The 70,673-nt window shown below is 56.2% G+C and overlaps 1 long non-coding RNA gene and 1 pseudogene across 1 annotated transcript; one reads left to right on the top strand and one right to left on the bottom strand.

Moving 5' to 3' along the window:
• Positions 1–24,478: 24,478 nt before the first annotated feature.
• On the bottom strand, positions 24,479–43,792 carry LOC111177075 (uncharacterized). Its single transcript, XR_016393678.1, has 2 exons — positions 36,806–43,792; positions 24,479–34,990 (listed from the first exon to the last, which is right to left on the bottom strand). It is a non-coding gene; the product is annotated as an uncharacterized LOC111177075 (long non-coding RNA).
• An 11,855-nt stretch (positions 43,793–55,647) lies between these two features.
• LOC149749067 (uncharacterized) lies at positions 55,648–57,751 on the top strand (annotated as a pseudogene).
• Positions 57,752–70,673: the final 12,922 nt, after the last annotated feature.

Genomic DNA, 70,673 nt, shown 5'->3' on the forward strand with positions numbered 1-70,673 from the left:
GATTTTCCCCATCAGTGAAGTGGAGACAATGCCTGTATGATGGGGTTGTAGTGAGGGTGAAAGACGGCAACATACACGCGTGCAATACACAGACCCAGGCACGCATGCTGCCTAGCCGGGAAGCGCAGCTGTGGGCGCTCCAGCTCTGTGCCGGAAAGTGTTTAACAACCAGCTCAAGGGGTTGGGGGGAGGACAGCCCCACTTTGAACCACTTGCCGATTTCCGTGGCGTGAATATTCCCACCTTGTCGGATTCCGAGCTCCCATCGTGATGTCTCTGACGCGGAGCTGGGGGAGACGCACACCATCAGCTCTGGCGGGCCAGCCTGCCCCGGCTCGGGCATTCCACGTCCCAGGAGCTGTGGCCTGACGGAGCCACGGACAGGCCTTTGAAGACGCAGCTGAGGGGTCAGCTTGGAGACAACACCCTGTGAACGTGAGGACGGGGCCCCCTCCTGCACATGGCATCCCCCCTAAATCAATGACCTGTTGCCAAGAGGGTCAACACACAGAGGGATCTAAGAGTCAAGGGGAGGGAAGACGGGATGGTCCCTCCCACCAGCACTCCCAGCGATTAAGTAGGGGGAGCTTGTCCTTCTATCCACACAACTCCGGGTTCCAGAGAGAATCACTTTCACCAGACACAGTAAGAGCTCCCCCAGCTGTCCCCCACCGCCACCCCCTAGTAACGCCAGCCTCCTCGTGCCAGAAGACCAGCAGCTTGAGAGGGAAGTAACTCCACCAACAGGGTGACTGGCCGTCCTTTTCCCCTTTGAGACCAGCGGCAATGGGGCAAGGGGGGAGGCATGCTGTGTTTGCCCCCAGCCTGTTCTGTTAAGTGTCCCCGGGAAAAGGGCTCAACCAGAGCCCAGGAGGAGCTGTTTTCCCAGGTGGAGTGTGTACCCCTGGGGTGACTGGAGTGGCCACTGGACCAGGGCTTGTGCGGCAGGAGCCTGGTGCTCACGGCCCACGCTGCAGCTGCGTCTCTCTGGCAACTGCTCTGGACTAGAGGAGCCCGCTGTGCAAGCTCATCCCTCCCTGGGCCACCCACATCCAGTGACTTGTCAGGCAGGATACAGAGTCTCTGCCCCTTCCCTGGAGGCCGCCACCCGCTCCAGCATTCCCCGTGGGGTGCGCTGCGGCCCTGGTGCCTCTGCTCCACAGCCCATCTCTCCCTCTGCCCAGGCCCGTGCTCCTCACTCTTTTAGGCCTTGGTCCCCAAAACCATCTGCGCATAATTCCGTATTTCCAAGGCTTCCACAGAATCCATCTTCCAGTCGGAAGTCCAGACCCCGGCCCCAGAGTTGCCACGACCAGGTGTAGAAGAAGGGGTCCCGAAGCTGCACCCTGCATGGGTTGGGGGTGAGGCACGGGCACTTGATAGGCAGCTGTCCCTGACGGTCCCCCAGACCTCCCTCCAGCAAACAGGGGCAGGACAGCACCAGGAGCCTTGTCCCGCGGCGAGTGTGCTTTTAATTAGCTGTACAAGAAAGTCATAGGGATTGACTGTCCACTGACTGCGTTTCAAGGGGGTGTTGGAAGAACTTGCTGCACGTAAACTAGCTGTGGAGAAAAGCGCCGCCGCTCCGTGTGCACGTGGAACTCTTGACTGGGATTTGCAACATGGGCGGGAGCCAGGCTTAGATTCCTCTAGGAAAACATCTGAGATTCTACTGAAAACCAGTGAGAAAAGAATTCCATGTACACAGCAGGCAGCCTCATGCTAGAAAGAACTCAGGCCTGCCTGGATCTATACAGACTGGAGATGAACTTTCTACGGTGTGGCATTTAGGGGGTGAGAAACAGATCCTCTGGGCAGACGCTGAAGAGTCTGGTCGTTTTCAAACAGTGTTTTCTGGAGCCCCAAGGGGTCCACTGGGCCTCAGAGGCTGCCCGCGGGGTTGGGGGTACTGCTCCCCCAGACGATGCCGAGAGCATCCCACCTCAGTCCATTTCACCTCCTGGACTTCCACAGGGACTTCCTGTGACAGACGCCAGGGAGACTTAAAAACATGCTGGCACGTAATGACAGCCCCGCTCTCACAAGGTCCTGTCGGAAACGGAGAAGCAAGACGGCGGTGCCTCTGCAGCCACATGCCAGTTGAGTACTGAACTGCCCAGTTCCACGTAGGCAGCAGCTGGGACCACGTGGTGGGGGAAGGGTAACCATGGCAACCTCCCCCCAGTCATCGCTAAGTAATCCCTCCACAATGTACAATTGCTCTGTTTATAGGAAGAATGCTGACCATATATTCTGGTTTTCCATGCACAATACTTCACTAGGAAAGAATGCAGAACCCACCAGAAGGAGCTCACGTTGCACTTTTCCCAGTCAACCAAACCTCTTCCTGGTCCTTGGGGAATATGATGGATGGGGTTCCATCGCTCTCCCTGCAACCCGAGAAGATGTAGACTGCCCGGCCTCAGATTCACTGGCCAGAGGAGGGTCCCCATGTGTCAGACCATGGATGCCTCCCACCTGAAAACCTCCTGAAGACATAAGGGGCAGTGGACCGTACCAGCCGTGGGTCTGGAGTCTGTAATCGGGCCAAACCACCACGGCACTGGTTGGTCAGAATGAAAATTCAGCCCGTTGAAGCACAAGGGAGTTTGGCTTCTCGCTGGCTGAGGCCACAAACGCTGCTCTGTAACTTCAGCTGAGCCTCCGTTCTCTGGGGAAGAGGCACACACTCTCGCTTCCTTGCGACATGAAGCTCAAACTTAGGAGGGAAAGATGAGTTTCAGGTGCTAAAAATAATCTATGGGTTCTTTTCGAGGAGGGCAATCCGCCCTGCTGCTGGGCCCGCCTTGGGAGAAATGTTTTCACTCCCCATCCCGCCTTTGATGGATGTGGCGGCCGTGTCGTTGGTATTCCAAACAAGGCCTATAATTTCCTGCGACCTGGAAATCCAGATGTTCCCCGGTTTAGACTTTACCGCTCAGAGCAATGAATTTTACTAAAAGGCACCCTGGAACTTTTTTGAAACTATTTTTTTCATGGGATGCGCGTGACAGGAAAGTGCAGAAATCAACAAAGTGTGGCTCAATGAACGATCACGGAGTATGCGCCCAGGTGTCGACAGCCAGGTGGTGGCCGCTGTGGATCCCACCTTCTCCCTGAGAGCCCATGAGCCCCTCCCACCTCTGTCCCTTCACCTGCGCCCAGAGTGGCCCCCACTGCCTCGAATGACGCCTTAAGTGAGATTCATCTGTGTCGCCAGGTACGCTCTTTTTTCCCATTGTTGTGTAACCACATCGAGGCCTTTCTTAAAAAGAAAAGAAAATTAGTTTGTTATTTGAAGGGGAAACCTACCCCGGCGGGAGCTCTGGGTGGGAGGAACTTTGGCTCTCCCGGGCCACCGTCCATCAACGGCACCCATGTGTGACTCACCGCTGGTGTCTTCAGGCTGCCTCTAGTGAGCTGGCGAAGGAATCTCAGTTATTAAAGGCTGTGCTAATTACAAGCGCCTCCCGCAGATGGTCCAGTGCTGGGTAATCCTTTCCTTTCCCTGTCCCCAGTTTCTACATTTTTTAATGAGAGGAGGCAGAGAGCTGGTCTAGGATGCAAAAGATAGGCTGTTCTTCCAACTTCAAACACCCTCCCTGCATCTGGAGCCTAGACGCCCCGCACAAGCCCCGTCCTCTGCAGAGACAGCACCCAAGAGACACACGGGCTTGGCATCCACCCTGCCCAGGGCCTGGTCACAAAATCAGTGGACAATATCGACCGCTTTCCTACAAAGAAACAAAGCCAGCAAGAACACGTAAAGGAAGAACAGAACCTATTGACAAAACACTAAAACATTCCAAAATGACTAAGCCTATTTGACAAAGATGCACAGGATCTATGAGAGGAAAGCATTGGACCTAAGTTCTAGAAATCAGACAAAAATGGAAGAGGAAACTCTTCGTGGATAGGAGCCATATTAAATATAAGACTGTCATTTCTTCCTAAAATTGTCTATTCGTGGAACTGAATCCTCAGTAAAATACCAGTAGTGTTCTCCACGGTGGTGTTGCAGGGAATTTAAGAGATAATTTTTCAGTTCAAATAAAATAATGAACTCATGAGGACAGACTGGAAATTTCTGCTTCATTACTCGAAGTCACCAAAGCAGCCCTCTCCGACATTAAAGCCACCACATTTAAAACAGCTTGGTACTGGAGATGTCAGTCCATCGGTGGAACTGAGCAAATCCAGAAATAACCCCAGAAAGGCATGTGGGCTCTTAGAAGATGATAAATTGGAGGGAGAAGATGGAATGTCCTGTAAATTACGGTCCCGCAAATGACTAGTCATTTGGAGGAAAAAAGCTTAAGGAAGAACTGAAGTCCTACTCTCTCCTTGCACCAAAACAAATTCCAGAAGGATGGAGTTTTAAACATGAAAAATAAGACCATAAAAAGTAGGGGCAAAATCACACATGGATTTATAATACAGTCTTGGAGTGGGAAAAAACATTCTAGCCGGTACCCAAAAGAAGTCATATCAGAGAATATTGACTGACTTGAATACGTAAAATTTGAAGGTTCTGCAAAGCATACACATGTACACATATGTGTGCATACGTATGTCCTTATAACATACAGATGCTATTACATATGCCTGTGTATATCACACATACACATATATATGTAAGTATCTCACATACATATCCAAATTCAAAGATAATCTAGCCAAAAAACAAAAACCTGCTACAGGATAGACCGAGGCTCCATTCCTTAATAAACTAAGAGCTTATACAAATCAAAAAGCCTCCAATTAGATGAAAAGATGTGAAACCCAACTCAAGTTATTTCTGAGCTATTATATTGGCAGAAATGTGAAAGTTTTCAATACCCGGTATCGGCGAGGGTTCGGCAGAAGAGGCAGGCCCGAGGCCACGGTGCAAGGCCAGTTCGTGTTCTTGTTGGCAGGACACTCTGCTCACCCCAGTCGACACTTAACACGCACCTTCAGCCTCTCAGTTAGGAATTCCGCTGCACGACTTTACTTACTTTTAAGGAAGTACGCCAAGATACACACAAGAGAGCGTTTACAGCCCCGTTGCTTGTAAAGGCAAGAACACTGCAAACAACGGAGGTGTTGCCCCAGCACTGAGGCACTAGCCGCGGGAGCTGCTCTAGACGCTTCCCTGTGACGTAGACACCCTCATCATCCTCGTGATGCAGACAAGGAAACAGAGGCACAGAGAGGTTGGGTCCCTGCCCAAGGTCACACAGCAGGTGAGGCCTGGCACGGAACCTGGCACGTGGCGGAAGCCACTCCCCAGCAGCCAGTGCTATTCTTATCATGGTGGGCATGAGGGGCTCTGGCAAATGGTTTATTTCTTGAAGTGGTTTGTATCATCCTTGCAAAACGTGTGAGGCTAATTCTCTTCACCTAAGCACTCTAACAGCTAATTGTAGGGTGGACCTGACTGGGTGAGCAGTCCTGGAAAACAGGAAGATTTGGTGACTCCGCTGTGTCCTGAGCAGACCATCACCATCCTGGAGGCCACAGGAAGGTGCCAGGGTCCTGGAAAGGAGTCCAGAGCACCCGCGGGCTCCACAGATGCTGGACGAGGGCTTTCCCCTCCCAAGCGAAGCTGCAGCCCCTCCTGCCTGCTGGAGCCCAACCAGGCTGGCCAGGCAGTGCTTCTCCCCTGCACGGAACATTGCTCCCTGACGAGGCCCCGGGGCTGCGAGCCACACTCGGCCACTTCCAGGAAGTCATCTGAAGCCAGTCGTAAAGGCTGGGAGGATCCCCCTCCTCTGGGTTCCGGCTCTGGAGCTGCTCCAGACGCGCTCCCCACACCCTTGGCAGAGGTTCAGGGGGATTCTTCCCTCTAGTTGAACCAGAGAATCTACAGGGGGGGCTTGTCCTGCAGATGAAGCGTGGCTCCCTGGGGCACTGCAGGCCAGTGTGGAGGTCACTCTGAGGGCAGGGCCTGGGGATGGGGGGGGCTCAGTCCCCGGGGAACTAAGAATAAGGTATTAACAAATGTCTCCCATGGCACATTCTTTTGTCCTTCCACCACCCCCAGACCATCCCAGGGTCCTCACCAGCTGTAAGGGGAGGCCCCTAGGGGCTGCTTTAGGGGCCCTAGAGAGTGTGGCCTGGCCCAATAGCGGGGAGCACAGGGCTTGTTCTCCAGACACGTGGTCACCCTTCGCACCACGCATGACTCGCCCGTCCCGGGAGAGGGGCCAGCGGGGAAGGGGGACTGGACTGCCCAGCTGGGAATGACGAGCAGTGGAATCTCCACTCCGTTGATAAGGAAATAATTCTCCATCATTGTCTCCAGTTCAGCCGCGATCACCTTGTGCGTTACAACTGACGTTCCTTCAGGAAAACCACAGTCAAGGACAGTGAGAGCTGGAGGGGCCTGGACGTAGCCATTCAGTCCAGGAGCCATCTGGGCAAGCTCTCTTCCCGCTCGGCCCTCAGTTTCCCGGAATGAGGGGTGGCCTGGATGAGAGCTCCCAGAGATCCTTTCACCTGGAACTTCTGGGTCCCCAGGGCCTCTCTGGACATCTCCATGGGGTGGCGGGGTCTGCGGGGGAGAGAGCATGGCTGGTCACGGTGAGGCCATGGGGGTGGGGACAGAGAGGAGGCAGGTTAAAGGGGAGCAGATGGGCAGGGGTGGGGGAGGAAACACCGTGGCAGGCTTGGGCAGCATCTGAAGACAGAGCGTCAGCAGGTCCAAGGCTCGCGGCGCTGGGGAGGGGGCCTGGGCCTGGGCAGCAGGCAGACGTGCCTCTAGGTGAAGCCCCGGAAAGCCCAATACGGCCGGAGAGGGACAGAGCAGCCCCGGGCCCAGCCTCAAGGCCCAGTCCCTTCTCCCACAGCCACAGCTAGGCAGCAGCTGTCTGTATCTGAGGCCTCCCCCACTGACCCCACCTCCTTCGCTTCTTGCTCCAGTTGCAATTTCATTCCAAATGGTAAATACTTTATTTCCATCTGTGAGGCTCCCATGCAGATGACTTTCATGTGGAAAATACCTTTTGCTACTCAATCCAGCACAGGAGTCTGTAGTCCAGAAGATGAGTTCTTTGTGACGCCAGCAGGCAAGCTTTTAGCAAAACACTCTGCCTTCCTCTGGACCATGATAAACCAAGGGAATTACCCCCCGGGCCCCTCCATCAAGGGCCTGCCTGAGGGCTGGTAGATGACATCTCCAGGGGAAGGAAGCAGGGAGTCCACTTCTGAGTTTTTGTTTCAACCCCGCCTGGCTCAGTGTTGGCACACAGCTCTCCAAGACCCCTCCACTGGGTGGAGCACAGGGGTTCCCACTGTAGACTTGGGGAGCCGCTTTCTAGCTGAGTGACCTGGGGAAAGTTACTTCCCCTCTTTGATCCTTGCGTTCCCCTCTGTAAACTGGAGGCGAGGATGGAACCTTCTTCAGAGTTTGCTGCAAGCGTGGACTCAAGTGATGCTTATAGAGTCCTTAGCCCACTGTTCAAGCTATTGCAATAGAAGTGGCCAGAAATATGGAATCTTAGAAATTTAGTGCACCCCTTCAGCTTACAAAAACATGCTTGGATTGCTAATTAAAGTAACAGCTGCTGGGTATGCCGGGGGCTGCTGGCACATCAGGGATGCGTGCTGAGGCCCAGAGCAAACCCTGTGCTTGTAGCAGCACAGGGTTCAAAGAATGTATTTAAAGAAGATCAACCCGTTGGGTGTCTCTCTCCCCCCTGAGAGCAAATCCAGTCACCTCTTGACTGCGGCTGCCCTGAGTGTGGAGCCTCACAGGTCTGCCCCCAGCACTGCATTCCCAGGGGCCCTTTACAAAAGGAGGATGGACGGGGCCTCTGCAGTTCACCCCTGGACCCACTGGCCTCTCAACAGAGTTCACACCCGAGAACAGCTGCCCGTAAATGCGGTTTTCATTAATTTCCTGGAAGATGGAGTTTTAATTTCCACATGATGGGTCTTGGGAGACCTGGGGAAGGAGGACCCAGTGCAGAGCTGGCCTCCGTGGTCCCTGGCACCCTTGTTTATATTTATTCCCACATTATTTGTTTAATCGTCTCCAGTCCGTGCCCAATGTTCTGGCTCCGAGGGGAAGGGGCCAAAGCCCATGAGAAAGCGCCCCATGTACTTTCCTGGGGGGAGCATCCCCCCAAGAAACTTGAACTTGCAGCAGCTCAAAGGGGGGCGGTGTTGAGACCCCACAAAGGACAGCGAGGCCCCTCCAATGGGTGGACATCACATCACTCCACTAGAATGTTCTTTGAGCAGTCCCAGAACGTCCATTCCAGGGAGGGGACCACTGTGGTCCAGGAAGCCCGGGAAGGAGGACAAAGCTTGCAGCAGAAACGCCGCGTCGGGATGGACACACGGACACACGGGCTGCCCAGTTCCAAGTCTTCAGAGTGTGAGCGGGAGGGGAGAGCGCGGCCGGGCATCGCCCCAGGCAGGGCTGCCGGTCCCTGCGGCCTCCCTGCCGACAGGTTGAGGGCTGCCAGCTCCTTCCTCTGCTTCGAGATGTTGCTTCCATCCAGCCAAAGCACAGGGGGGCCGGGGAAGGCCAAGCAAGGGCCCTGCCTCTCACTCCCAAGCAGTTTAAAGTGTTACAGGAGGACAGCTCCTGCTGCCCTCGCGCGGGGACTCTGCGCCAGGCGCGGCCACCCTGACTGTGTGACGGGGGACACTTCGTGCATCCTGCCCGCCTCAGGTTCCTCGTCTGGAAAGTGAAATTCGTAAGGGCACCCGTCTCACGGGTGCACGACATCCTCAAAGGAGCTAAAATCTGCCGAATGTTTAAAAGCCGTCAGGGCACACGGTGAGTTCTCCAGAAGTGATGGTTAAATTAAGAAGATGCATAAGAAAGGAGGCCAGATACAGGAGGAGGTGGGTGCCCCAGCACAGTGGGAGGCCAAGGGGCCTCATCTCCCAGACAAGGAACCGAGGAATCAGAGAGCCGGGGACCCAGCTGGTGGGCAGGAGCGGCCTTGAACCAGACATTCCAGGAAGCAGCAGTAAGGCGGCCCTGCTCCCCAGCAGCAGTGACCTCCAGGGTGGAGGGTGAGGGCATGGGACCCCTCCCAGCGTGGAAGTGCCCACTCTGCCTGCCCCGGGCAGCCCTGAGGGGGCACATCACTGCACGGACATCTGTGGAGCTTCACCAACAGCCCAGTAAGGTCCTGGCCTGCAGGTCCTGTCTTTGGCCCTCAGATGGGGTCCCTGCTCCAATAATCAGGGTGCTAAAGCAGCGCCTCCAATCCCAGGGCGCCCCATACATGTCCCCAGACCCGCCCAGCTAGCCAGGGGCCCTGTTCCAGGCTGAGAGGCTGAGTCTCAGCTTCCCCGAGGCAGCTCACCCAGGCCAGTGCCACCAGCACCTTCCAGCACCTGCCCCCCTCGGGCCCCAAACTCAGCTTGCTTTTGTTGTTTGTTTGGGGACTTTTGAGGGCATATTTTTAAGTGTCAAAAATGTACACTTTTAAGTGTAAAATATTTCAAACACATCGGAAAGTACATAGCAGCACTGTCCAGTAGTCCTTTCTGTGATGGGGGGGTGTCCTACCTCTGCCCGTGCGATTCAGCAGCCCTGGACGGACACATGGGGCCTGGGGCACTGGAAACGTGACCTGCCTTCCTGGAAACCTTCAGGTGGAATCTGATCCGATCTCAATTCACGGCCGTGACTGGGCTGCCACGCGGGACATCACGGGCTTAGAGGAGATGGCTCAGACACCACGAACGTCAACGTTCATGAAGTTTCTGTGCCATTTTAGTTTGTCCAGAAACAGAGCCAGAGACAGGGATTGGAGGGCAGGTTGTTCATTTGGAGGATGGAGAGAACGCTGGGGTGGGGAATGGGCCACAGGAAAGGGGAGGCACCAGTTAAGAGCATCCCCTCCAGATGGACACATGAGGACTGGCCCGGGCACACAGCGCTGTCACGGCAGCGGTACCGTGCTGGATGGATGAACCACGCATGGGCACCCACACAACGGAGTGTCATTCAGCCGTGCAAAGAGGTGAAGCGCTGGCACAAGCTATACTCGAACCCCGAAGACATGGTGCTGAGGGGAGAAGCCAGACATACAGGGGATGAGGCGGAATGATGGGTACAGGGTGCTATTCGGCTGAGGGAAATGTATTCCAAGCAGATAGAGGTAACTCTCGGACAACATTTGAATGTACCGAAGTCCACTGGACTGCTAACCTCTCCGCAAAAAAACACACAAGAATGTGTGAAGTCAGTCCTCACAGCAGGGCACTGGGGGTGCAGCCCCAGGGGTAGGGAGCTGGGGTATTTATACACCACCACCACCCCCCGCCCATCATGATGGCCAAGCATCCCTGGGCACAGAGGTGCAGCCCTGGGGGCTGAGCTGTCTGGAGGACGCAGAGGGAGAGGGTTGGGGGGACATGGGGGGGGCACAGACGCTGCTTCTCCCGTTCTTTATAATAATAATAATAAAACAGCCCCTCTGTGCACCGCCTGCATCCCATCCCACCCGCCCCCAGAGATCATCTCTCTCTTCTTTTTTTTTTTTTTTGGCCACGCTGCACACCTTGCAGGATCTTAGTTCCTCGACCAGCGACTGAACCCAGGCCCTCGGCAGTGAAAGCACGGAGTCCTAACCACTGGACCTCCAGGGAATCCCTGAGACCACCTTTCTCTTGAATGCCAGGTTGAGCATCCACCCGTGTGACGGGGAGAACGATGCCCCCAAAGATGCTCCAATTCCCCGAACCCGTGACTCGGTTATCAGAGAGGGCTGTATAGATGATTAAGTGGAGGATCTGGAGATGGAGTTTACCTTGCGTGATGCGGCTGGGTCCTGGGGTGTCACGAGGGTCCCTACGGGAGGGAGGCAGGAGGTCAGAGCGGAGAGAAGATGTGAGGACGGAGGCTGAGGTCTAGGAGGGAAGACGCTTCCGGGAGCCCAGGAAGGGCCGAGGAACGCAGGCGCCTCCAGAGCTGGGACAGGCTGGGCGGCCGATGCCCCCCTGGAGCCTCCGGAAGGACCCCGCCCTGCTGACACCCGGAAGGCAGTCCAGCGGGGCGGCTTTTGCACTTCTGACCCCCAAGACTGTAAGATCGTACGTGTGTACTGCGTTAAGCTGCCAAGCCTGTGGTCATCTTACGGCAGCGGCAGGTGTGGCAGTTACGGCACGAGCATCGATTATCGTCTGTCTCCCGCTTGCCTTGCTCCCTCACTTCTGTTCTATATTCATCCCTGCTGATTCATGGAACCGTCACCCATCCTTGTACTGCTCAGTAACATCCTGCCACGCGGATCCACCACAATTCATTCGTCCCGATCCCTGTCTATGGGTTTGGAGCTGTTTCCATGCGTTGGCGTTCTGTTTTGTCTTTTTGTTCTGGTACACGGGCCTCTCACTCTTGTGGCCTCTCCCGTTGCGGAGCACAGGCTCCGGACGCGCAGGCTCAGCGGCCATGGCTCACGGGCCCAGCCGCCCCGCGGCACATGGGATCCTCCCAGACCGGGGCACGAACCCGTGTCCCCTGCATCGGCAGGCGGACTCTCAACCGCTGCGCCAACCAGGGAAGCCCCCTGCGTTGGCATCTTAACGGACGCTTATAAACTTCTTTGCTCTGTTTCCTGTTTTGTAGGGTTTCTCTGGACTCGTATGTCCGGTGTTTATTTATTCAGCAAATGCTTCCCGAGCATCTGTACTCGATGCTACTTACTAAGAACACAGCCGGGCAGGGCTGGGCTCCAAACACAGCTGGTCCACCAGCCACAAGCCACAGAACACAAGTCAGGCTGCAGGGGGCTCCCTGGCGCCCCTTCACCAGGCACCCCGTGAGAAGGAAGTACCCTCATCTCCATCCCCCCCCAGCAACCCCACAACCCCCCAAGAAACCCTTCCTGCCCGCCTCTCTCAGTGGAAGCTAAGCCTCCTTCTGTGTGCCCTGGGGCAGGCAGGGTGAGAAGTGACCGGTGGTTTGGAACCCGCTGGTCTTGGCATCTGTGCCTCTGCCCTGGTTACAAGACATGTGGCGGGCCGTGCTGAGCAGACACGTCAACACCGTCAGACCACGAGCATTTCAGGAGGGGCACTCAGTGCCCTAAGGACATATCATCAGGTGTGAGGTATGATGTCATCACAGAGGCTGCCCCAGGCCTCCCTGTATGCGCCAGGCAAGGCGAGCCCCTCTCTGCAAGCCTTCTCTGCAGAGTCATCACAGTGAGGCTAGCAATTTCCCCATCTCACGGATGAAGACACTGAACTTAGAGAGGATTGGTCCCCCGCCCAGGTAAGCCCAAGGTGGGCAGAACGTCGACTGCAGGGCTTTCGAGGTCTTCTGCCGGAGGAAATTCCACCTCTTCTGGGAATGCCCTGTTTGGTTCGTCCTGTAGATGGGAGGCCCCTAAAGGGAAAGCCAGTCTTTCTGTACTCAGGACCCAGGCCAGGGGCTCTGAGCCTCGGTTGTGCTTAGAATACAGGGACCTGATCTGAATCCTGAAATCATTCCTTTATTTATCAAAAAAAAAAAAAAAATCTACTGAGCTTTGCCGTGTGCTGGGCGCTGGGCTTGGCGTGGGGCTGGATCAGTGGATGAGACAGAGAGGGCCACGCAAATCGGAACCTGCAGAGGGTCTGATTTCCAACTCACCTGAGTCAGGGCTCCAACAGGAGGCAGGTGCTCTCTCAGGTCAAGATCATTCAAGGAGGGTTTATTCCCAAAGGGACGATTGCAGTGGTGCAGGAGAAGGGGTGCCCTAGGGACAGCACGGTGACTGGGGGCTGTCATCCCAGCCCCCAGCGAGGAGGGGAGGTAGTTTCCAGACCCCACGTGGAGAAATCAGCCTGGGAGGAGATGCATGGCCAGCAGAGACGACCTCGGCTGGGGGGGGGGGGAAGTGGCGGGGGTCACACAGCCTGCCTACTCCCCTCCCTCCTTTCTTCCCACCCCCACCCAGTGGTTGAGTCCACCTGGAAGCCAGAGGCGCAAAGTGCCTTTGATATGGTCTACCCAGGACCACCCTCAGGACAGAGAGCAGAGGGGAGAAAGGCGGACCCTGGGTACGGAGGGGCAAGCAAAACACCAGCAAATGTGAAATGGTGCAGCCACCTTGGAAAACACAAAGCTAAACGTGGAGTTTCCAGATGACCCAGTGAGTCCACCCCTGGGTACAGACCCAAAGGAACTGGAAACGGGAACCCAAGTCCAGGTACACATAGGCTCACAGCAGCACTTCCCACAATAGCTAAAGGTGCAGACACGTGCACCCACCAACAGACGAAGGATAAACAATACATGGCCCATCCATACAGTGGAATATTATTTAGCCATAAAAAGGAATGAAGCACTGATTCGTGCTACCACATGGATGAACCTTGAAAACATGATGCTAAGGAAAGAAACCAGGCACAAAAGGACAAATACTGTACATGAAATATTGAGAAGAGGCAAATTCATAGAGACAAAAAGTAGATCGGAGGTTACCAGGGGCTGGGGGAGATGGGAGGTTGTTACTTAGCAGTGACAGAGTTTCTGTTGGGGTGATGAAAGTGTTTTGAAAATAAATAGTGGGGATGGTTGTACAACATTGTCAATGTAATTAATACCACTAAATCGTACATTAAAATGGGTGAACTTTTTGGTATGTGAGTTACATCCCAATAAAGCCGCTTTTTTTAAAAAAAAAACATCAGGGCTTCCCTGGTGGCGCAGTGGTTGAGAGTCCGCCTGCCGATGCGTGGGTTCATGTCCCGGTCCAGGAAGATCCCACATGCCGCGGAGCGGCTGGGCCCGTGAGCCGTGGCCACTGCGCCTGCACGTCCAGAGCCTGTGCTCCACAACGGGAGAGGCCACAGCAGTGAGAGGCCCGTGTACCGCAAGAAAAAGAAGAAAAAAAAAAAACCATGAGACACATTCCACCCCTCTGCCCCTCAACACTCACCCAGTCCTGTCCTCCCTCTGGTTGAAAAGCTCATGTCCCCAGCACAGAGGATGGACCATGTCCCAGGAGCTGCCACATCATCGTGGGCAGTGTCAGTATGATTACAGGACACGCTCCCCCCTGAAACGTACAACCAGCTGTACCAGCGCTTTTCCTGCAGGGCAAATTGAAAGGGGCAGGGGGGACAGGAAAAATGTGGGGCTTTCTTCCATCTAGGGTTCCATTGCCCCTTGACCTCTGCATGATCTCTGCTGGTGGGGTGACCCAAGACTTCACTTGCCAAGGATCCGGGTCCTTGGTGGCCCTGCCTTTGTTTTCTTCCCTAGTGAGGAATTTCTTATGTAAACAGCACAGCCTAGGTTTGATATATTTCTCCAATCTGTCAGCATCTTTTAACTGGTAAGTTTTGTCCTTCTATGTTTAGCGTGATGACGGGTGTACTTGAAATCACTCTGTCTTCCTTGCGCTTTTGCTATCCATCCTGACCCCTCCAGGCTCCCCGCCCAACCCTGTCCTGCCTTTCTATGGACTGAGGTTCTCTTCACTTCTGTTTTTCCCCTCTGCTGCTTTTTCCACTCTATTTGTTTTTAGCAGCTATCCTTATAGGTTTGACGTGCCTATCTAAGCTGAAAATTGATTTCTCTACCTTTCCCTGAAACAAGAAGAGGAATCTAAAATACTTTCACTCCTATCAACCCCTCCCGCCTTTCTTGTTATTCTTGGCTGGTATTTGAGTCCTATCTTTTTCATCCCTCAAATGAGATTTGTTTTCTACAGTCACAGCGGACCAAGGCTGGTGTTGGGCTGGGTCTCTTCTTTTTACCATTTCTTCCAACAGCAGCACCAGTCTGACTGAATGCGTGTGTGCGTGTGCAGGCGTGTAGGAGCGCCCTTGGGACAGTGGTGGCCACTTTGCCTGCAGGGTATGCAGGCTGTGCCCGAGCCCACCCACGCCCCTCCCTCCCTGACCTCCAAGCACAGCCTTCTTCTGTGTTTGGTAAACATGTGAGAAACTCTAAACAAAACCGTTGCAAACCATTCCTTCTGACGTCTCCTTCTCCCTTTGGATCATTCTCTTTCCTCCTGAATGATATATTTTCTGAGTCCTTTTCCTGAGCGTCTGTGGGGCCCAGATCTTGTTTGTCTGACATTGTCTTTACCCAACATTTTTGTTTTGTTTTTGTTTTTGCTTTTTTTTGCGGTACGCGGGCCTCTCACAGTTGTGGCCTCTCCCGCTGCGGAGCACAGGCTCTGGACGCGCAGGCTCAGCGGCCATGGCTCACGGGCCCAGCCGCTCCGCAGCATGTGGGATCCTCCCGGACCGGGGCACGAACCCGTGTCCCCTGCATCGGCAGGCGGACTCTCAACCACCGCGCCACCAGGGAAGCCCTATCCAACGTTTTTTAAATGGCCTTTCATGGGTATATGATGGAAGGAAGGGGAGTGTTGTTTGGGGAGCACTTAGGAGATGCCTTCTCGTTGCTGTTCTTTGAGAGTTTGTTGTCAGCATGGTTGTCCTTGATGGGGAATCAGTCTTTTCTGTCTGTCTGATTACATAGGACCTTCTCTCCGTTCATAGCCCCAGTGTGCTATCGTGTGTCTGCAGTGGCTCACCTCTCGTCACCCAGCTTCCCGAATCTCAGGACGCATGCCTGTCATCAACTGTCGCCCCTTCTCAGCTGTGAGCGCTTTGATCACAGCCCCTCTTCCGTCTTCTACTTCCCCTCCTCCTGCCGCCAGGACGCTGGTCCCCTCCCGCCCTGAAGCAGGCCTGCGTCGCTTCCAAGACTGGGTCACAAAGGTCACTGCAGCCTCCCCAGCTCTCTGGGGAAGCGGCCACCACGCTACCTGCCCCTGTGAGGACACCGGAGCAGCCCCACGGGGAGGCCCCCCCCAATTCTCCTGCCAGGCGCGTAGATCCTCAGGATGCAAATGCGCGGTTGCCTAGGAACGGGGTGGGGGAAGGTGACAAAATGGGTCCCCCTGCACACACAGACCTCCCTTGGCCCCGAGCGTCTGCCTCAGTGTTCTCTCCTCCAGGAAGTTTCTGGAACGTCTGCAGCCCCCTTCTCTGGGCGTCTTGCCGTCTTCCAGGCCTGTCACTTTCAGTGCATGTCCTGTTGTGTCATAAGCCCAACCTTTCTTTCATTTGAGTTTCTTGATTCAAAGTCCATAGATTATCAGATTATTTCCTTGTCTCCTGCGTGGTGCCCAATTCTTGACCCTGTTCCCCGTAGGAGGCCGGGGGAGATTTCTTGGAGAGTCCAGGGCCTGAAAACAGATGCCCCCCGTGGAAATCACGCTGCTGTCCTCACCACGAGGGGCAGCTGTATAAAGGGCTTCCTACCACTGCGGGATCCCCAAGGGCAGGGATATTTTGGTCTCGTCATTACCAGCACTGTGTCCCCCACGCAGGCCTGACACCGTAGGGGCTCAGCTTCTATTTTCAGAAGGATATGAATGTGGTTTTCTTTGCCCTTTGGCTGCTGACGGAAGAGTGGAGAGCAAACCCCACCTCCGTTTCATCAGCTGGGAAGGCCTTTTGGTGAAAAGCCCTCTTCCATTGCACCCCATTCCAATGACAATCTTCCCTGGCCCGGACTCTTGTTTTCTTTTAATATTGTATTTTACTGTAGTAGAAAACGCATAACATAAAATTTACCATTGTAACCACTTTAAAGTGGAAACTTCAAGGGCATTTACGAAATTCTCAATGTTGTGCAATCATCACCCCCTCTGGTTCCAGACTTTGGGCCCTGAGTTTTCTTCCTGCTTCCACACTGTATACTTTGCTCTACGCATCTCCCGGGAGCTGCCTAAAATCCTCATGGAAGGAGGCGAGATTTCCATTAAGAAAATACCTGAATTGAAAGGATGAAGTTTGGGCTCTTTTAAACTCGTAACTCTCCTGAGAACGCACGGCGGATGAAGGTGAGCTGGGGGTTTCTGCGTTAGCATTGGTCTAGTCGTCCAGCTCTTTCTGAGTTTTGGCAGCCGAAGACCTCTTTCCATGACACCACCGACTCCCAGCTCCTGGGCTCCGGGACCCCTCACTGGCGGCCCACACCCGGGAGCTGCCCAGGCTGTGGATTCTCTGTTTCCCTGGGTTACACACAAAAGTTTTGTCCCCCTTGGCTCTGTAGGTGGCTCTGTGTAACACAAACTGACCAACCCCAGAAGCGACGGCTAGAGCCGGCATCCCGGGGATGTCGGAGGGCCGCTCCCGCCCCGCGCCCCCTGCCCGCCTGTCGTGGCCGCACCCTCAGAGGGGGAGACCGGCGGAGGCCCAACAGCAAACTCCCAAAGGGCAACAGCCCTTCTCCCTGCCCTCGACCCCCAGGCCTCTGCCTTTCCTAGCTTTTGTTCCCTGTCGGGACATCTTTGCCCTGAGTGGAAACATCTGAGCAGCTCTGGCTGCATCTCAAGGCTGGGATTTGAACACGGCTCAGAGCTGCCAGCTGGTCAGTGCATCTCGGGCTGTGGACCTCTGCAGCTTGGCAGTGAGAAGTCTTGGACGAGAGGCCCCAGCTCTGCCTTCTCCTGCAGCATGTCTGAAACCAGGCGGGCTCCCTGGAGGAAGAAGGAGAGACGGAGGAGAGGGCACAGCTGAGGCCTTGGAGATGGAGAAAACTCCTGACCCCCTCACCATTACCTGTGACTCGGTCATCCCAGCTGCACGCTGTCCAGTCAGAAGTGTCCGCAAGGCTGCGGAAAGCGCGAGGCAGAGCTGCAGACCCCAGGCCACCCCCCTCAGACCTGGGCCAGCCTCCCTCTGCTGAAGGTCCGACGGGCCGGAAGGCAGCGAGGGCGCTCCGTGACCACCCGGCACAGGGCGGCGCCAGCAGCCCTGAAGGCTGTGTGGGGTCTCCAGCAGAGCCAAGACGGGGCAGCCACATACACCACAGCAGCACCCAGGCCCCGGCCTGCAGCAAGGAAGAGGGAGGAGCCGGGTCCTGGATGTTCCTAGCACAGCAGGGGGAACCTGGTGAGTGTCCGCTGAAGCAATCTGCCAGCTTCAGAAAGGCCCGTGATGTGATGCCAGGTCGGACAGGAAGTGATCTTTTCAAAAACGTTCACTTTCACCTCATCCAGCCTTTGCAGCTGAAACACAGGGGACGGGGAAGCAAGGAAAACGACGCCCGAGGACATCCAGACTACGACAGTGCACGAGGCGACCGGCTTGCTCTCCAAAACGTCCATGAGTCAGTGTCCTGGGAAAACGTGAAGGGGGCGGGGGGTGTTCTCCCGTGAAGTAGATCAGAGGCGGAGCCAAGCGGGAGATGCGAATTACATTCTAGATCCCCAAACCCAGAAAGCCAGAAGGTGCCTCTCTGCACAACTGAAGAAATGAAAGATAGACAGAGTGAGGAGATTGCAAAGTTCTCCAGGGCCAGGACGGTATCACACTGATGATGGAGCGTGACCTTCTTTTTAGCGGAGGCAAAAAAAGCCAGAGGGTTTGGAGGTGAAGCATGGGATGTCTGCAACTTTCTTTCAAATGAGAAGAGGAAAAGCGGGAGGGGAGGAGGGGCAGAAGCCTCCCGCGGCTATCCATCCATCAGGGTCCGGACAGAAGCACGGGCAGCCTGGGTAGCTGAGCACATTATGTAGAGGGACTGGTTACAAATGTCTGGCCAGGGAGGGGGAGACTGGGGAGGAGAGCCCGGTGGGAGCTGTTACCCCATCAGCAGGGAGAAGGGTGCTTGAGAGGCCCTGCATGCACACACCCACCTCCCGCCCATGAGGAGGGAGCCGGGAGAAGACTGTCAGGGCGTCGCTGAGGCCAGGTGGTGGCCTCATGGGCCAGCGTGGGCCTGTTGGGTTTTTTTTCCTTTCTGTTTGAAATGTGGAACATTTGAAAACCCTCATAATAATAAAAAATGGGGGGTGGGGAGGAGAAGACGGAGAGGCAGAGAGAAGAGGGCAGATGCCCACCCTGGCCTGAAAGGGGTGGAGGAAAGGCAGTCTGCAGCTCCTCCCCCCACCCACCTCAGGGTCCCCGTGGGCCTCGGGCCGGGCAAGGGGGGTGCAGGCGGTCAGCTCGGGGGCAACGCAGCCCCTCTCCCTGGGAGGCAGAGCGGGCATCTGCCTGGATACCCAAACATAAACGGGCAAAACGTGAATAACGGGGGTTTCTGGGGGAATAACAACATTTGGGCCAAAACCAAACTCCGTAGACATGCTCACACTTATTTAACGGGTTAGCACTGTTCTTCTTGGGAATTGCATGGGTGTGGAGAGTTTCGGCGCTTGACCCGAGAAGCAGCTCCTGCCAGGCCCTGCAGCGGAGCTCAGGAAACTCGGCGAACCCTCAGACCTGCTGAGACGCGTCCCCAGCGATCAGGGCCAGCCCTGCGGCCGTCACCCAAACACTAGGAGGACAGGCCAACCCAGGGCCCAGAGCCACCGCCCAGCCCTCCCGCTGGGCCCAGGCCCTGGACACCCCTAGCCCACGCAGGCCCACGCTGCCCAGCCCACAGCAGGGGCCACGGTTCAGGTTTGTGTCTTGGTTACTTAGCGCCAGGAGCGGTGACCTCATTGCCACAGAGAGAGGACAGAGCCCCCTCCCCAACAAGGTCCCGGGGAGGGGCGGGGCCGAGGCACAAGCCAGTGAAGGCACCAGGAGGGACCCCCTGAATGTAGGGAGGGGTGGAGGGCACCCACGTCACCCACCCCTGCGCCCCTGATGGGACCCAGAGACAAAACAGGCTGAGTGCATTGCCCAGGGTCAGACAGACATGGGTTGGAACCCAGTGCCCTCTTCCTGGCTGTGTGCCCTGGACAGGTCACCCAGCATCTCTGAGCCCGTTTGCTGCTCTGTGTAAAGGGCTTGCTGAGAGCACCCACGACAGAGGCCCATGGAGAGCAGCACCCGGGAAGCCATTTAAAGCAGCTCCTTTGCACCACGAGTTGACTGACTTGGCGTGTAAATGTCCTGGGGCTGCCGTAACAAGTGACCACAAACGGGGGGCTGCAAACAACAGACATTCATCTCTCCCACTTGTGATGGCTCGATGGCTGTAACAACCTCTGTTTACTGAAGTGGCAGGCAACATTCTTCATTCACAGGATTATGTGAGAGTAGCTGTATCATCTCTGCATTTCATTTCTGGATCATAAAGGAACTGGTAAAAATATTTGTTAGAAAAGGGCCGCTGGGTCTGATGGGGTGAGAACCATATGTGAAAGTAACAGCCCAGGGCTGGAGCTCCGGGAGGACCGGAGGGGGTGTGGGAAGCAGGACTTGAGCAGGAATCTGAGAAATGGGTCCAAGAGAGGATCCACGCGCAGGGGCCGGCCCGGAACTGCAAGAGCCTGGCCTGAGGGTTTGTGGAAACAACCGGCCTGCCGTGGGTTTGCACCCACAGGGCCCAGGACAGGAAGGGGCACCACCAGCTCAGGCGCACCCGCCCCTCCAAGGGCGTTCTCGCGCTTGCTGAGGCTGAGAAGTTGTGCTTCTCACCCGGCAGGAAGAGCAGGATTCAGGCTGAAGCCCGGGTCTTGGGATCCAAGGTGGGGGGCTGGTGGGGGGAGATGCAGACAGTGAACCCGGGCTGACATTTCCCTAAATGGAGAAGGCAAGAAACACAGGGGGACATTTTAGCCTTCCAGGGGGGAAAGAAGACAGAATTCTTTCTCTTTTAATAGTTCAAGCACCAAAAAGACACTTTGAACAAAGCCGGGCGAGTCAGAGGGCAGGAGGCCGGCTCACAGGCCAGGGCGGGGGCAGCTCAGCACCCACGGCCCACGGGAATCTGGGTCAGAAGCCCGGCAGCAGAAGCCAGGGGGTGATGGACCCAGCTCCGTGTCCCCCGAGTGCCCTGGGGACGCACAGAGAGGCAGTTAGCGGCTCAGAGCCTTTCAGTCCGTCCAAGGGAAAATCATTTTTTGGAATGGGTGGGCGAGGAGCTCTATATACAAAGATGTTCTCAGCCGTATCATTTAGGATAATGAAGAGTTCAAAGTATGGAAGAGAGGCGGGGCGTGGTTAGTCTGGGAAATGTCTCTCCGGGTCAACAGCCCACAGACATTTAAATGGCCTGCAGGCTGGCTTAGGGGATAAGATTAACTGAAGAAAGAGATTAGAGAGGCCCAGCAGGACGCCCACACTGTGACACACAGAGAGAAGGCCTCCTGGAAGGGGTAGCACAAATGCAAACGGCAGCCTCTTTTAGGGAATAAAAACATAGGTCAGGGTTTCCCTGGTGGCGCAGTGGTTGAGAGTCCGCCTGCCAATGAAGGGGACGCGGGTTCGTGCCCCGGTCCGGGAGGATCCCACATGCCGCGGAGCGGCTGGGCCCGTGAGCCATGGCCGCTGAGCCTGCGCGCCCGGAGCCTCTGCTCCGCAACGGCAGTGAGAGGCCCGCGTACCGCAAAAAAACAAAAACAAAAACATAGGCCAATAGAAAGAGCAGGCAGAGGCCAGGTGGGCGTGGGATGTGGCGGGGACGCTGCGTACCTGGCTACAGGGTCTCCAAACCTGAGGAGCCGGCAGGAAAGTCAGCCCAAACATGGCATCCAGAGGACCGCACCCCGCCAGAGGCGTCCTCGGCTACTGTCACGCCGTGTTAACGTGCTCTCCCAGAAAGCCCCTCGAGGGTGCATGCAGGCACCACGGAGAGGCCGCTTACCCTGAAGCAGGAGCGTCTGTTAACATGTTGTCAACCAGGGGTGTGTAGCAGGTGAGAGGGGGCAGGATTCCCCAGGGGGAGGCTCTGGGCAGGCCCAGCGGGCCCAGGAGGTGGGATCCGTCTACCCTCCTGCCCCAGCTTCACATCCCCTGCGAGCCGGGCCACGTCAACATCCCCCAGCCACCTCTCCCAGACTTGGTGCTCATCCAGAGACACTGTGACCTGCGGGGGCTCGGCCCTCCCGCCATGTCCTCCCCCGGCTCTTCAAATGTGGGCCCCAGGACATCTGTCATCTCACCCAACCCTCCCAACAAGCCGCTAGGAAAGTGTCACCAGCACCACCACCACCCCACTTTGTAAGGAGAAGACTTTGCAACTCAGAGGCTGCTTGTCCCCAAGGTCACACAGTGCAGAGGGAAAAGGGCTCAGGACCTCGCTGTCCAGGACTCCTTACCCTGAGCCAGTAACAGCACGTGGGCAGAGCCAAGAGCATGGCTTTGGGGTCAGCCGGATGTGAGTTTCAGCCTCCACTCTGCACAAGGCCTCTGGGCCTCAGCTTCCTCATCTGTAAAGTGGGGACACGGACACCTGGAGGGTTAAAGGTGACGACCTGCTTTCCTGGGCTGGCACGGGGTGGGGCGGTCGCTGTCAGCTCATAAACCCAGGGTCAGGGCCAGAGCTGGAGATCTCAGGCCACTCGACACCTCAGGACTCTCGCCCCATCCGTGCAGGACTCAGTGTGGCCCAGCCTGAGGCCCTTGGCAGCCCATACTCTTGGCCCAGCAGCCCCAGTGGCCCTGCCCTGCAGTCACGGGCAGCAGAAGGGGGATAAACCCTCAAGGAGGGGGGAAAGCCTCCCCACAGGGCTGGGCCCGGGCCTCAGCTCAAAGAGCCCAGCCAGGCTGGCCTGCCGCCGGCCCTTTAGCAACATGAGGGTGGTGAGGGGCTGTGGGAGGGGGAGTGCAGCAGCCTAGCCCCTCATCCCAGCAGGAGGGAGACCCCACCCCTGCCCATCGGCTCAGGCCAGGGTTCCTGGACCAGGCCTCGGTCCCCACGGGGGCCTGGACGGCCACAGCCCTCTTTATCAGCTGGGGTTCCCAGTCGAGCTGTCACGGTGGCCGGCCGCCAGCACCCGCCAGGCCGAGAGCTCCGATGACATCACTCTGGCCCAGGCGGCGGCAAAGTAAAAACAGATGGCGCCTCGTCCAGGCTTAGACCCTCCTCAGGAGGCACCTCGCGAGCGGTCCTCCACTGGGTGGGCCCAAGGTGACCAGAGGCACCAGGACAGCTGCCCTGTCACGGTCCTCACCTCCCTGAGTGGTCACCGCTCCCCCCTGGGCTGGGGTTCCAGGGAGGGTCGGCACCGCCTGTGCCTTGTTCACGGGCGTCTCCCAACCTCCGACATGGCGCCAAGCACATGGTTGGCGTTCAGGAAATGCCAGTGGGATGAATGAAGGGCCACCAGCTGTCCCGGAGCCGTGGCTGGGGGTCCGAGGCTCCCCTCCCTCCGCCCTGGCAGGGTCACCGCCATTCCTCCTCGGTGGTGCTTTGCAGTCTCCCCCAGCTCCCAGCCGTCACCAAAGACCATAGATTAGATGATTGCCTTCACATGGAATGTCCAGAAGGAGCGAATCCATAAAGACAGAGAGCAGATGAGTGGGTGGAGGCGTGGGCTAGGGGGTCACAGCTGAAAAGCGTGGGATGCCCTTCCAGGTGCTGAAAGTACCCTAAAATTGAGAGGAGTGATGGCTGCACACATCTGTGACCACACTCACGCCATGGACCCCTTAAGTGGGAGAACCATGCGGCGTGTGAATTACGTCTCATAAAGCTGTTTAAACAATGAGGGAGCCAGTTCCTGATAAGCCAGAGGCCTGGGGCTGCTGACCTGGGATCTCAGCTCTGAGGACCACCCACGTATAAGGATCCAGCAGGCAGAGGGTCGAGGGTGTCTGTTTGATCCCCGCCCCAGGTTTTAAATGGGGCCTTCCCTGTTATGGGTGGAGGTGATGGAGACTCAGGCCTCATCCTAGTATCATTATTATAGTTGTTACCGCAGAGCTTAATGGGGTCTCATTTGGTCCTTAGGAGAACCTCCGACCAATGGTATAATGGGCCCTGTGTGACAGGGGAGCTGAGTGCAGGGGGGCCACAGACGTCGGGGGTCTGGTCTGGCCCGAGACCCAACACCAGCATGTGATCTCTGCACAGGACACAGCTGCAGGTTGCTCACTCTTCTCTGAGGCTGTCAGAGTGTAACTTTCAGAAAACTGAAAGCAAGGCTGTCACACAGATATAAAATGAATATGGATCAACAATTCATTAGCTCATTAATACAGGAACCAAAAAGAGGCTGCAGCAGTTTGAGGATCAGGGCAGGTGAGTTAAAGGTGACACAGGTCAGGGTCCCACCGGCAAGAGAACTGTAACCCTTGGGGGTCACCTTACGCCAGATGCAAATCTGCAAGTTAACATAACTTCACAAAGTCCAAACTCTTAATTAATAGTAAACAGCAAAGTCCACAGGCACATTCTCTAGATAAGAAAATTCCTTGTGTGGCCTTAAATAATGCCCCAGGATGACTTAGAAAGGATAGCTTTTTTTTTTTTCTTATTTTCAAGCTTTAAATAATTTTCTTTGACATTAAAGAAGATACAAATAAATGGAAAGATATTCCATGCTCATAAATTGGAAGAATTCATGTTGTTAAAATGTCCATACTACCCAAAGCAATCTGCAGATTCAGTACAATTCCAATGGCATTTTGCATAGAAATAGAACCAACAGGGACTTCCCTGGCAGTCCAGTGGTTAAGACTCTGTGCTTCTACTGCAGGCGGTGCAAGTCTGATCCCTGGTCAGGGATCTAAGATCCCACATGCTGTGTGGTACAGCCTAAAAAGCAGTAAATAAAAATAAAACGAAATGGTGCATTTTTTAAAATAAATAAATAAAATAAAACAACAGTCATTAAAAACAAAAAAAAAACAAAAAACACCAGGAAAGTTCCCTGGTGACCTAGTAGTTAGGATTCCAGGCTTTCACTAACATGGCCTGGGTTCAATCCCTGGTCAGGGAACATCCCACAAGCCATATGGCGCAGCCAAAAAAAAAGAAAAAGAACCAACAATCCTAGTTTGTATGAAACCAAATAACCAAAGCAACCTTGAGAAAGAAGAACAAAGTTGGAGGCATCACAATTCCTGCTTTCAAATTATGTTACAAAACTATAGTAATCAAAACAGTATGGTACAGGCATAAAAACACACACATAAACCAAGGGAACAGAATAGAGAGCCCCAAAATGAACCCACATATATATGGTCTATTCACTGACAACAAAGGAGCCAAAACTATACAATAGAGAAGAGATAGTCCTTTCAATACAGACAGACCTCACTTTACTGCACCTTGCAGATACTGTGTTTTTTACAAATTAAAGGTTTGTGTTGAACAAGTCTATCGGTACCATTTTTCCAACAGTGTTTGCTCATTTTGTGTCTCTGTGTCACATTTGGGGGATTTTCCCAATATTTCAAAATTTTCATTAATGTTATATCCATTATGGTGATCCGTGACCTTCGAGGTTACTATCGTAATTGGGGAGCCATGAACGGCACCCATATAAGACGGTGAACTGAATTGATCAATGTGTGTGTTCTGGCTGGCCCACCGACCGGCTGTTCCCCGTCTCTCTCTCTCCCTCCTAGGGCCTTCCTTTGACCTGAGATACAGCAGTATTGAAATCAGGCCAATTAATAACCCTACCATGACCTCCAAGAGTTCAAGTGAAAGGAAGAGTTGCACGGCTCTCACTTTAAATCAAAAGCTAGAGATGACGAAGCTTGGTGAGGGGGGGCATGTCAAGAGCTGAGATAGGCCTAAATCTGGGCCTCTTGTACCAAACAGTTTGCCAAGGTGTGAAGGCAAAGGAAAGTCCTTGCAGGAAATTGAAAGCGCTGCTCCGGTGAAGACACGAATGATAGGAAAGCAAAACAGCCTTATTGCTGGTATGGAGAAAGTTCGAGTGGCCTGGATAGAAGATCAGAGCAGCCCAACGTTCCCTTAAGCCAAAGCCTCATCCAGGGCAAGGTCCTAACGCTCTTCAATTCTGTGAAGGCTGAGAGGGGCGAGGAAGCTGCAGAAGGAAAGTCTGAAGCTGACAGACGTTGGCTGAAGAGGTTTAAGGAGAGAAGCCGTCTCGTAACGTCGAAGTGCCAGGTGAAGCAGCAAGTGCTGATGGAGAAGCTGCAGCAAGTTATCCGGAAGATCTAGCTGAGATCGTTCATGAAGGTGCCACACTACACAACAGATATGCAATGTAGACAAAACAGACTCTACAGGCAAAAGACACCACCCGGGACTTTCATAGCCAGAGAGGAGAAGTCAATGCCTGGCTTCAAAGGACAGGCTGACTCTCTCGTTAGGGGCTAATGCAGCTGGCGACTGCAAGTTGAAGTCAGTGCTCATTTACCATTCCCAGAATCCCAGGGCCCATAAGAATAATGCTATATCTACTCTGCCTGTGCTCTGTAAATGGAACAACAAAGCCTGGATGACAGCACATCCGTTAACTACATGGTTCACTGAATATTTCAAGCCCACTCTTGAGACCTAGTGCTCGGAAAAAAGGATTCCCTTCAAAATAGTACTGCTCATTGACGATGCACCTGGTCACCCCAGAGCTCTGATGGAGATGATATACAATGAGATCAGTGATGTTTCCAGGCCTGCTAACACAGCATGCGTTCTGCAGCCCCTGGATCAAGGAGGAATTTCCACTCTCAAGTCTTATTATTTAAGAAATACGTTTTGTAAGGCCACAGCTGCCATAGACAGTGGTTCCTTTGATGCAGCTGGGGCCAAGTAAATTGAAAGCTTTCTAGAAAGTGTTCACCATTCTAGATACCATTAAGAACATTCTTGATTCATGGGAAGAGATCAAAATATCAACATTAGCAGAACTTTGGAAGAAGTTGATTCAGGACAACAAGCTTGGCAAAGATTTTGGATTTGACACTAAAAGCAAAGGCAACATAAAGTAACAATAAACAAGGAGAACTACATCAAACTAAAATCTTCTGCAAAACAAAGGAAAACATCCACAAAATGAAAAGGCAAAACCTACAGAATAGGAGAAAATATTTACAAATCGTATAAAGGACTAATAGCTAAGTTATATTAAGAATGCATGCTACTGGGCTTCCCTGGTGGCGCAGTGGTTGGGAGCCCGCCTGCCGAGGCAGGGGACGCGGGTTCGTGCCCCAGTCAGGGAAGGTCCCACGTGCCGCGGAGCGGCTGGGCCCGTGAGCCACGGCCGCTGAGCCTGTGCGTCCGGAGCCTGTGCTCCGCAACGGGAGAGGCCACAACAGTGAGAGGCCCGCGTACCGCAAAAAAAAAAAAAAAAAAAAGAATGCATGCTATGAAGTAAGAAAAGCTGATAATAATTTGATTTCAAAATTGGCAGAGTAACTGAATAGACAATTTTCCAAAGAAGACATAAACAAATGACCAACGGGCACATGAAAAGATGCTCAACGTCACGAATTATCGGAGAAATGCACATCAGAACCGCAGTGAGACGTCACCTCACACCTGCCAGGATGGCCACTACCAAAGAGATAAGAGATAACAAACGGTGGCAAGGACTTTGAGCAAAGGGAACCCCTTGTTGGTAGCCATGTAAATTGGTGCAGCCACCGTGGAACTTAGCACGGCGGTTCCTCAAAAAATTAAAAATAGAACTACAATATGATCCAGAAACTCCACTTCTGGGTATTTATCCAAAGGAAATAAAATCTCTATCTTCAAAAGACATCTGCACCCCCAGGTTTGCTGCAGCATTATTTACAATGGCCAAGACATGGAAACAACCTAAGCTGTTTCCATGGATGGTTGGATGGGTGGATGGTTGGATGGATGGATGAGAAGATGCGGGGATGTGGGAGGTTTCCTTCACTTACACTTCTGGTAAAAGGACAGATTAGGTTAATCAGGCCAATCTCTCGCTGAGGAACAAAAGTGCTTTAAAAAAATTTTTTAAAGCAATGAGGTAACAAGATAGTAAGGAGTAAGGAGGCCACAGTCTAAGGGGGGCAGGCCCGCAGACGTGAGTGCAGCTGAACATGTTCTTAATTGAGAACTTGTGGAAAAACCAAAGGGACCTTGGGTTTCAATAGCCTCATGCAAGACACAGAGACCCCAGCCCAGGCCCGCACGCCCAGGGCAGCCCCCAGGAGGCACAACTCGTAAAGCCTAGAGCATGAAGAGCCCCACTCTCAGGACACAAGTGAACCAGAAACGGACCCACTAAAGGCCCACCCCAGGGACCACAGGGGAGCCACCTCAGGACAGAGCGTGGGGCTGGAGTCACTGGAAATTGGGACCACAGTACAGACCCACATCACCCAGTGACTCAAAGGAGCCTTGTCAATGAATTTAGCTCAAAGTGACCCTGGCTCTGTGGTGGCCCAGGACCCAGAAGGACCAAATGTGGACTTTCCCCACTTATCCTCAACCCCAAAGGAATTCCACAAATTATCTACTCACGACAGTAAGCAGGTCTCAGTACAAGCGCAGAAGGGCACATAACCCAAAGAGTGAGCAACAGGAGAGGAAACACACCCACAGAGCCCAGATACTGGAAAAATCAGATAGATTGTAAAACAACTGCGTCTTTATCAAGCCTAAAGAAATCAGGGCCGGATGGAAAAGTCTACAGGAAACTGTTAGAAAGGAACCAATAGTCGAAACCTGGGAATACAAAGTACATTAATTAAAATTATTTATTGGATTTTGATTTTCATCGTATATCCAATTCAACTGAAGGAACAGTACTGAACCAAAGAACAGAGCAGAGATGTTATAGAGGTTGCAGCATAGAGAGGCAAGAAGATGGGAAAGGTGTCAGGTTTGGTGACATGGAGAAGAGAATGACTTGGTCTAACCACGCTCCAGAAGGTGAGAAAAAACAGAAGCTCGGAGCAATACTTGAAGAGGGGACGTCTGAGAATTTTATAGAACTGGTGGAACTCACGCACACAAAATAGCCCCCAGAAAAGCCCGATGAACCCCAAGTAGGATTAACAAAAGGGAATCTACACCTAGACTCATCTTAGCAAAACTACAGAGAGAAAGAGAAATACAGTTGACCCTTGAACCACACGGGTTTGAACTGAGCAGATCCACTTCAACATAGATTTTTTTCCAACAAGTATATTGGAAAAATTTTTGGAGATTCGAGACAATATGAAAAAACTCGCAGACAAACCACATAGCTAGAAATGTCGAAAAAATTAAGAAAAAGATGCACGTCATGAATGCATAAAATCTATGTAGATGCTATTCTATCCTGACATAGGCATAGGGTGAATGATACTTAATATAAAATTAATAATGTGTTCGTTTTCTTACTGTTTTATAACTTTGCTTCCAAAGAATTACATTACCTTACTGTATGCCTCTCTCTCTCTCTCTCCTAATTGAAGATACTACGGAAACAGTACCAGCCTCTCATCAGAGGTGTTTTTTCTAATGTAACAATGTTTCCAATACGGTATTACGAATGTGACAGTAATACTGTATACCATAAACATTTTATAACGATTCATTTATTAGTGTCAGGTTAGGCTACTGTGAGGCAATTGTATTGATGACGCCAGGTGACCATAAAGCAATTTGCTATGAATGCATGAATCGTTATACCTGCATATAAATGATTTCTTTCACGCTATCTTTTCATTTTTGATGTCCAGTGCTAGTAATACATATTAACATGTACTGTGTTTTGTATCATACAAGACAATATTGATATAGGTACCGGCAGACAATTCATCCTGTAAACAGATAATGTAAACTCATAGTATGGATAAATACTCATAGTATGGATAAATACTCTAAATGTATTTTCTTTTCCTTACAAGTTTCTTAATAACATTTTCTTTTCTCCAGCTTACTTTATTTAAAAAATACCATGTACAATACATATAACATACAAAGTATGTTTAATCAACTGTTTGCGCTATCAGTAAGACTTCCGGTCAACAGTAAGCTATTAATAGTCAAGCTCCAGGGGGAGTCAAAAGTTATATGCAAATTTTTGACAGCATGGTGGGAGCCGGGGTTCGGAGTCGCTAAGCCCCGTGGTGTTCAAAGGTCAAATGTATTTGAAAAAGAGCCAGAGAAGGAGACAGATTACTTTCTAAAGAGTAACGTGAACGGCTGACTTGTCCAATACAGGAATGAAAACCAGAAGCCCGTGAAAGGCCATCTTCAAGGAGCTGAAAGAAAATACCCAGCGAAAATGCTTTCCAAGAATGAGGGTAAAATAATGACATTTTCAGGATGATAACAAAACAGAGAGAGTTCACCAGCAACGGACTATCTCTGCAGGAAATCCTAAAGGGAGAATTCCAGGCATATCCTTACGTGATTCCAGATGGAAGGAATGTTTGTAAGAAGAGAAGGAGTGCATAGAAAGTTGGGTGAAAAAAAGTGGGTAAGTCTAAATGAGCCCTGAATGTATGCAAATAATGAAGTCTCTTGTGTTACGACCATCCAGCCAGGTAGTCTTAACATACCTGTCAATCAGGGGCCGGTAACCAGGAAGCCGAGGAGGTCCGTGCTCCCTGCGTTCTCTGATTAACTCTGCCTCTTCATGAGAAAGTAGATTGAATAGTGCCCCTCCCAAATTCGTGTCCACCCAGAACCTCAGGATGTGACTCCTTGGGAAATAGGGTCTGTGCAGATGTAATTAGTTAAGGATGGAGAAAAGATCCTCCTGGGTTAGGGTGGGCCTAAACCCAAGGACTGGTGTCCTTATGAGAAGAGCAGAGACACAGACACAGAGGAGAAGGCCATGGGGTGATGCAGGCAGTGGCTCCGAGCCTGAAGTCTCCAGGGGCTTTGCAGGGAGGGAGAGAGGGACCGAGAGGATGGGGCGGGGGGGGTCTGGTCTGCAGGGAGGGCCTCCTGAGCAGGAGCTCGGGTGTGGAAAGGGGTGTCCAGAATCCAGCAGCCAGCGTGGGTGTCCGCTGCTCGCTGTGAGGTGTAGGGTTCCTGCAGCCCTGGAGGACTGGAGCCTCTGAACACCCTCATCTGGCCCATGTCACATGGCCCATCAGTTCTCATCAGGTGGAAACATCTGCCAGGGGGTGGGAGCAGAAGGTTCCAGAGGCTGCCTCCTGCTAGGTGGGAGAAACAGCCTAATTTGCGTGTCTGGAGGGGGCACTGGGTCACTGCCAAGCACTCGTCACCTGGGCTGGACCGCAGCTCTCAGAACAGACAGCAGTGATTTATTCCCAGGAAACTCTGGGTTCCAAGCCTGGTGACCTCGGGGCCTTGGGCCTGTTACTTGATTTCTGGGTGCCTCGGTTTCCCCATCCCAGGCCATCGTATCAGGAGAGACAGCCAACGTTGTTCAGCTACCCAGACCCGACCAGGGGGACCAGCTGTGCTGTGTGCCCAGGACCCTCCCGGCTCCAGCACACAAGGGCTCGGGTCCCCGGAGAGTCCTCAGTGCCAGGCGGTGCAGGCTGGACCCGGGGGGAGCCGTACCCACCCGGCAGCCTGCGGCCTGCAACAGCCTTTCCCAGGGAGGTCAGCACGCGGGACCCGCCCACACCCCTACCCCCGCTCAGTTTGCAATAACACAGGGACGTCCGCACGGCCCTGCGAACAGCTGGGCCCCGTTCCGCTCAGCTCTGAGCTCCCGTGACTCACCCCGCCGGACCTCCCACAGACCAGGCCTGCCGGCGAGGGCTGCAGACGCCACGTCCCCAACTCCCGCCTTCCACGAGGCAGCACTGTGCCTCCTGAGGGGCACCCCGCCCCAAGACGGTCTCCCCAGCTCAGGCCCTGCCCTCTGTAGCAGCCGCAGGAGTCTGGGTGAGCTCTGGGGTCTGAAAGCAAGCAAGAGCCAGGCTGGGTCCAGGCCCCGTGGCCGCACCCGCTGACCACCCTCCTGGTCCATCCTCGCAGGGGTCCAGCCCACCGGTCCCACGCCTAGGAGCACAGTGCTCCCCGGGCACCCCCCTCTGAGACAGTGGAAGGTGGCCCTCAGGCCTGGGCCGGCCTGTCCCTGCATCCCCCTCCCATCCTGAGGCCCCTCCACGGAACCCTCTGCGCTGAAGCCGGCAAGCTCACCTGTCACCAGAAGCTAGAGCAAGTCGCACAGCTGGCCCTGAGCAGCCAGCCCTCTGCTCCCCACAACCTAAGGCTGAGGCCCTGCCTTCCCCCCGGGGTCTGGGTGCAGAGGGAAAGAGATGTCTGGAGGCCACTGGGTCCTGGCTGCAGGGACACGCTGAGGAGCCGGTCTGACCTGAAGGGGCCTGTGCCCCCGGGACCACGGTCCAGAGCTGGTGCCTGAGGGGCAATGCTCCCCAGACGGCGCCAAGGGTGGCGTGGCCGACGCCATCTCTCTCGCTCAGCCCAGCTAGGGTGACGCTGGGTTCATCCCCACCGCGGGACATCCCAGACTCCATCGAGAGGATATTCCTCAAATAAAAATACGATGGTCGACAGCGAAAGAGCTAGTGAGGGCCTCAAGAAAGTCAAATTGATTCCCATGAACTTGAATGATTTGCCAGAAATTTCATGAAAAAAAATGTTTTTGAGACCACATTAAGATAAACACCACTTTTAGAGTTCCACATGACTGAGCTGAGTGCCTGGCACCGTACCAGGGATTATAAGTACGGACACAGCTGCGGAGGGGTGCCAGCCATAACCAACGTTACCCAGGCCGGCAACGCGCTTTCACCAGCAAGTTGGTTGTATTGTAATGGAGGCTCTGTAAAATAGTTCGATTCCACAACCATGTCCCAAAATAAAATGCTTTCTAAAAGTAGGAAAATACATCTGAGTACATTAAAGTGAAATAAAATGTGTGTCTGTATTTATAATCCTTGGTCCATTACCCATCTCCGCCGCGTGGACCTTTAACGCTCATTGCTGGTGTTTATTCCAATTTGGTCTTATTTTTTATGTTCTTCATGAAATTGCTGTCAGATCATTCAAATTTATGGGAATTAATTTGAATTCCTTGAGGCCTTTGCTAGCCCTTTCTCTGTAAACCATAGTATTTCTATTTGAGAAAATATATTCTTGATAAATGCTGAGATACCTGATAAGCTCAAAGCAATTTCTGCTGAATGGAGGATACTCGCAATCTTAGGTTTATTTGTTTGGAGTCTTGGTTTGTTGTTTTTGTTTTACTTAAACGTGTACATATTTCAACCCCAATATTCTTTCAGGTGCATCTCTCTTCAGAGAGCCTTTCTTCGGCAAGTCTATTTATCAGGCAAAATTCAGATGGGTGGTCTCTACATATGATTCCCTTGAACAGCTCTCTCAATTTTGTTCCATTTAGCTTCAGGAAGTAAATGTATCCAATTAAACCTAAAAGCACCCTCAAAACATTCTTCCCACAAGTACGATTTTCCGAAGCACAATTATACGACTTGAAATTAGATCTAACGCACTGTCTGAGCCCTCCAGTTAAATTTGTCTGTTTCCTCCTTTGCCTTCATAGGGATAAGTATCAGTGGCCTCAACTCTGCAAACTTTGTTTTCAATCATTACAATTCTTAAAAGATTCAAAAGCTCACGACGTGCTCTGACTCTTTGTCAAAACGTTTGATGAAAGCTCTCCAAGCGAATTTCAATCAAATGCAAAAGACTCCTTTTCCAAAACGTTCGATACCATCCCAGGTAATTCTTCGATGGCCCAAACATTTCTGAACTCACATGGCAGGGAGCAAACAGAGAACGTACAAGCTGCTACGCTGAAGGGTTTTTTCTTTAATGACACATCATCTTTGAAACAAATTTTGTAGTTCAGTTTAATTTTTTGGCTGCACCACGCGGCATGCGGTACCTTAGTTCCCGGACCAGGGATCGAACCCGTGCCCCCTGCAGTGGAAGCGCAGAGTCTTAACCACTGGACCGCCAGGGAAGTCCATTTTGATGACTCCACCTTCTATATCTATTGGCCACACGTCAAGCTAGCTTAAATGCAATTAGGAATTTCATACAAACCACAAGCAGTTCCCAATAATAATGGATTTCTTAATTTAGTCAAAATATTGTATTTTTTATCACAGTGCTGTGATCCTTCCAAATTCATCTTGTAAACCCCTTCAAGATGATCAAAATTTCAATGTTGAAGGGTTTGTTTTGTTACTGAATTTGCACCAGGATTGACAGGACATCAGCAATTTCACATTTGTTCAAACGAACTTCCAGATGCTTTACCTATATTCCATCCACTGGATTAAAAAAAAAAAGCAAAACATTTTTGGAATTAATTTAACTGATTTCTTGCTTGAAACAACTGACGTCGCTAATCTGAACAGGAGTCACTCAATGGCTCGTAAAGTTCTTCTGAGGATGCGCTTACAAGACTCGGAATAAAAAGACAAGCAAAATCCATTTCAAAGAACAGACGTTCCCTCTGAAGAAAATGACAGGCTCCAGAGTCACGTGTCCCTGACCTGCGGCGGCACCTGTGCCATTGCCCCAGGCTTCGGGGGACCGCCCACTGGTGACCAGCTGGCACCACACCCACAGCCGTGCCCTCTGGCTCCCGCCCACTCAGCGTTGTCACCACTGCCCCACATTGGAGATCAATGTCCACACCGATTTCATACAAGTTAAATGTTCCACTTTCTCGAGAAAAAGGGATCAAACTTCAATCGTTTTTTTAAGTGCGATTTTCATGTTTCTGCTGGTTGCCACTGAATGGGTTTATTGCAAAATTTTAAAAGCATTACCAAGAGCAATAAAAAAAAAAAATAGCTGTGGATTTGCACCATTCAATAAATGACAAAACCACGGGAGGGGGTTTAGCCTATTCTGCCTCTACTCCATGGCAGGGCCACTCGGCCTTCCTTCTGCACACGCCATTCATGGTTTCCTAACGGGTAATTTCCACCCCTCCCCACCCACTGGCCGCCTAGTGACTCACGCCCGTCAAGACCACAGCACCCACCATGCTCCAGCCCCCCTCACTTGGGGGTGGGCCTGAAAGACAGAGCTTCAAGCAGGAAGCTTGTCATCAACTCTGTGTGGCAGCAGAAGCGGCAGAAGATCAGCGTATACCGTGCCTCTGGGGCAGGGGCAAGTGGCTTGAAAGGAGCAGGATTGGAAGGGCAGGGACCCGGAGGTCTTGGCGAGAGGTAGGTGGGCTCCCCTGCAGGTGATGGTCTCCGGGGGGCACTGGTGTGAGCACAGCCACGAAGGCGGGATGCTCGCCTGGAGAGGGTCAGCCAGCCTCTCTCTCATCACCCAGGGTTTGAGCAATGAGTGCGGGAGCAGAGCTGCGTGCCGGTGAGGCTGGGGACTCTGCACCGGCCCGCCGACCTCAGGCCCCTCTCGCCGGGGCGGCTCTAGCTTCTGCCCCTGCTGAGTGCGCAATTGTCAGCAGCAAGACCTCCGCTGAGGCCTGCACAGGGCGCCATTCCTCCACGCAACCAGCCAGCATCCCTGTGTCAAGGCAAGTATATCAGAACCATCAGACTTTCTGCCCTGGAGGCAATTTGCCTTCCTGCATTGGTCAGTGTTCCAGGCGTGGGTTCTCTTTCCCTGTCCACACAGCCTCTGCCAACAGCATTCACCACGACTTCACAGGGCATCTCACTCAACAACACAGGGTCCAGCAGGATGTGCCTCAGGCCAGCAGATCCCCATCATGGTGAAGGTAGAGTGACAATGGGATCATGACCCCGGGACCCACTGGTCCTGTCTCATGCCTTGTCACCCAGAACCTCCAGCCTGCTAGACTATAAAAGGCTCCTGCAAGGCTTAGCTACTGCCTCGGCTTCACAATGACCACTGTGGAGCTAGGACACTGTCCTTCAAGATACAATGTCTAATAGCCAAAAGCTAGAAACAGCCCAAATGCCCGGCCACAGAAGAACGGATAAACAAACGCAGTCTACCCACGCAGTGGAGTATTATCCAATCACAAAAAGGGATGTAGTACTGGCCCATGCTGCAACGTGGATGGACCGTGAAAACGTTACTCGGTGAAAGAAACCAGGCGCGGAGGACCCACGCACCGTTCGATCCCATGCACAGAAAACATTCAGAATAAGCAAGTCTGTGGAGACGGAAAGCCGATCAGCAGTTGCCAGGAGACGGGAGGAAGAGGATGGCAGAGATGATTTCATGGCTGTGGGGTGTTCTTGTGGGGCGATAAAAATGTTGGAGAGCGAGACAGAGGGGACGGTCACCCAACGTTGTGAACACACTAAATGCCGCTGAATTGCTCACTTTAAAGTGGACGATTACATGTTAGTGAATTTCATCTTGATAGAAGTATATTAAGTGAAAGAGAAAAGAGAAACATTCAGTATATATTTTGAACCATTGTCCCTCAAGATACGATATGCATTTTGAACCTATGGCCACCGTACAGTGACTGCTCTGACCCCAGTAATTAGAAGACACGTGTCCCCGAACCAAGGTGTGGAGGGCGGAGTGAGCCTTCTCGCTACGGCTTCCCGTGCCCACCGGGGAGCCTGCGCTTCCCGACCCCACAGCTTCACACTCTGTAGGATGAGAGGTCCCAGTCCCCAGGGATGAAACCCCTCCTTCAGGGCAGTTTACAAGGATCCCTGTGAACCTAACGTGACAATTGCCACCCGGCTCTGGGTTCCTCTCGGCAGCTGAGCCCGAAGCCAAGAAAGGAGTCTCTCCAACCTACCTCTCTGCCCCCTCTCTGTGTAATGGGGGCAGGGAGGCGTCGTCCTGGGCCCCCTCTTGGGGCTGCCGCCCTGGGGATGACAGTCAGTGGACAATCACAGCAGCCACCCTGGGGCTGGAAGGCTGCAGTTATTTCACAGCAAGCAACCCAGGCCAGGAAGAGTGCGGGTACAGGGTGTGGGTGCAGGGCGGTGCGTCTCGCTGATGCAGTGGAGGGCACTGGAGTGACAGTGCTGTAGCTCATCCCACCAGCTCTCCTGAAGGGAGGTGTTTTCTGGGGTGCGTGTGGGGGGATGCTAAGAGCCACCACACTGAAGCATCAAAGACAGGACAGGATGGGCTTACAGAGAACCTCAAGGGATCTGAACAGTGCAAGGGATGGACCGTCCCCACCGGGTGGATGCCCCGCCCACATGCCCTCAACCTGCCCCAAGGCCGCTGGCACACAGCTCCCTCCCACAGCGACCCCTGCTCGCCATGTCTCTCTGACGTGGGGTTGCTCTGTCCACGAATGCAGGGGATCGAAACCCCAGAATGACCCTCGAAGAATAAGGGATGAGAAGGGCCAAGAAGCACCCCAGCACCATCACCAACCTCATCGGGACGACTCAGAGGCCTGCTCAGTCAGGCACACTCCCGTCGGTGGCCCCGCCTCGGAGTGACTCCTAACATCACCGCCAATGTAATTTACTTGCATCCAAATCTTCGCCTGGGGGTCTGACTTGGTGGGAAGCCAGTCTACGACAAACTAAGGCCCTGAGGCCCTCCTGGGCAGGAAGAGGTCAGCTGTGCCTGAAAAGGAGAAGGAAAAGTACAAAGTCATTCCCCAGAATCGACCACACGACGAAGGGACGGGGACACTGCCGAATTTGCCACCTGCGCCAGGGAAGGAGGCTTCAAGCTGGACTCACCCAGGCAGACCCAGAGCCCAGCACGAAGCACGGGCCGCACTCCTCCACTCCAGGTCCACCCCACGTCCACCCTGCCCAGCCTGGCCGAGTGTCCAGCGCCCTCTTTCGCCCAGAGGACAGTGGGACCCTGGTACCTGGTGGTACATCCCCTTCACGTCCTTGACAGCCTGTCCTCACCCTGCAGTCAGCGGGGCTTAGCCAGATGCCACCTGATGACATCCCCACCGCACACTCTACTCCCATGAAAATCTTCCCATTGCTCCAGGGCTGCAGTGCCTCTGGGACACGGGACCACTGGGACGGGGTACAAAATATTGAAATACTGCCTCATCGGTCAGTAAATGGTGACGTTCCATGCTCCCCTGTCCTTCCCAAACGCCGGCATCTCTCCGAGACTACGGGGTTCATTCCAGGACCTTGCTCCAGCCCGGCTGGCCATCCATTCTCACCAACCTGTCCCACTGCCTCCCCACTGTCGCCTGTGCCTTTGCTCCAGCCTCACCTCCTCAGAGCCCTGGACCGGCCCCACTCCCTCCAGCCACGGAGCACAGGCTGTCCCTCCCCGTCACTAGTTCCTACTCATCCGTCAAAATCTGACTCAAAAGCCGCTTCCTCCAGGAAGCCCCCACCCCTCCCCGGCCCCCGAGACGAGCTCTGGTCCCAATCCTTCTTCCGTGGTTCCGGCACCTGCCTTCTCAGCACCTCCCGCCCAGGTAATTACACTCAGTTCTCGGCTACTCGGCTAAATCTCTCCTCTCCTCTACAGGGCTAGCTTCTCCGGAGCAGGAACAGGAACAGGCTGGGGGTATTTTTGGTTTTTCTTTCTTTCTCATCATTGTATTCTCGGCACTGGGCAAGGTACCAGCCCAGAGCAGGAACTCAGCAAGTCTCTGAATGAAGGAGTGAATGAAATGCCATCCGATCTGGGCCCCAGCCCCCCGCCAGCCCCCCCAACTGGTGACGGCAAGCAGTACACGTGGGAAGCTCGGCCTCTCTGTGACTCTGGACTCTCAGGAATGCTTCGGCAGCACAAAGAATTCTGCTCCAAACCCCAGCTGGACCTCTTATCTTCAAGGATTGCACAAAATCCTGGAACTCACTTTAATCTTAACTGTCCATTTAGAGAACACAGCAAACCAGTAACGCTCGAGGGCAGGGGCGGGCGGGGAGCGAATTCACTGATCCTTAATCTCTAGCAGATTCTGGGCGGGGCTGAGCTGGCTCTTGGGAAACACAGGGACTGTTTCTTAATGCTGGTGTTGAAGTCCTTCAGAGGCAGATCTGGGCTCGCTGGCTGCACAGGCCCCAGCTGGAGGGCTAGACACAGCCCTTCTGGTGGGCTGACGAGGCCTGACAGGGCCGCCGTGACCAGTCTTTGAGAAAATCCATGTCCCACCTTCTCCAAAACCTTCCCTGACACCCCTTTCCCCAACTCCGAGGGCGCATACAGAATTTTACACGAGTCAGCAGTGGTCCGTGCTCCAACTCCACCACGACAAGTATTTACCCCACACTTGCTGTAGCTGGAGGGGCTGGGAGGCAAGTGGGTGCGGCGGGGAGAGCAGGGAAATTGCTACCACCAAGGAGGTCAGGGCACCGGGGCAGTTAAGTAGGCATCCCTGGAGCTGGACCGGCCTTCAAATCATGGCTCTCGGCCCCTCCGTGGCCCGTGGCAAGTCACTTACCCCAGAGCCTCGTCCATAAAGAGGGGAAAACCACTCTTCAAACATTTACACTGTACCTGGCACATACTAAGCACCTGATGTTTGCGAATGACTTTATTATGTACCTACTGTATCCCAGGATCCGGGCTCAGTAATAATACCCGCAGGATCACTGTCCTGGGGGCCGTATTTCTGGCCACGAAAGGATCCTGTTTGGGACTCAGATTATAATGAAGCCCATTCTTCATCTACGGAGAGAGCACAGACCCAGGATAACAAGCGTGCAAATGAAGAAGCAAGACGGGAAGAATCGTGGAGGCACACATGGCAAACAGAGCCCTCCCGGGAACAGACAACTCTTTCTGGAGAGTTTCTTGGAGGAAAAGCAGCGAGACACAAACGCTCTGCTGGAAGGGTTCCTGCAGTGAAGATGAAGAGCTCCAGCCCCTTAGGTGCACACAGGCCAGGTTGGGAGCAGCATGGCACAGACAGAAACACAGTAACGTGATCCTCGGGTATCTCTGCCGAGCGGTCACTCAGGCAAGGTCCCAGGCAAGGTGTTCTTCCCCCTTTATCTCGTGGATTCCGCCCAACAGCCCAACATAGCAGGCACCGCCATCACCCCAGTTTTACAATCGGGAGGTTCTGAAGGGTCATTAGATTGCCCAGGATCCCACACGGTGAAGCCAGGATTTGAACGCAGGCCACTGACCCCAGAACTGCTCTTCCAGGACCACCTATGCAGAAAAGAGGGAAAAGACCAGAGCAAAAGCCTGCCCTCACAGCATCACTGGGTGAAGCCCCAAGCTCTCTGGCAAGAAGGAGCTGGACATGTATCCTCCGGTCCCACTGCCTGCCTCTTCTAGATGTCGGACATACCCACGTCGTGGGTGACTTCAGAGTGTCCTCCCCAGAGTTTTCATGCTAATGTGTAGGCTCAGCCATTTGCAACTTTCATCGTCTCCCGAAATCCTGAGGGAGAGGATGCTTCCTTCCAGGTGGTATCAGGCATCATATCTGTCTGCAAGGAGTAGACCCTTCCTCACTGCTACAGCCGAGATTCTGGAAAACCAGTTATCAGTAGTAAGGAACTGATTCCAGCATCCACTCTATACACCCTAACCCATCACGTAGGATGCCTGCTTCTGGTTAGTCCTCCTACAGCTTCCCCAGACCAGCAGCCTCCAATCAGGGCATATCCGTCCCCTTTTTTCCACTATAAAACTTATCCACTCTGGGACTTCTCTGGTGGCGCGGTGGTTAAGAATCCGCCTGCCAGTGTACGGGACACGGGTTAGAGCCCTGGTCCAGGAAGACCCCACATGTCGCGGAGCAACTAAGCCCATGCGCCACAACTACTGAGCCTGCGCTCTAGAGCCCGCGAGCCACAGCTACTGAAGCCCGCGCACCTAGAGCCTGTGCTCCGCAGCAGGAGAAGCCACCACAACGAGAAACCCGTGCACCGCAACTAGAGAAAGCCCATGCGCAGCAACGAAGACCCAACGCAGCCAAAAATAAATAAGTAAAATAAATTAATTAAAAAGAAAAACCCACTTACCCACTCCCCTGCCTGCCTCTGAGTCTCTGCCAAAATGAAAGTCGTGATACATGACTCCCTTGCTATAGCAAGACCTGAATAAGCAGTCTTTGCTTTTCTTGTTTTATTGGCCTTCATTTATTTTCCCCTGGGGCTCTATGTTAAGAAGGATTCTGAGGCTTCTTCGGGGCTCAGTGGCCAACTAACAATGGCCCGTGGGCTGTGGCAGAGGTGCTAAGAATCTGCCCCTGTCTTAGAGCAGCCCCTCCTGCTTCAGCTAGAAAGACGCCTCCATCGAAACACCCACCTTCTGCTTCCGTGATCCCAGCGGTAATGCAGATCGAAATGCAGGAGAGGCAGCTGGTGGAGGATACAGGAGAGTCTGCTCACCCACAAAGTCTAGCCAAAAGTTCAACCCAGTACTTGGCCGAGTTTCCCGCTGTCCCCTCATCTAGCACTAGAATACAAGAGATGGCACAGAAGATCTGAAGGCAGATGGTAGATGGCCCTCAAATCTGATCATCTGACCATAACATCAACGCAAAATGGCTGAGATTGTGGAAAGGTAAAGGAAGCGTTTACCAGGCCAAGATGGGGAGGCCTGAGCCAGTGGTAGAAATGAGCAGCTGACCCGCCAGTATCTGACTCCCTTTCCGAGGTGTGGTTATGCTGGGGCCCGGTGCCCTGCCAGTTTCCCAGCTTCCCTTGCAGCTGAGTGGAGCCATGTGATTAGTTCTCACCAATGGAAGGGAAGAGGAAGTGCCCCAAGCACTTCCGGGTCCGGGTGGTCGAAGGCACACACGTAGCCGTGCTCTCTCTGTACAGGCTTCCGGGAGCCCGGGTGGAGCCTGGGTTTCCGAGGAACGCTCAGAGGAGAACCAAGCAGGAGCAGCCTGATCTACTGAGTGGGCGCCGTGCTTTTGTGATGCAGCCGCCGAGGCAGCCCCACCACCGGCAGTGCCCGCAGATCAATGAAGGAGCGAGGAGTCCGGGCGAGCAGAGCAGGCCTCCCCCGTCCGACGAAGAGAGGAAAACAGAGTGGGAAGCTCCTGTGTCAGACGTGTGGGGGATAGACAGCCCTGGCCACCAGATGGAGAGCTGGAAGCTGGGTCGCTTTCCCAGAGGTCAAGTTTGTCAATATGTCAATATGAGAAAGGGCGTTCACTCGTCGTTAGCAGTCTTCGCCGGGGAAGAGAGTGAGACAGATTCCAGGAGGTTGGAGGAGGCATCACTGTGTCGACAAAGCGAGGGGAATCCCGTCAGGGTCTCCAACAGCAGATGGGAAGAGGGCTTGCTGTGCTCATGGCCACAGAGCGTGTTCCTGGTGGCGAGGCTGTTGCTGGGACGTCCAGGGATGTCTACATGCAGCCCTGCCCATCGTCCTCCTCACAGAGGAAGGGACACACCCAGGAAGAGAACAGAGGGTCAGCGGACACGGCTTCCTTTGATCTGGGTTTCTGTTCCACACCATCTGACGCAGAGCCCCAGCAAAGCAGATGGGGGCCCATGACCTGAGCTCAAACCCAGATGTGGCGGGGCTCCCGCTCTCTAGCTAACCCCCTGGTACAGGGACCCAGAGCAGTGACCAGTGCCTCAGGCACAGAGCGGAGAGAGCATAAGGTGGCCAGGCCTCCAGAGGACGCCAGGGCTCAGCTTCTAGACCTCCCGACACGAGGTCATTTGAGATTGGCCCGCCCTGCCTGCTGTGGGCCAGTCTCTCTCTCTGTCCAACAAGGAGATGGAGCAGAGGGCCCTCTGTGGTCCCGCCCAGCCCCAGGAATCCTATGATTTCATGAGCCCGTGGTTATTATCCTTGCATAAGCTCTCCAGCCCACAGGACCATGAACCATGAACTGAAAAGTTAATCTCAGAACCAAGGAGATGTGTGGAGACGGGAGGCCAACCCAGCTTCGGCACAGCTGAAGTCACCCCAGCCTTATATGGAAAAACATTCTTAGCTCAGGTCCACACGAAACCAGGTAACAAATGTGGCTCCCAGGCTATAGTCTGCTGACCCCAGCTGTCATACATAAGGCCCAAATCTCAGTGGCCCAAGAAAATAAAAGTTTGCTTCTTCTTGTGTCACATCCAATGATCGTGCAGGCGGGTGGCCTGTTCTTCCAAGCCAGGGAGCTGTGCAGGGACCCAGGCTCACAGAGGCTCTGCCAGAGGCTCTTCCAAGTGTGGTTTCCCAAAGTCACCACAGGCATCTGTGTCCAAATCAACATCCAGTCAGCGCAGGAAGGGAGCACGTGGGGGGTTGTGCAGAGGGTTTATGGACCAGGGATCAAGACAGTGCCCACATTCCCCTGGCTGGACCTTGGCCACATGGCTCCACCCAGGCACAACAGGGATGCTGGGAAATGTCATCACTGACCCGCAGCCTGGTCCCCAGCAGCAGCCCGATGGACCATCTTTCATGGGGGCAACAACAAGGGTGGTTACGGATGGGTGGTGGGGATTAAGGGAGGGTAACGCGTGTAAAGGACATGATGACACCTGGGAGGCCGTTCTGTATGTATTATCCTAGGTACCAGATATAGAAAAGGTTATAACGTGGGGATATTTTATTTTAAAGACAATAAAAATGAAACCGGCGTTCCCATGCCCACCACCCAGATTAAGAAAGAAAACTTTAGGGCTTCCCTGGTGGCGCAGTGGTTGGGAGTCCGCCTGCCGATGCAGGGGACACGGGTTCGTGCCCCGGTCCGGGAAGATCCCACGTGCCGCGGAGCGGCTGGGCCCATGAGCCATGGCCGCTGAGCCTGCGCGTCCGGAGCCTGTGCTCCGCAACGGGAGAGGCCACAGCAGTGAGAGGCCCGCATAACGCAAAAAAAAAAAAAAAAAAAGAAAGAAAACTTTACCTATCGTCTTGAGAGCACTCTGCATCCCAGTCCCATGTGCCCCGTCTCCCCAGAACCACCCTCTTTTGGCCCCCGGTCCCACATTTCCTCTCACTTCCCCACCTCTTTGTTCACCCGAGATCCCAGAGCTCAGTGGCGTCTGCCCGTTTCCCAGCTTCACGTCAGTGGCACGGTGCTGCTTGCCTCCTCTTGGTACTCGGTCTCTTCTGCACATTACATTTGACATTCATCGTGCATTTACACAGCGAAAGAGCCTTTATTTCCATCGCTGTATGTTGTTTGCCTATACACACGACAAGTTACTTACCCATTTTCCTACGGAGGGACAGTTGGCCTGCCTCTCGCTTTGGGCTGTTGAAATATGTTTGTACACATCTCCTGGGGCCCATGTGTGCATTTCCCGAGGGGAAGAGCCTTGAGTCACAGCGTACGGCAGGCTGAGCTTCAACAGATGAGGCCAAATGTGTCTGGAGGGGTTATCCCGCTGCCCACCTCCCCAGGCAAGGCGCACAGCGCCCGGGCCCCTGGACAACACTGCACGCTGATCCTACCTGTGGGAGCACGCCCCCACACCTCATAGCGCCTTAAGATGCCAGCCTCGCACCTGACACTCATTACCATCCAGTGAGGCGCACAAAGCCGGGTCGCCGTTCCCATTTGACAGATACGGGCCCTGGGCAAGTCGGAAGTGGGACATTTCCTATTGTCCCTCCACTGACCAGGCCCGGCTCTGAGAGGAAGTGTATGTCCCTGGCCTCTGTCCTGGTGAACCCGAGGTCAGGCCCTCAGGGTCCGGGGCCGACTAGGTCCTCGTCATGCTCTGCACTGGAGGGTGCGACCTGCTTTCCCCTCAAGCCCAGGACCAGGCCAAGCCAGCGCCAGCACCGTCTCACAAGGGCTCTGCGGAGGGATGCTGGAAGAGCCAAGGGCTGCACGTCACTCGTTTGCGTGTAAAACAAACTCGATTTAAATTTCAGGATGCGCATCTCCACCCCGCATAATCCCGAGGATGAAATTCCGTGCAGAAGCCCAGGCACCCGTGCTGAGTGGGCACCTCCCCTTGCTGCAGTGCCCACCCCACCCCACCCTCCCACAGGCCTGGCTGTTGTGGTCCCTCGTCCTCTGTAGCATCTCTTCCCGCTCTCCTTCTCACGCACCTTGGGCAGATATGGGGGGTCAGGGGACTTCCCAGGCGGTCCAGTGGTTAGGACTCCACGCTTTCACTGCAGGGGGCTCAGGGTCGATCCCTGGTCGGGGAGCTAAGATCCCACACACTGTGCAGCATGGAGTGGCCGAAAAAGAAAAACTGGGGGTGGGGGGTGGGGGTCAGCCCCTCACCCAACACCCAACTGTGTAGCCTCTGGACTTTGAGCAAATGCGGTAATGGGAGGAGACTCTTGGGACCCTTGGAAGGATAACTGTATTTTACAGGAGGGAGGGACATGAATCACTGGGGGCCAAAGAACAGACTCTGCCGGATGGATTCTAAAGTGGCTTCATGATCCAAGCCATCTGGTGTAACCCCTTCCCCTTGAGTGGGGGCTGACCTGTGACCTGTTTGTGATCACTAGACTATAGCAACGGTTATGGAATGTCCCCCTTGTGAGTACTTTACAGAATTGTATAATGCCCATCTTTCTGGGAGACTGTCTCCCTTACTGGCTTTGATGAAGGAGCTGCCGTGTGAGAGGGCCCCACATGACTGAGGGTGGCCTGAGGGCAGCCCCCGTAACAGCCAGCGAGGAACTGAGGGCAGCTTCCAGGTGACGGCCAGCAAGAAACGGAGGCGCTCATGTGACACCCCACAAGCACCTGGATCCTCCCCCAGCAGCCACAGGAGCTTGGACTCTTCCCCGGCGGAGCCTCCAGATGCAACCCAGCCTCCTGCCCCAGAAACTGCGAGATGACAAAAGTGTGTTATTTCACACTGCTACGTTGGTGGTGAGCATGAGATGCTCAAAGTGGCAGCCATACTGGACAGAGGATTTACTCTGCTGAGCGTTTTAAATAAAATAATATCTCTAACTTCAGTGACCATGCTAAAATGCACAAAGTACTACTCAAATATTGAAGACCACTCTGGCTCCCAAGACCCATTAACCAGAAAGAAGTTCAGACTCAAAAACACAAACTCATGCTCAAGGTTTCTAAGCCAACTGTGACTTGGGAACCTACCTCGGCTCCAGTGGGATCCTGTCACCCCTTTCTTTCCCAAGGTCTCCAGCTCACCAGAGGATCCCCAAGCTCAGTTCTCTCTGGCTACCACCCAAGGGTGTCATGGTTGTATCTGCTTAACCAAAGCCACCATTCATGCTGCGTTAGCGTTGCTAAGCATTTGGACATTCAGACCCTTTCTTAGTCTGCTCAGGCGGCCATAGCAAAATGCCGTAGACTGGGGGCTTGGACAGCAAAGCATTTCTCACAGCTCTAGAGGCTGAGAGTCCAAGGTCAAAGTTCCAACCAATTCAGTCTCTGGTGAGAGCTCTCTTCCTGGCTTTTAGATGGCCACCTTCCCACTGTCCTCACATGGCAGGGAGAGAAAGACAGACTCATCTCTCCTTATAAGGACACTAATTATATAGGATCAGGGCCCCACCCTTATGACATCATTTAACCTTAATTACCTCCATAAAGGCCCCATGTCCAAATATAGTCCCACTGGGGGTTAGATAAAGGGGGTGGCCCATTCAGTCCATAAGAGACCCCCATGGCCATCTGCAAAGAGAGGCTTATGTCTCTCCCTCAACCATGGACAAGGGAATCTACCCTGGACTTTCTCTTATTTCCTTTGACAATAAAGGAAACTTTATTGTCAAAACTTCCCAAAACATTTTCCATCAAACACCAGTGTGCATGCAAGAGTAACAGGTGTTTTGAGAAAAGAAGATTCCACAGTGAAATAGGTTTGGGGTGACAGGGTTATACCAAGTGTGACAGGCCTCTCTGAGCCAGGGGTGGTTCTCCTTGGAATGGATGCGTGAATGGCAGTGCCTCCGGCCCAGACACCACGTGGCCACTCGCCCTTCTGAGTCCAGCCAGTGAATCTGTCCCCAAGGTGAGTCAGAGGCTGGCGAGGAGACCCACCTAGTCCAGCAGACAGGGGAGCCCCGAGGGAGCCAGTTCTGTGACAGGACCACTGGTCTCACCCATTCGCTGACACGTCCTGACCCAGTTCCTGCCTCAATCACAGTTTACTGCCGCTTCACAAATTGCTCTGCCAACCCATGAGCAAACTAAACACGAAGCTTTTCCTCCCTTCAAATGTTTAAAAGGCCATCGAGGTCCTGCCGGCTGCACGAGGCTCCCTGCTCAGACTTACCACCCCGGAATCAAAGCCCCAGGTCCTGACAAGGTGGGGGACCCAGCAGGAGACACACGAGGGTAGCCACGCCGTGCACCCATTCGGCACTCCTCTGGGAAATAATCAGAGCCTGGCACACAGTTGGTGCTCAAAATAGACACAGCTGAGCCGTGCCCAGAACGGCTACAGCGGCAGACCGCAGACCGCACCCCTGCCCGCACAGAGCCACCAGCCCACCAGGAAGACGGACGGTAAAGACCAGAGGCATCCAGGGTGCTGGAGGCCGACCCCCACCCCCGGGCTGCGTCAGCCCTCTCCTGGCACTGCTGTAAAATTGGGGAAGGCAGCAGTCCTTTCAAGCATGACTGAGCCCTGGTGTCCCCGTAGGACCTGGGCTTGGCACAGCTTCTCCAGCGGGATCCCGCCGCCCAGCCCCAGGGAGCGGTCAGAGCTCAGCCTCTAGCTGTCACCTCCTTCGAGGTTTCGCCCCTCCCTGCACCCCACATTCAGAGTGAGCGAGAGGTCACTCTAGAGGTCCAGCCACCGCAGCCTAACGTTGGATGCTCTGTCGGGGGCAGTGGCTCTGGGGCGCCCTCGGGGATAGGCGATGCCTTACAGGCCTGAAGCCCCTGCAGACACTTTCTTGGCCCAGTCCCACCTCCCCCTGCCCTGCGCAGTGTGGACCCCTCACACACATCCGGCCCCCGCACTCCAGCACAGTATCTGCTCCTGAAACGCCCAGCCTGAGACAGTGGCTCCCGAGTGGTCTGAGAAGGCAGCCCCCCTTCCAGAGGGGTGGGGAGTGAAACGCTCATGGATTCCATCCCTGCTGGTTCGCAAGGCTCAAACCCCCTGCAGGGTTGGCGGCCCAGGTGTCGAAACTTTGAACAGGAGGAACTGGGACTGCGTTGCTGCTGGAAGGGACCAGATGGTATCAGTGAGGACTAAAGACGGGATGGTCACTGCGAAGCCCACCAATGTCCCAGAGAAAGACGAGGGACCCCTGGGGGCCGGGGCAGGCAGTTAGAGCGCAGGTGCGCAAGCCAGGGACCCTGGTGGGGGGGGGCGGCTGAGAACGCCCAGCACAAGTCCGAGGGCCAGGATGGTCAGAGTGCTGGATTCCACAGACAGCCAAACGTCCGACCAGGCAGGCCTGCCGGGCCAAGGTAGGTCAGGGGCCTGGCTGGGGGAAGCTGGAACCACGACACACGGGATGAAATAACTGAAGATGCCCGTCCCCAGGTCCTCCAAGCCTTCTGAGCCACAGCTGGAGCCCACCCAGCCCTGCGAGCTGCACCTCACCCCTGCCCACACAGTGGGGTGCCTCCCTTGTGAGACAGTAAGTGTGGCTGAGGCAGGCTGGGACCCGGGACACACGTCTCCTGGAGCGGCGAAATACAAAGAAACCATAAGGGACTAAAAATAACTGCGTGCATGCACAGGTGGGGCAAATTCTGGACAAAAGATACAAAGAGACCAAAACAACCCAACTGCCACTTCTGAAGAGCCGGGAGCAAACGCAGGGAACTGCGCATGCCCCCTACGCGCAACACCACCAAGGGGGTGGGCACCCTACCCTCGCCCCATATAAGGAAGCAGCTGGCCCCTCCCTCAAGGAGGAAGCGAGCAAGGGAACCTGTTTATTCTCGCTCGTTCCCCCCACCCCCGCTGCAGCAGGGGCCGCAGTACTGCCTCGCCTGAACTTCTTATCTGGCCTTTTGTCAATTTCTATTGCTTAAGGAGGCCAAGGACCCTGGTTGGTAACAGCACCCCACCTCCCGTGCACGCAGGGCCCATAACTAGGGTTAAGTCATAGCCTGATTAGGGGCAAGGGGGCGGCACCCCAGCAGTGGAGAGACGGGGAACACACAGGATTCGGTCTGAGGGCGCCGGAGCAGAGACCGGGTCATAGAGTCGTCCGGGAAGGAGGATGCTTTGGGAGAGACTGCGGACACTCTGGGCTTGTCCCCTGGCCGGGAAAACAGACCCGCCTCCACGGGAGAAACACAGAGGCCCCTAGGCTGGAGCAGACTGTCCTCAGCGGAGAATCGCACGCCTTTTGAAAGGCACCTCCTGGCACTCCGTGGCCCCGGCAGGGTGGAAGCGGGCCCCTCCGAGGGCAGGGTCACGTGTCCTAGAGCCGTCCCGCTGTAGCGCAGCCAGCCCCTCGGCTTGCTCCTCGGTGGTCCAGGGTCCCACACAGCGAGATGGAGGAGGAGGAAAGCCCTCCACCTGCAAGCTGGGGTACAGAGGGACCCGCTGGGTTTGGGGGTGCAAACTGAGAACTGACAGCAGGCTCACCACCTGCTCTGCTCAGCCACACGGCCCTGGACAACAGCATCCCAGCCAGAACCACCCGGACGCCCTCCCCGCCCCCCACCCCCAGAGCCCCAGGACTTCTGACCTTTTAAGAGAGAAACAAAAGCTGGCTTAGGACTGCATCCCAAGGGACTTGAATTTTCCTCAAGTACTGAATTCAAAAACGTTTTCCCACTTCCCTTGAAAGGAGTATCAAAAACTGCACTTGAATCATTCTTTTTTTTTTTTTTTTGCGGTACGCTGGTCTCTCACTGTTGTGGCCTCTCTGGTTGCGGAGCACAGGCTCCGGACGTGCAGGCTCAACGGCCGTGGCTCACGGGCCCAGCCGCTCCACGGCATGTGGGATCTTCCCGGACCGGGGCACGAACCCGTGGCCCCTGCATCGGCAGGCAGACTCTCAACCTCTGCGCCACCAGGGAAGCCCCTGAAACATTCTGAATAGATGTCACAAGTGTTAAAACCTAGGTGCAACTAATTTTGTCCACCTGGTCTCTGTATTCCCAAATAAAACTTCACAAAGACTTAAAATTCTTTCCGCTTCCAAAGTGTGCTCAAGAGGACACGTACAAGGTGGGGTGAGTGACTCCCGCCAGAGGGAGGAGGGGGCGGAGGGGACGTGAGCTTGTGTCTAATTCTGATTTCATCAGCGCACCCCTGCCCCAGAGCCTGGCTCCAGGGCACGGCTGGACTTCTGCCCAGAGTGGGGCAGTTGGGCCGCTCCAGGCCCGGGCCCAGGCATCTGCTCGGCCGCCCACCCCGCCCCTTCCCTCCGGGCTCCCCACGGGCTGAGTCAGTCGCGGTGCAGGAGCAATGGTGGCATCCAGGCCACAGTCCTAGACTTGCTGATGGCAGGGCTGGGGAGCAAGCTCGTCTCGGGGTTGACACAGGAGAAGCCGGCCTGGGAGGCGGTGGGATGCGGTGGGCAGGCATCCCTGCGTGCCCGCTCCCACACCCTCCTCCCTCCCAGGGCTCTGGCCTCACTTGGTCCCTCGAGGCTGCCCCACCAGCTCCGGGGACACAAGCAGTCGCCTCGGTGGCCACAGCTCTTCCCACTGACTGAGCATTTACACCGTTACAGAGGCAGGGAAACTGAGGCTCAGGCAGCGAAAGCCACTCGCTCAAGACTGCAGAGCTGAGACCAAGCTGGTCCCAAGCTGGGACCAGCCTGTGCACCACCAAAGCCGCACATCGGGTCCACACCCACCTGGCCACCCCTGCAGCTCTCAGCCCGGCACACAGAGGGTCAAAGCGAGGCAGCCGGCGGTGCAGGTGGGGGTCCCGTGTGTGTTCACGGACTTGTGCTGAGACGCTTCAGGGGCTCTGGAAGCTTCCAGGGGGCCCCACTCTGATAATGTGTCAGGGCTGGAGGGACCGCTGACCCTGGCTGCATCCCAGCCAACCCACACCCTCCCTGGGCTTCAGGGCTCCGGGACGGGCGGAGCTGGGGTGTGGCTTGTTTGGGGGGTGGAGGGGGCCTGGTGGGGAGAGGGGAGAGCCCTGGGCGGGGAAAGGCTCTCAGGAGCATCTCCTGGGCCAGGGCCCGCCTCCCCTCACAGCCCCACCCCCCCACCCCCGGGAAGCCACCCAGAAAAGGAGGAGGAAAAAGTTCATTTCCTGAACATGGGTGCAGAAGAGGAAGAGTACAGGCCGCGTCCACGTGGCAGTTCCTGAGCGCCCGCCCCGGCCAGCAGCCTCACCCAAGCAGGCTCCCCAGGGGGTGGGGAGGACCCTACTGGGACCAGTGGCACCCCCTCCTCTCCGCTGGCCTTTCACGCCCCTCCCCTTCATGCCCTTCTCCAACTCTGCCCTCCTCTGCCCTCTGCAGAACTGGCTTGTGCCTGCCCCCCGAGCCCAGGACAGCAGGGACAGGGCCCCAGGAGCCGGTCAGGGTGGGGGGCACGCAGGTCTCTCCCACCAGCAGCAGGGGGCTCAGCCAGCTCCCAGGACCAGGCTTTCCCTCGGGGCCAAAGCCACGCCTCTGTGTGCGAGGTCTGCCCTGGCACCAGGGACACAGCCCAGAACAAAGCCTATGTCTCTGCTCTGGGTCCCCCGAAGAGAACAAATAAACAAGCATAGGGGATGCCGACCCCACCTGAGGAAGGAAGATACAGGGAGGAGATGGAGAGCAGGGTTGGGGGGGGCGGGGACCCTCAGAAGCGACACCCGAGTGAGGACACGGCGGTGGCGGAGAGAACCTGGAGTTCTGGGAAGGTGCTCCAGGCAGAGGGTGCGGCAAACGCAAAGGCCCTGAGGCAGGAGGGGCTCCCAGGAGGCCACAGTGGAAGGGAGCGAGAGGGAGGCCAGACCAGGCCCCAGTGGCATCCCAGAGCAGGGGCAGAGCTGCCTCTGGCCCTCCCCTTGTCTTGACGGCGCAGACATTTGATGCCTAGGGAGGAAAGCAAGTGCTTCCTGCAGTTGTACAGGCCACGCTCTCCCTAAACACACACGGAGTGCCAACTGTGTGCCTGGAGTGTCCGTGCGTGAAGTGTCTCCAAGGCGGATGTGGGGCACTATCTCCAGGCCAGGCTAAATCCTCCCCCGGGAGTCCCACCGTCCGGACCAGGAGGCCGGCACCGTCCAAGGCAGCACCGACGGAAAGCACCGGCACGGAGCAGGCAGGGGATGACCTGGCCCCAGGCTGGCCCTGCTCCAGCCGCTGCTGCCCTGCTGCTTGCAGACCTCAGATGTGAGGCACTGCGGGGGAAGCCCGTGATGACAGAACACCCAGGAGGTGGCTCTGGAAGGTTCTGGGAGTTTGCCCAGCACATCCTCCCACCCCGAGGGGTCTGCAAATGCTCCCCCAGGGGAAGCCGCAGAAGCAGGGTGTTTGGGGGAGGAGAGAGGTCCACGGGAGGGGCACCGGCAGGGCTTGGCCTCATCCCGAAGGCAGTGCGGGTGGCTGCTGGGGGGTACGCAGGGACTGCAAGGCCCCCTTCCGGTTCCCCCTCCACACACAAGCCACCCGCCTCCTTGCAGATCTCCCCAGAGAAAGGCAGGAGCCATAGGGCTGCACTGACCCGGGACTGCGCTGTGCTCGGGGACCCAGGCACTGAATGCGTGTGATCTCACAACAACCCAAGCAGGGGGGACGGCCACCCCCGTCACAGATGCCCGGGGGGGTCATATTACCCCCTCCCCAGCCATGCAGCTGCTGGGTGCTCCAGCCGCCAGGCTCAGCCCAGGTCAGGACTGCGAAGCCGAGCCCCAGTGCTTGGCCGAGCTCAGCCCTGGCGCTTAGATGGAGCCCCGTCGCTTAGACGGAGCCCCGTCACCTCCCGAGTTTCCAAGACGAAAGAAAGTCAGCCCAAGTCAGAGGCTCACAGAGCTTCTTCCCCGAAGCCAGCCCAGTCCCAGCACCCCTCGGCCTCCCAAACGGACACCCAATGCGGGTGTCAGGGCAGTCTTTCCGAGCAGATGTGAGGCACAGCCCGGACAAGAAAAGCTGGGGAGGAAAGCCAAGTGCTTCCCTCACTCCCCGGGAGATGCCCCAGGTGGGGAAGACGGGACACAAGCCTGGGCGGGGACCTCGTGGAGGGCAGGCCACAGCCTCCTCCCCAGCTCCCCCTGCACCTTGGGGCCCTGCTCACCGCAGGGGCCAGAGCCACGATCACATGCAGTTTGCACCCCGAAGGCCAGAGAAGCCCCCAGCTCAGACCACCCAGCCTTCTCCTGGGAAAAGCTGACAGTGGGGCAGGGTCAGGTCCTGGGGCTCTGATTCCAGCTGGGAACCGTGGCAGGGTGGAACTGAGGGTCCCCAGAGGGCACCAAGTGCCCCTCACAGACATGACAGCCCAACACCCCGCTAGTGAACGGACTCTGTCTGGACCTAGGACATGGGAGGACAGGGCCCGGCACGTGGCATGCAAATGACCACATGTGAAGGGAAGGGTCCTCAGAAAAGCCCCTGTGGTCGGTGCCGTGACTTCCACTTTGCCTGCTGGGAACTGGGATGACCTGCCCCAGGCCTGCGGCTCCAGAGTAAGGCCCGGCCAAACCCTCCATCTGCAAGAGCCTCAAGACCCGACACTGAGCCTCCAGACAGTTCCTGCAACCCCGAGGCTCGGGGTACTACCTGAGGAAGAGGGAGCCACCACCCCAGCCCAGGACACCCCTCAGGTCCCCTGGGCTGCCCATGGCCAGGCCCCTGCTTGGGTAGGCTTCCTCTGCCCCCTAGTGTCCGCAACTTCAGGGCCCGTCAGGGTCAGTGGGGCAGGAGGGCCTGTGACCAGGACCTGGGGCCAGTCACACCCGCGGCCTCGGGCATGAGTGCAAGTGGGGTGGGGTGAAGACCCAGACAGGCCGTGCTCAGGAGGCCGTGCTCTGTGGCTGTGAGATTTTTAATCACCCTCGAATGAGGACCCCTGCAGTTTCGTTTTGCACTGGGGCCCACAAGTTCTGCAGCTGGTCCAGCTCCCAGCTTCCACACTGGGTGGGTTAGACTCAGCTGGGCCCCTACCCCGGCCTTGGTTGCTCATCTGTGAAATGGGTTTATGCCCAGGTCCCAGGGTGGTCTCAGGGGTGAAGGAAACAGAGACTGAGCTCTGACACTCTGGGGCGGGTGGTGAGGGAGTCCGGGAGGCTGGTAGGGGGAGAGAGGAGGGGAGAGAGGGAGTAGGGGGGAAACAGGAAGAGAGGGAGGTAAGGGGGAATGCAGGGAAAGGGTGGGAAGGAGGGGGCAGGGCCTGCTGCAGGCCGGGCACCAGGGAGCATGGAGCCCCCTAGGGCCGCAGCCTCTCTCTCTCTTTCTCTCTCTCTCTCTCTCTCTCTCTCTCTCTCTCTCTCTCTCGCCGGCGTCCCCCACTCCCCCGCCACCCAGTCCCCCACCCTCACGGAGGGGCTGGGAGGACTGGGCCAAGTCCCGTGGAAAAGAAGTGGCTGCACGTTTTCCGAGATGTTTTAAACGTTGTTTTGGCAACGCTGAGGTCCTGCGCAGCCCGAGACATCCTGACATAAAACACGCCTGACCCCAGGCTCCTCTGGCCTCCTCTCCCAGCCAGCCCCAGCTCCCAGCTGCCGGACACACAGGGCCAGAAAGGCCAGCCTACCCTCTTCAAATGGCCTCTTTTTAGGGCCAAAATACAGCTCATGGTGAGTTTGTTTCTGCAGTTGCTAAATACAATAGCAACGCTGCATCCGTGTGGATGGTTTCCTGCTCTGCACAGACTTTCTGGGCCAGAAGGGGCCCAGGCCTACTGGTGCAGGGGAGAAACTGGAGTCCAGAGAGGCACAGGAACTTGCCTGGACCTCGGAGCAAATGGTTGAGCTGGGGGCAGTGTGTGGTCCCTAACAGCTGGGTCGTGGGGTATCCCAGGGGAGGGGCCGGCCTGGTCAGCGCAGCACATGTGTCAGCCCTGTGGGCCCTCTAAGCCTCACCTCCCCCATCTGTACCTGCTTCTAAGCAGTAAGGACATCATTTTACCTAAACTACCTGGTGCAGGACCTGATTTGTGGAGGGCAGCAAAAACAGACACTCAGGCAAGGAGGGAGTGAAGGGCTTGGACAGGTGAATAGGTGTTCACCAGGCTTGCCAGGCAGAGGCAGGGACCCAGACCATGTGGAGCACAGCAGGAAGGAGGTCAGCTGACCCCCACCCCGGGCCTACCACCCCTGCTCATCCCGGCTCCCGTCAACGTGTGAGAGGTTCTGGAAACATCTCCCGTTAGGGAGGTGAAAGTTTTCCCCTGTCCTCTTATGTTCAGTTTTGGAGGCAAGAGAGAGATTATGGGAGAGAAAAGACAGATTTTTATTCCTTTGCATTTGTACTTGGGAGTTCACAGAAAAATTTGACTCAGGCAATTAGAACGTGGGGCTTATATGCCGCCTTACGGGTACATCATAGGGGAAGGGGAGGGGGAGAAGGGTACTGGCAGGAAAACACGTGACTTTCTGGAAGGATTCCTGGGCCCCTAGGAGAAGGGCAGGAGCTGTGACAGCTTTGCACGTGTCTGCTCGGGTGCGGTGTGTAAGCCCCGGCGTGCTCGTGCAAACAGTCTTTACTGGTGGCTCCGAGGAGGGGATTTATGACAATTGGATTCTTTGGAGTTCTTTTGGGCATCTCTGCTTTCAGGCAAGTCAGAGATTTGGGGGACCCAAATGCCTTATTCAAAATAGTTTCTAGGCCACCAAGGCCTACTAGGAGCCCTGCACTGCTCTCCCCAGACCCTCCATCTGGCAGGTGGGCATCCACTGAAGACACGGGACTCACAAAGGTTCAGGCTTCCTTGGTCACTTGCCTTCTGAAGGCTCCTTGCCAGCGAGGGTGGCCTCTCCTCCACTGGGGGCACGGCTGCTAGGGACGGAGATGGGGACATCCCCGGGGGAGGCTCCGGGGTAACCGAGCCACCATGTAGGCAGATGGATGCCCGGGAGAGCCACCTGGGTGCATCCCCGGAGGGCCCCAAGTCTGGAGTGTCTGGTCATCGTAGTGTAGCTCCAGGCTGCTTGTACCAGGGCTTCGACACTTTCGTCCATTCCCCGCCCCCCAGGTCACACCCGGGCTCCCGGTCACGTACCTGCGCGCAGGTAGGGCCCTTCTCTGGAGACGAGAGAGGAAGATCAAGGGCTGTAGGGCACCCAGAGCTCACCTCCACTTCCTGGCCCTCAGTTCAGCCGGCCTGCAGGGCCCAGGTGACTCCAGCTGCAGCTCCAGACCTAGAATTAGCACGTGAGCTGAGGCCATCGGGCCCAGTGACAGTGAAGCCAGGGACATGGGTCAGGGCCGGGCATGCAGAGGTCAGCTAAGTGAGCCGAACAGAAGCAGGACACCGGGGCTCCAGAGCGGCAGTGGCTCAGACCTTCTGGCTCTACTCCAAGAGGCCTGCCTGCCCGGGAAGCCCCAAGATGGCCCCTGGGGGCCGCAAACACAGATGCCCTCCACACAGTTTGGCCCCAGTGGGTGTCAGGTTTTCACCAGCATGGGATGTAGCTGGGAACCCCACTGTTGACTTTAAAGAATGCACAACGTGAGAGTTGCGAGTTAAGTTTTATTGGGGGCAAAATGAGGACTGCAGCCCGGGAGACAGCATTTCAGATGGCTCTGAGAAACTGCTCCGAGGAGGCCAGGGGAGGCGCCGGGATATACTGGAGTTTTGCAACAAAGGGCAGGTAGTGGGGAACTGTCAAAGGATTATTGTTAGTTAAAGAAAACCAGATATCTCAAGTTAAGGAAGTTAGGACTTGGGTTTCCCTGGTGGCGCGGTGGTTGAGAGTCCGCCTGCAGGAGATGCAGGGGACGCGGGTGTGTGCCCCGGTCCGGGAAGATCCCACATGCCGCAGAGTGGCTGGGCCCGTGAGCCATGGCCGCTGAGCCTACGCGTCCGGAGCCTGTGCGGGAGAGGCCACAACAGTGAGAGGCCCACGTACGGAAAAAGAAAAAAAAAAGGAAGTTAGCACTTCTCTATGTATGGGAAGATGCAAGAGTCTGGGCTCACTGAAATCATTCCTTGATTGACGTGAACCTTAGCTATCTGGAGCCTGTATTTTCACATCCTGAGTTTCCTCAGCGCTCACCACAGGGAGTGGCTGCAGTCTGACGGCTGCTAGATGGCAGGTATTCTTTTCAGCCCTGCGTTTCCTCAGGGCTCACCTGCTCACGTTGGAGGGCTGCAATCATTGGTGACTGTGACATCCTTTGTTTATTGATATGGCAGGAAATATTCCATTTATAAATATTCCATTTATCACCACCATGTCTTGGCCACACAACGCACCTGCTGGGATGCCCCCACCTCTCCCCAAGGGGCATAGAGCATCGCGATCCATCCTCAACCTCTCCGCATGTGCCCCCTACAAGGACTCAGATATCTAGTGCAGAACAGGAGCTCTGTCTACAGTGGGATCTCTGGGGGCTAAGGCCGCTAGCCTAGAGCTAACTGGCCACCTAGGCCCCAAATTGGCTGGGCCAAGACCAAGGGGAACTGTAGAGGAAAAAGATCTTCTTCATTTCCTCCTGGCCCCCTGGGCTGCCAGCTCATAGGTCCAGGGCGGCTCCCTCTGCCCCACGCCCACTCCCACCATCACGATAGGGATGCATCTGAGCTCTGGGCAAGGCTTCTGCTTGGATGCCCACAGGCACCTACACTGGCCAAGCCTGGGGACACGGAAGGAGGGAGGCTCGATGGGGCTTCGCGGAGGCCGCTGTCCGAGGGTGGAAGTGGATGGCTGCACTGAGTTCCTGGGGGACGGGGGTGCAGAGGAGGGCCCCGAGCCCAGCCGGGTGTCTCTGGGGCCTCAGCCGTGCACCAAAAGAGGGGAAGAGGGAGCCAGGTGAGGAGAGCGCAGAGGTGCCCGCGGCGGGAGCTCCGGGAGGGTTGGGCGGGGGTCAGGGGAGGGGAGGTCCAGCCTGACCCGCAGCTTAAGAGCGAGCAGCCTTCAAGTTGGGAACTCTGGGTTTTTCCTCATGGGAGAGATAGTCAGATTGGGGTGAGGACAGATGACTAAGTCACCTCTGGCAAGAGAGGGGTGACCCGGACACCGCTGCTGCAAAGGGCAGTGGAGGTGGCCTCGCGGGGAGGTGGCCGTGGGGTTGGAGAGGGACGGGCGGCACAGAGGCAGCTCTCCCCCGACCCGCTTCCTGCGGAGCCTGGCCCTTCCCGGGCAGACACCTCCTCACTCCTGCGCCTTCCGAAGTGGGTGCCAAACAGGCCTTGAGGGTGAATCTTCTGCCCTCCTTTTAAAACTTTTTTATTCTTTTTTTTTTTTTTTTAAATGAAAAAGACCATTGAGTAACAGGCAATGGAAACTGATTCTATGGAGAAGTTTGGGACAGTCTCCAGGCCAGTGACCTGCACAAACATGGAAACTTCTGGAGCCTGGGGAGGGTCCGTGGCCACAGGCCTGTGGATGGATACCAGATGGCCGGGACAACCAGGGGCCTCCCTGTCTCAGCCACTGACATCTCCCCGTTTCATTGGCTGTTCCAACCTCCTGCCTGGCTGGGTGCTTTGTTGGCTGGGCTTTTTATTGCCCAGTTGTTACTCCAGCAAAATCAACGCCCTCACCCTACAGACTGTCTTCAGGCAGACAGATGCAGCATGGGGGCTGTGACTGACTTGTTGTCTCCATGAAAAGAAGTAGCAGGAGTTCAGCTGCAATAAAGATACAGAAGACACACCGGAAACGCCAGAGCTGTGTGTTCCTAAAGCACGCGGCCTCGGGTGTGCAGAGCTGGCTGGGCCCTCTCTCTGTGCCCGGCGCTGCCCCGCGTCAGAGGTGCCACCCTCGCCCCCCCTTCCCCACAGCCAGGTGCCGATTCTCCTCCAGCCAAGCCGTGCTGTACCTGCGTCATGACGGCGGGCCCGTCTGTTCCCCAACTTTCCCCGGGCCATAGCCACTGGCAGCAGCCTGTAGCCGGGAAGTGAGTGGCCCTCATCTGCTTCTAGCCTCCCCACTAGGCCCGCGTGGCCCAGCACAGCCCTCCCAAGGCAGAGGCCTAGCAGACAGACACGGTGCACAGCCTGGCTTGGGGCAGCTTGCTGTTGGGACAGTCCCGTCACACTGGCTTGACTCTTGGCCGGATGCTGTGCTGAAACCTTTATGCCAGAGGAGGGGGTTCCTCTTTTATCCCCATTTGACAGACAAGGAAACCGAGGCCAGGGAGCCCAGGGACATACCTGAGGTCAGGCGGCCGGAGTTGGAACACACATCCCACCAGGCTGCCATACTCCCCCCAAGACACAAAACAGTCCCCGCAGGCCCCCCAGGGTCCATTTAGGCCTGGGCACAAGGCAAGCGGGGAGGCCTGGGGCCCAGCTCAACTCAGACACTGACGGAAGCATCCTGCATATCAGACGCTGGGTCCCAGTGAGGAGAAGAGTCAGGAGTGTGAGAAAATGGGCCACAGGGTGGCGCCACGAGGGCCATCTTGGAGAAGGGCCACTGCTGGGACCCGGCTGAGCCGAGCGGGCCACCTGAGGGCCAGGAGACCAGGAGGGCAGCGTGCGAGTGACAGTGCAGGACTTCAAGGCGGTGGCTTCCCCTGGGCCCCGACCACATGTGCTGGGAAGCCGGCCACCATGTTGTGAGGACGCTCAAGCAGCTCCCTGCCCGCCCCCCGGGGTCCTGCAGGGGGACAAGCCGGTCCACCACGCGGCGGCGACCCCGGGAGCAGCTCCTCCGGCCCTGGTCAAGCCCACAGAGGATGCAGCGCCAGCCAGCGTCTAGCTGCAGCCAGGACCACCCCTGAGCTGCTTCTCAGTTCCTGACACACAGAAACGGTGAAGGAGGATCGCTGGCTGCTGTTGCCTTAAGCCGACGAGTTTCAGGGTGGTTTGTTGCACCGACCCTCCACGGCCCTCCTTGCTCTCAAGAAGAAGGTGGGAGGCCTTCTCCCAGGACCCAACCCCTACGTGCGCCGCCAGGCGCCTGTCACGGTGTTTTCTCCCGTTTAGTCCCCGGGGGCACACGGCAGTGCGGGGCTCAGGGGAGCCTTTGACAGGTGGCGTGAACAGACGGCCATCACCTGTCCTCGGCCTCCAAGGAGCATCGGAGCAGCCCCGTCAGGAGCTAGTTCCGGCTGAGGGAGGAGAGGCGGGGACCCGAGCGCTGGGCCCGGGCTTCCCCACATCCCCAGCACCGCGGAGGGTGGGCAGCTGTCACGTAAAGGCCCCCTCACCGGCTGACGGCCGCCAAGCAGCAGGAGGCTCAAGGACCCTCCAACTAGCAGGGACAGGACTTCTCGGAGGTAAGGGAGCCGTTCTGTCCACCCGAGGCATTCCCACCACGCCAGAAACCTCCCCCAGTCCATCTCTCGGCCAGGCGGTGCGCTGTCACAGTTTCTCTGGGGACAGCCTGGGTTTGGCAGCCGTGACAGCCTCTTCCGCATCTCCCCAGCACAACTCTGAATGCCTGCACTTCACCCTCAGGTGACCAAGATGCCGTCAGGGTCCTGTCGACGTGGGGACGCGAGGGACACGCTGTCGACCCGGCCACTGCGCTCCTGAAAGCCGTCCAGGAGGCCTGGGGATGCTCGTGGTGTCGGCCGGCCAGGTACCCCACCCCACTGGGAACAACCCAAATCCCCACCAGGGAGGGCACGGGAGGGCCCAGAGATGCCATCTGGACGGAGGCGGCTCGGCACCCGATGCCCAGGAAAGGGGCCCCACGCCAGCGGTGAGAACAGCTGTGCGGGGCATATCGGCCTGTCAGATGCCGGAAACTTCTGGAGGGTGAGCACAGAGCACGGGAACATCATTCTTCACCGAGCTCTGGAAGGTTCTTTCTCCCACACCCGTGCACCTATCCGTGCACCAAACCCACCGGATTCGGCCACTGACCAGCAGACAGAGCTTCAGCCAACACCTGCCCTTCTCTGGGCCTCAGTGTCCCTTTTGTCACCCAGAAGGCCTCACAGGGACGGGCCCCCAGGAGCCAGAACCAAAGCTCCCGCAGCAGGAGCCCACCTGGTCCCGGCGCCGCAGGCCAGGACCGCAAGGGCGGGGCCTCCAGCTGTGAGGGCCCCAGGGCTCAGGAGGGAGGGAAAGGTTATAGCAGCGCCCCGGATGGATGCACAGCATCTCACACCAAGATGAGCAGAAATGCTCAACTGGGGAGAGCTCTGCAGAGAACCAGGGCTGGCTTCCTGGAGGAGGCCACACCCGAGCTGGTCCGAATCCCGCCTGACTCAGGAGGGGGCTTATTTCTCTAGGCCTGGGGTTCTCGACCAGGGGCATTTTTGCCCCCTGGGGGACATTTGGCAATGGCTGGAGACACTCGTGGTCATCACAGCCAGGGTAGGGGTGACACCTGGCATCAAGCGGTAGAGGCCAGGTGCCCTGATGTCCTGCCCTGGACAGGACGCCCACCACAGAGACACAGCCAGTCCAGACGCCCGTGGTGCTGGGCACAGAAGCCCTGCTCTGGGCCCAGAGGGGACAAAGGGACTTCACAGACCGACCAGGCCCCGCCCACGGGTGCAGCAATGGCCCCGTTGCCGGGAGCCCCCAGCAACCTGCAGGCAGACTTCTGGGAGGATGAGGAAGCCTGGTTTGGGGCTCGAGGCAGAGGTGCCGGGACTCTGTACCAGGGGCACCGGGGAGCCTCAGTGTCTGGGGAGTGAGCCTGGCACCGATGTGAAGGGGCTTCTTGACTTTGGACTCACGGCAGCAGGGGTGGGGGTGGGTAGGGGATGGCGGCTCACTGCTGGGTCAAGCACTGCTTAAGCCTCCTGAAATAAATTCTCAGAAACAGACATTTGTCATTTTGGAGGGTCCTACCTTCCTAACTTCAGTGACCTGAGTGCCATTTCCTCCACCGGCCTCTGAGCTCCGGGCCACCCCCCCCGCCCCCCCCCCGCACCCCCCCCCCCCCATGTATCCTCTCTTGCCCTCCAGCCTCCTGCTGGCTCAGCTGGTGGGTCGGGGGCAGGGCAGGGGAGTAACCTAGTTCTGCTCCCCACGGGCGGGGCACGGGGCTGCAGCATCCCCTCTGAGGATTCCCATGAGGCTCCCTGCAAGGCTCTGGGCCCCTCCCCTCCTGCGGCTCCATGGAGGTGACAGCACCCACCCCTGTTCCCAGCCTGGCCCTGCACCAGCCCTTGGATCCCCTGCACCTACCCCGCTGTGTAAGAGATGACTCGTTAAACTCACATCACTGGCCCAGTGGCCTGGGGCATCCGTTTCCTGCCAGAACCCTGCTCCCTCCCAGTCCCTGAGGCCCACTACTCCGAAGGTGACAAGTCAGCCACCCCTGACTCAGCAACCTCTCCAGGCCTCTGTTTCCCCAAACTGCAAATTGAGAGCTTGCTCCAGGGGAATCTGAAGGACCCGACAAGTTTCCCTCTGGACTTCAGAGAGAGCAGCCAGGCAGGGTGCCCCGGCTGGAGGGCCTCACAGCCCGGACAAGTGCCACCGCCACCGGCCACCACTCCCCGGGTATCTCACGGCCCGAGCCCTGAGCGGAACATTTGCACTCAGCGGCTCATGGACTCTTACAACGACCCTACCGGCTGGGCATCAGTCCTATCGTACAAATGGGGAAGCTGAGGCTCAGGGAGGGTTCGTCATTGCCTGAGGCCTGAGAGCTTCATTTCCAAAATATACAAACAGCTCCTACAATTCAATAACAACAACAAGAAAAACCCAATTGAAAAATGGGCAGAAGACCTAAACAGACATTTCTCCAAAGAAGACGCACAGATGGCCAACGGGCACGTGAAAAGATGCTCAACATCTGATGTACGTGTATCGGATGAGCTGATGAGGCCGTGGCTGGGTCCCGCCCACACCGTCCAGGCCCAGGTCCCTCGTCCTCCTGTCCTGTCGCCCGGGACAAGCAAGGCCACTCGCCCTGGGGGCTGCCCAGGGCCTCTGTAAGGAGACAGATCCGGCCTCAAGCCCACAGTCGCCAGCCAGCATGCAGTGGTGGCTACAGCCGGTGGGAGCCACAGTGGGCAAAGTTTTAAGAAGAAATGGGATTTTTGTATAGTCTCAAAGCACAGCAGCAACCCCCCACCCCCGGAAAAAGAAACCCACCAGTGTGAGCGGCCTGGAGTTCCCAGAGCACAAATGAAGAACTGGGACTGGGCAGGCACAGAGGGGGGCCTCCTGGAGGATGCTCAGGCCTGAGTGCTCGGCAGGGCCTGAAGAAAGAGGCACATGGCCTGGGCATTCTGAAACCAGCCCCCCGCTCTGGGGGCTCCCGGCCTCTCCAGGCACCAGGCACTGGGCTGGGGGTTTGCATCCATCATCCCCCTTAAATCCTTCCAGTAACCCAGGGAGGCCAGTGCTGCTAATGTCACAGAAGGGGAAACTGAGTTTCAGACCCATGGGCAGCCCGTTCAAGTCCCTGAAGGCTGTGGGTGGCGTAGCCAGGAATCACAGCCAGGCCAGCCTGTCTGCAAAGCCAGGGGCCCTCTCAGGGTCCACACACCTGGCCCTGCTTTCCCATTGGTCAACACAGCCAGTGCTTATGGGGGGGCCTTCCAACCGCCACACCTTAGGCCTAGCCCTGCCCCTGGCTCTTCAGAGAGACAAGACTTCCATTCACAAAAATGCAGAAGACGTGACGATCAGACTGTGCCGTCCATGTGCCGAATGCGGCAGAATCCAAAGAAGGAGGAAGCTCCGGTGGACAGGGGGGTTCAGGAGGGCTTCCTGGAGGAGGGGGTAGGATTGCAAATGGTCTCAGACTGTTCTCTGTGGAAGCCCCAGGACCATGTTGCCAAGACCACTTGGGGATAAGCCACTTGGGGTCTTTCCTAGGCTGCATCTGCTTCCAGCCAGCAGGCCCCCCACGCAGGCTGGAGGCCTGCTGTCCAAGACGGGCCTGCCCCTCCCAGCCGAGCTACAGAGAGGAGATAGGAGCTGAGGTCCTGAGCGCAGCCGCAGACCAGGTGGCACTGAGCCTCAAGCATCACTGCAGACCCATTGCCCCACGTGCAAGCCCTTCGGTCAGCAAGTGTTCTTGGGTTCCTGGGGTGCCTGCATTTCCCGTGGGGCGATGAGGCCTTCAGGGGGCTCCAAGGAGGGTTTCTGACTAACCATTCATGGCCAGGGTCCCCCAGCGGAGAACCAGCCCCGGGTAAGCACACAGGCAGGGAGGTGCCCCGCCACCGGCACCCAGTGGGGAGGTTTCGGGGTAACCGCTCATAAAATTAGCAGCATCAGCAGGCACTCAAGCACCCGCCACTTCCGCTGCCCCCCACCAAGAGGACGGCCCGCCTCCTGTACCTCCCTACCCCCCCCATCTTCCCCCAAAGGGTTAACGAAGGAATCAGGTCTGTCCCCCTACAGCCAGACCTTGACATTCATTGTCTCATCGCACCCCAGGCAGACAGCAAACTGAGGTCTCAGGGGACAGTGCTTGCCGGAGGCTGAGCGGCGTCCAGAACCTCCTGAAGGACCCCTGCCTGGCGCTCCCGCCCCACCCCAGGCCCATGGAAAGTCCAGCAAAGAGAATCAGCCCAAGGAGAGTGCAGCCCACTGCCAAGGCCCCAGCAGGCGGTGGGAGGGAGACAGAGAGCTCCCTGCTAAGCAGAGAGCCAGCGGCTACTTTCCATGGAAAAAATGTCTTCAGACCCCCAGAGGCCGGGAGGCCCCAGCCCATGAGTCAAGGCCCTGCTGCAGCCCCTGCTGAATCGCTTCCCAGACAGACAGCCTCGACCCCGGCCCCCCACCCCATCCTGCGCCAGGCTCTGTCCCCCTCCCATCCATCAGGGCTGGGTCACAGCGAGGGCCCCCTCCAGGCTAAGCCCCACCGGCAGGCGCCGTTGCGCCTAGCAGGCCCCTGGCCCTCTGCCTCGCCCCAGCACGGGCCCCGATGCGAGTCCCCTGTCCTCCAGGATGTCTACCCCCCCCCGAAAAGTGGGCTTGTTTCGAGTGGGATCCTGAGAGCCCACAGCGGCATTGCTCGGGGGTGACCCCGGAGCCTGGCCTCAGGCCCTGGGCCCTTGCTCTCAGGCCTGGCACCAGTCAGCTGCAAGCAAACGCTGGTAGACTGGGATCTGAATCCCTCCAGGCAGACGCTCGCCCATTCTTGCGCCATCACTGGGCTTCTCTGCTAGGTTTAATTTCAAGAAGCATTTCTGAGACAGAACGTGGAGATGACAGCTAAGCCAGGCGACCTGTGCGGACCTCCCTGGAGTGACTCCTCGGAGATGCCAGGGCTTGTGCCCGACAGGGCTTTTTAAGTGGCAGGTGAGGCCCTTTCTGCCCCGGGGGGCCCCCTGCCGCTAGGGCTGGGAGGGGTCTGAGGCTCTGGCAACCGTGGCCCAGAGGCCTGGGCTCTGGCGGGGTGGGGAGAGTCCCCGGAGAAGGGGACTTAGCACCCTCGTGCGGTGAGGACCATATCAGCTCCCGCCGTGTTCCAGGGCCCTTGGCTCAGGGACCCGCCCTCTGGAGACCCCGTCTGGAGGTGCTGGGACAAGCAGGGTCCCGAGGACAGGGGTGGACAGAGGTGGGCTGTCATCCTCCCCCCACTCCAGGGCCCACGGTAGCCAGGGGCTGGGGACAACGTGGGGGGCCCAGACAACCAGCCCCAGGCTACAGGGCTGACTTTGGACAGTGCGGGAGCTGGAGGGCACTCAGAGGCAGAGCCCTGAGGGCCGAGTCATCCCCGCAGCCCCGAGGGGACCCTCCTGACGACGAGGCTGGAGGGGAAGCAGAGCAGGCCCGGCAACGCCGTGACATTTCCGTCCGGGGCCAGCGGGCTCTTGGCAGGGTCGAGAGACACTGATCTTTTTGGGAGCAGCCCAGTGGGCGCCCCTTCTCCCTCCCAGGCTGTGGGGCTGAGACCAGACAACCCAGGACACCCAAAGCAGGGGACCCCGTCTCCCCCACTTCTGCTTATCTCCTTGTGCAAAAGACCCCATGGGTCATCAGCTGGCCTGGCTCGAGGGCCAGGAGCCGGCCTGGGACCTATTTCATGTTGTGTGTGTCCCAGAACCAGCGGCGAGCTTCATATTTTCCCACTGATGTCACCCGGCATGGTTTGAATCTGAAGTGACTTCGAAACCCTCAGAGACATAATTGCAGTTGTCTTTGCAAAGTGAAATCAGATGGTTTTTCCAAACCTCCCCAGCCCCTGCCTCTTCCCCCACTCCCTCTCGCCCTCTCTCCTTTTTATTATGTTCCTTGGACCACGTCCAGGTGTTTCCTGCAATAGCAACCCTCCAAAAATTACAAAAAAAGAGCAGGAGTGCGGCTTCCTGCCGGCTCGGGTGGAAGTGGCGACGTGGCAGGGCGGGGGCGGCAGCCACAGCTTCAGGCCGGCAGGAGGCAACAGGCTCCAGCCAGGCCACAGGTCCGGACACCCGCAGAACACGGCCGCAGGGCCACAGGGCTCCGGGGGCAGCCCCCATCCCCGGATGCGGGGCCCTGGCCCAGCCGTGGGCCGAACGCAGGCCGTGACCCGGGAAAAAGCAGGGCAGAGCGTCAAGTCCAGGCTCGGGGCTCAGGCTGACCTGGGTGTGATCCCAGCTCAGTGGCTCATACATGTGGCCGTGGGAGAGCCACGTCTTCACAGTGGCTGGGCGCCTTAATGACAAGCAGCCTCTGTCCAGGGCTGGCATCGGGGACCACGTCACCTAGACCAGCTCACCTGGAGGCTGGTCCACAGGGCCCATGGGAGGAGGGGCTTCAGAGCCTGGAAGGAGACCCAGCATCCCTCCTGGAAGGAGGCAAAGATGGGGAAGGTGTGTCGGGCGGGGATGCCCTTGGAGCAGCGGCCTGGCTAGACCCACCGCTGGGGTCCAAGGCACCTCTGGGAGAGCTGGCACATGAGGACCCCTGGATGCCCCGCCGAGCCTTAGTGAGGGCAGCACAGAGGCAGCCCCTGAGCCGGGGGAGAGAGAGCCAGATGCTGCCTTTGGAAGTCCCGCAGCCCCAGCCAGCCCCCAGCGCTCCCCCTTCCGAGACGACTCAGAGTCTGCACACAGACGCAGAGTCCAAAGTCTTACCAGGCAGTGTCCCCTCTGACCTATGTGCCTCCAGGTTCAGAATGGGGTGGGGTGGACGGGGGGAGGCCACGCTGCCACCTCGGTCAGCAGGACCCCCCCTCAGGGAGGGTCCCCCAACCTGAAAGAGTTTGGCTCTCCCCAGGACTGTAGGATGCCAGATGGATGCCCGGTGGGCAGAGCTGGGAACCTGGACAGGGGAGCCCTCAGCAAAATGTCCCAGGGTCTGAGGATGTCCTACAGGGCCTGTTGGACACAAGCCTGCCTGCTGGGGGTCGAGACAGAAATGGGACGGATGCCCCCCCACCGGCCTCAGGGCCAGTCAGCAGGGAGACTGACACTGCTGTCCAGGGGCTCCGACCACCCTCGGCTTCCGTGATGCACTGGAAGGACTCACAGAACCCAGACAAGCCACTAAGCTCCTGGCTAACGTTTATTAGGGCGAGAGGACAGGTAAAAACCAGCCAAGGGAAGGTCCGCATGCGGCAGGTCCAGGAGATACCAGGCACCAGCCCCTCCTGATGGACGTGTGATGTCATGGGTGAGGGCTGCCAGCCAGGGAAGCCCCCCTGAGCTTTGGTGCCCAGGTTCTCGTTTGGGGTGGGTCATGTAGGCATGGCTGACTGCCCACGTGGGTGACCTTAGCCTCCAGCCCCTGCAGAGGTTGAGCTGGCACCATGAGCCCCTAGGCCCCCCATAAACCCCATCATTTCACAGACTCTCTGGCCTGGCCTGGGGTGCCCCAGGTAGACAGAGATGCTCTTATCAGCAGGATGTCCCAAGGGCTCAGAGGTCCCTGCCGGGAGCCGGGCCAGGGACGGACCTTTCTTGAATGTGCAGGGTGTGGGCAGCCCAGGTCTGCTGAGTTAACTTTTGACTGCACAGTGACCGTGACCCACCATGCACCATATTGGGAGGCAGTCTGCCCAAATGAGCCCAAGTTGGGGAGGCGAGGAGGAAAAGCATCTGGCAAAATTACAGCCCCTGCCAGACACACGGCCGGTGCGGGGGCAAGGGTGGCACCGCCGTCACCTCCATCTTACAGGTGACGGAACAGAGGCTGGATGGGGGCACGGAGCCAGACTGTTCTGGAGCCCAAGTCCAAACCCAGTCTCACATGCAGCCGGCCCCTCAGCAGAGCGAGCTGGGCCCATGTCTCGGCGACCCTGCAATGGGCTGGGACTGGCTGCTGGACCAGCTTCCTCTCCATCACCCAAGGGTTCTTCCCTCAACTCCAGTGACACGAGCACCCTTCACAGCGGTCCCTGCTAAACCCTCCCAGGACCCCCGAAAAGAAAGACCGGGACCACTTCCGTCTCAGAATGTGCAGCAAGCGTCTGTAAGGGTAGAGGGTGATGCTTAACCCCCCAGAATGAAGCCCCGAAGCTCGGATTCCAGACAACAGAGGAGGGAGCTTTGGGGAAAGGGAGGCCTTCCTGCTGCCCACCCCCATCACCCGGAACCACAGAGTGTCGATTCCAGATAAATCCCCTCTTTCTACAGAAAGGAAAGCTGACACCCCAGAAAGCAGAAGGGATGTGCCTCTGGCCACACAGAGCCGTCACAGCCCTCGGCCGCCCCACACTGGTCACCTCTCCAGAGATGCCCCTGATGCAGGTTTAATCTTCTGATTCTTTGTAGAAACATTTTGGAAGATTCACATCTAAAGGTTTTTATGAACACGGCAGCTTTCCAGGCTGGTCCCTGGGAATAGCCACGGGTACGGGCGGCATCTGAGCAGCCCTGCAAAGCAGCCTCGCCTGGGACCCCAACAGCAGCAAGAGACATTTCCATTAGACCTAAGGAAGACTGCCCGAGCGGTAGCCAGGAGATCATGCCTGGCTACAGACAAGTTTGGGGAATCCCCACCTGCACCTCCTTCCTGTATCACCTAAGTGAAGGCTCTGGAAGGCACAGGCACACACAATGGCCTCATAAGACAGCAGTAGGACCAGGTAATGCTGTCCAATGGCCTGGCCAATACAGCTAAGGTCTATGGCCCGCCTATTAGGAGCTAAACCTCTAGACCTTGGTGTTTGGAACTAAAAGATGGCGAAATATTCGCACTGGCCCAGGGGCAGGAAGAAGAGGAGTTAAACCAGCGGCTCCTTTAGGAGAAGCTGGTGGGAGGTCACTGAAAGTCCTTGATTTCTTCAGACCCCACCTAGGCAACGAGGAATGAAATTAGAAGATTTTCTTTTCCCTACTTTGTACCCAAAGAACTACTATTTTCCTTTCAGTGCCTAGCTCAAATGCCACCTCCTCTGGGAAGCCTTCCAGCCTCCTCCCCGCCTGGCTGCTCCCTCCTCTGAATTCCCACAGCACCTTGGGCGTGGCCTCCTCCTGGCCCAGATCAGCCCACATTGGCTCCCCTCCTTACATGCAGCCCCAAGAGAATGTTCTAGATTTTCACTCTCCAATATGCCAGCCACTGGCCACATGTGGCTTTTGAGAGCTTGAAGTGGGGCTTGTACAAGTGGGGATGATGTGCTGTAAGTGTAAAATGTGTACCAAACCTCAGACTTGGTACCCCAAAATGAGTATAAAATAGCTCACTAATAATTTTTAGATTGCCCACATGTTGAAATAGTAATAGTTGACACATTGGGTTAAATTAAATATATTGTTAAAATTCACGTGGCTGTTAATGTGGCTACTAGAAAATTTTCAGCCACACACGTTACATTCTATGGGACAGACTCTGCTCTCCCCTGAGCCAGCCCAGGGCCCGGCCCGTGCAGGCTTCCAGGCAGTGTTTGCTGAATGAATGAACAGATGACTGGGTGGTCGGGGCCACACGCCATTGCCTTTGCCCTGGAGCCTTGGACTCACCCCAGCGTGACCCATGACCATCCTGTTAAAACACAGACGATGTGTGAAGTTTAAACCATAGCTCCCTCCTCTGGAGTCTACACCCAACCCGTGCCACAGGCAGTGTGCGCCTGGCCCTGTGCTGGGGTCTCGGGGCACGCTGGGGAGAAGCTGGGGGGCGCACCCCGAGGGGCAGACGGGGAGCTCCAGGGAGTGTGCAGAGGTCTGCAAGCACGCCCTTGGCTGCACCTGCAGGCTTACAGCGGGCTGTGTAGGCAGTGGGAAGGCTGGGCGCCCGCCTTCTGCTCAGACTGAGAGTCTGCCAGGCCGAGCTGGAGAAGGAAGCGGGAGGCTGCGATGTCCTTCCCTGGGTCTCTGCGAGCTGGCTCCTCGCTGAGGCCCGGCCCGACCACGCCGTCTAGGTCGTCTCCCCAGACACCTCCTGGGGCTCCCCACCTGCCCCACCACTTGATTCTCACTCTGAACTGGGAAGGTGCCCGCCTGAGGCTTTCTACAGGCTCTGGGGAAAAGCTGGGGGTGTGGCACTGGGGTCCAACGTGGTCAAAATTCATAATTGCTTCTCACTCGACAAGGTCTGGCCACAGAGGGAGCTCCCACGGGCCCTCCGCTGGGACCAGCTGGGGGCGGATGTCCCAGGCCCCTCCACCCTTCCACCGGTGATCTCCTGCATTCTGCATGCCCCTCCCCTCGGCAGGCAGCCACTGCACCCTCCCCGGCCCACTCTCCACCATGGGGTGTGAGATGATCGCTGCCTTTGCACCTGGTTGTGAAAGTTCGCTCTCTTTTTTATTTTTTTCTCTGTGTTTCCAGAACAGGACGTGGGAAAGAAAAGCATTTGGGGAAAAGGAGGGCCCCTCAGCCAAGATGAAATCAGAGATGCTGGTATGGGGCCCCTGGCTACTTGCACCGTCTGGTACAGTCCATTTGGGCAGCTCCGCGGCCCCAGGCACGGGGGACAGAGTGCGGAGGGACAGCACCTGTCCATCACAAAGCAGCACGCTGCAGGATGGGCACTGGGAGAGGGAGGGCTGGAGGCGGTTGCCAGGGAGACGTCAGGGCTTAGCCAATCAGCACCGGCCACCAGGCTTGGTGGTGGGGTTCACTCAGTGGGGCAATGCTGTCCTCTGGTGGTGGAAGGGGGAGCTGACAGCCCAGCCCCATCTCTGCCATCATGCCAGGTGGAGGCACCTGGTGATGTTTTCGCCTCATTCTAGGTACATTAAAGATACCCAGGTAGGCATGGGTTTCTCTAGGGGGGGAGGCCGAATACCTCCCTTTGTGATGAGTTTCACAACCATCCTGTATTCCAAGGAGGTTATTTTTATTGGAGTCACCCTCACCTGCTGCCCCCACAAGTCAAGGTAAGCTGTTGGCAGGTAATAGATCACGAAATGGCTCTTTCCTTGAATCTGACTTAATTCGAAGTTATAATCCACAGAGTTCTGTGCACAAAGATAGGCTTTATTGAACTTGTTCAATCAGTAAGTTATTTCGGTTTGGTAAACCCTAAAGTTGCAGAATAGAGGAACTTTCCGCTTGGAATAATTAGAGAGCGCCACCCTCTGTCGACCCGGAGAGTTGCAACCCAGCTTTACAAGCTGTTGTAACCCTTGGAACAGAAGGGCCACAGCCTCTGTGAGTGGGG

The sequence above is a fragment of the Delphinapterus leucas genome, chromosome 6 (genome assembly GCF_059928025.1).
Source record: "Delphinapterus leucas isolate spDelLeu-1000000601 "Yukka" chromosome 6, BTC_Dleu_Yukka2, whole genome shotgun sequence".
Taxonomy (NCBI): Eukaryota; Metazoa; Chordata; class Mammalia; order Artiodactyla; family Monodontidae; genus Delphinapterus; species Delphinapterus leucas.